Source organism: Aphelocoma coerulescens, chromosome 20 (assembly GCF_041296385.1).
Source record: "Aphelocoma coerulescens isolate FSJ_1873_10779 chromosome 20, UR_Acoe_1.0, whole genome shotgun sequence".
Lineage (NCBI taxonomy): Eukaryota > Metazoa > Chordata > Aves > Passeriformes > Corvidae > Aphelocoma > Aphelocoma coerulescens.
In genome coordinates, this window is record NC_091033.1 from 6,530,327 (window position 1) to 6,589,926 (window position 59,600).

Genomic DNA, 59,600 nt, shown 5'->3' on the forward strand with positions numbered 1-59,600 from the left:
CAGATTTACACCACAGAAAGGCAGACTCCCTAAACGAATATTGAGAAATTAGTCTTGGAACATAAACTTGGAGAGAAAACCTCCAAGTGTTTGTACTGGAAACCCTATCCTGAGGCTGCAGCAGCTTTCGAATTGCAGCAGGGAGCATCAACCCCCGGTCAGCAGGGATCCTGGCGTCCTCCTGCACCTCCTCACCTCCTCTGTCTCCCCACACTGCAATGCTCTGTTCCCAGCCAGCCCTTCCAAACTGCTCACCCTCTTGTTGCCACCACCCAGGCTGAGCTCCACAGTCTGGACTGGCTGCCCCTGCCGCACAGAGAGCCCTCACCCTTCTGGGACATGATCCAGCCCAGCTCCTCACTGGGGGCTTTGGGGGTGTTGGGTTTGGAGGCTTTGAAGGATGGAAACTTAGGGGGGCTGGGACTGAGCCTGGGGATGGCAGGAGAAAAAGGAGGCGAGAGGCCCTCTTATTGCTGCCTCCTGGAGGAACTGGAGCATGCCCAGAAACAATAAATGTCCAGCAATGATTTGATGTGAGTTAGGATGGAAAAGCATCACAGAGGGTGCGTCTGAGACAAATTCACTTTAAACTTCAGTGAACTCTTGAACAAATTCTTGTGCCTTTGCAAAGCTGTGTTCCATATGGGCCAGGAATCCTTGGAAAGGGGGCTGTTCCCTCGCTGGGATGCAGAACCTGCTCAGGACACCTTTGGCCAGTGCTGCAGATGGGGAAAGGCGAGGTCAGGGATGGCTGGGCTGGCACAGGAACACGGGAGGGAGCAGAGGTGCTGGATGTCATGCAGAGAGGATATGCTGCCTCAGCTCCCTGTTAGTCCAGGGGGCATTCAGGAGCAGACCTAGCAGGGGTCAGGTCCAGACATGGCATTGCTGGCAGGATGCTTCACTGGGTGCAACACTCTTTGCACCCAAAATATTCTCCAGCACATCTGTCTTGCATGATGCAGACTGCAATATATTGTAAGAATGAGCTGCAAACCTAGAAGAAGAGGCAAAAGCTTCTCCCAGGTTACTGCAGGTAAAATCAGAGAGAGCAACCACCATGGAATCATGGAATATCCTGAGCTGGAAGAGACCCACAAGGATCGTAGAGCCCAACTCCTGGCCCTGCACAGGACAACCCCAGAGCACCTGAGAGCGTGGTCCAAACACTTCTTGAACCATGGTCGAGGTCTTTGTGGACTTGCCATACACCACCTCTCCGGTCCCACACAGTGATGGGGACAGAACTCTCTGTCCCAGCTGGCACTGGCCCCTGAAGCAGGACTGGAAGAGGACTCAGGTAGGATTTGGGGCACCTTCTGGGAGTATCAGCAGCCTTTCAAAGCCCACATTTGATTTCAGCACCCTTGGCTCAGCCTAGGGGCTGAGCTCTTTTGGGAAGCTCCAGTTTCCTCATGGCACAGGGCAGCTTTCCCTGTGTGGAAACAGACAGCTGGAACTGGAGCCCCTCAGCACTGTGCCACTCTTGCAGGGGCATCACACCTCCCTGGCTCTCACAGCCCATTTTAGGCAAATTCTGCACATCTGGCTGGAGCCCCCAGATCCAAAACTCCCTGTGCAGGACTGCAGGTGGACAGATGGTTATCATCCTTCCCTGACCTAAGCAGATTATTCTTGCTTCCTAGGCCAAACCTCTCGGAAAGGAAGGATCACATCAGGTGTGCAAAGCAGGCATAAATGCCACCCAAACCAATTAATTACCTCACTGATCACCACTGCTCTGCATGTGGGGCCAAGGGGAGCTGCTCCCTGCCTCCCCAGGCCCCCAGAGTCACAGTGAGTTATTCAGAGAAGGGCAATCCCTGTTTTGCTGAGAGGGGCAGAGGGAATCCAGGCCAGGACTTGTCCATCACTATCCATCCCCAGAGCACTGGAGCAGAGCCCTGGGGTCAGGCAGGTAAGGGGATCTGGGGGCCTGGTGCAGTCACCTGGAATAAGAGGGGAAGGAATGTGCAGAGACTGTGGCCTCGCTGAGGGGCTTTGGGGTGATGGGGGCTAGAAGAGGAGGGAACAAGTATCTCCTGGGGCTTTGTGGGGAGCACTGCTCTTCTGGAAATCGGGTGTCAGTCCCCAAAATAACAATGCAGCAGAGGGAAGATGCTGCATCCCACACATCCAAGGCTTGCCTGACCCCAGGGCTCAGCAGGCAGCACCTGAGCAGCCACAAAGCCACCTCACAGAGCAGTTTGGCTCTTTCCCCCATGGCTTCCATGCAGGGCTTCTGCAGCACGACAAGGGGGTCCTGCACAGGAGCATGTCTGTGCAGAAGGTCCTGGCATGCACAGCAAAAAGTATCCCAGACAAACAGAGCGAGTCCTCCAACTGCACTCCAGCACGGTTTTGGGGAGGGAGTGGGGGAAGGCCGGATGGGGGCAGCCCTGCCCTCACACCCAATAAAGTGGAGCCGTGTCTGGTTTGTATCGAAGGCAAAATGAGAGAGAAAAAGCCTCTCCAAAATGGGATTCCTTACATGACAGCATGCTGACATGCTCCGGAGTGATTTTGGCAAGAAAGGGGAATTTTGAGCAGGAGCTGGGGTTTGCAGGATTGCCCAGGCACTGGGGGAGCTTGGGGGGGCTGCTGTGCTCCCCCCTCCCCAGCCCTGCACCCTCCTGCCACCTCTGGCTCTGAAGCTGCCACCCAACCTTGGTGCTGATGTCACCAGGGCGCTGCCTTGCTGAACAGGGAACTCTTTGTAATGCAGGGGTTTGGGGGTTTATTTTTCCCCTGTTTTTCTCTCCCTATGGTCCCTTCAACTCTGGCTAAGCTGTCAGTGAGGGTGCCCAGCACCCCTGAGCTTTGCAGATTTGATGCTGGTGGTGCAGGTGTGTCCCCAGTTGGTGACAGGTCGAGTGGGCACATGAGGTGGGTAATGCTGCCCCTACCCATGGGGGAAAGGGAGCAGGAAAACATCAGGCTCCCCGGCAAAATGTCTCCCTCTAACTCCATCACCCCCTGGACTCCGAAGAGCTCCTTGGATTTCACTCTTGGACAGCAGACTGAGAGGGAGCAGGCAGTGCACCCGGGGAAGCAAGTGCCCACAAAACCTGGATTCCCGGGGAGCAGCTGCATCCCCACTGCTCTCTGGGAATGTCCCTCCAGAGCCATCTCTGCGGTTTCGGGCATCAAGTCCCCAGCCTGCGTCCCCTCAAGCTGTTTCACATCCCTCGCCGGGTCCCCGCAGGCTGGGGGAGCGCGTTTCTGCACCGCGCTGGTTTACGAGCTGCCGGCTTTGGCCCTGGCCCTGTCCTGTGCCTTATCCACGGGGATGGATCTCGGCTGGATGGGGCCAGGGACCGCGGGCGCCGCTCCCACCGACACGCGGGGGAATCGCAGGCGCTTTTTCAAGCATCTGGTGGTTGAATATTTATGAAGTAGGAGAGCAAACCAAACACCGGGAATCAAAGGAAACTGAACCTGATACTTGCATTGCTAAAACAGTCAGGAACCAGTTTCTTCCTGCCGGCTGCAGGGCAGGAGCAGCGTGCCCGCTGGGACAGTGGGGTGAGAGGGAGCAGAAGAAGCCATCAGCCAGCTCCATTCCAGCAGGGCCAAGTCGGGCTGGTGACACCGGGCACAGCTGCATGACAGCCACGCTGACTTACACCCCTGCTGCTGCTCCAGCCCCAAATATCCATCTCCTTCAGCAGGAACCCAGTCCTAAGGTCTTTTTGGGAGATTCAGTGTTGTCCCTGCATGGGTCTGGTGCAAAGAAATCCCTGTTGCTTTCCTGCCTGCAGACAGCTGGGGGACAGGAAGAGCCTCATCCATCCCGGAGAGGAAGAAACCTCTGGGTGACTGTTCCTACATGGGCTCAGAAATTTTGGGATCTCTGTGCCACAGCCTTGGCTGCCATGCCAGCAGCATCAGCTCAGGCAGCACTGGAGGCTGGGACTTGGCACAGCCAGGATGTATGTTTTTCAATCTCTCTGCATTTATTTGGTTTGATTTATTTTAAATTATTTTTAACAGTTGTTCTGAGTGCTCCATGGAGCTTTTCTTCTTAGTTAGGAACTTGAGCAAAGCTGGAGCAGAAGGGAAATATTATCAGTCAAGCTGGGATTTCTACCACGTGCAGGGGTTTTGTGGCAGCCCCATGCCCTCCAGGACCATCCACCCACACTCACACACTGACAAAGCCAAGGAAAGGGTCTGCTCCAGTCACTCAGCCCTGGGAGCACAGCATCCCATCCTTTCCCTAGCTGGCTGCTACCTTTGTGTCACCACCAAAGCTCTGCTGGTGACTTGCCTGTGTCCCTGCTCTGGGGCCACCAGGAGGACACTGGGAAGAACCTGCCCACCCACTGCAGGAGGCAGTGCAAAGGGTAGTGATAACTTTATTCTCCTCTACAACAGAGAGAGGACCTCAAGCTCAAATATCCCAAATTTCCAGGCTTCTCCATGCTGGTGGTTTCAGCCCCATCCTGGTGATGCTCTGCTATTCCCAAGGCTGACAAGCCTCACCCCCAGTGATACAGCAGCACCTTGGACACAGAGCCCAAGCTGAACCATCACTGTTCACCTTCCTTGCTTGCCAAGCAGGGCTTTCTAAAAGGCTTTAGAAGACAGATGTGTTAGAGGGTCTCACCCTTGGAGATTCCATTACTCAGAAGTGCTGTAGGAGCAGGGAATATCTCCTACCACTCCTTGTCTCTGGCAGTGTGGAGGATGGAGGGAATCCTGGAGCTGCTCAGCAGTGGTACCCATGGCCCTGGCAGGAACTCAGTGCTCTGCTGTGTCTTGGCAGCTGCTGTTCCCAGAGTTTCAGTGGATGCAGCACAAACCCCAGCATTACCTCCTGGAGGGCTTTCCAGCTCCAAAACCTCTGGATTTCCAGCACATCTGGGGAGTGGTTTGCTGGGATGAGTTTCCAATAGCGCCCATAAGCCTGTCCTGCCACTGCTCCCAAGGGATTTGGAGGGAAGGTAGGAAAATCTTCCCCACATCAGGGGCACAACTTTGGGCTGCTTGCACATCCCCAGAGGAGGCAACACCAGGAGTTGTGGATGTTCCCTGCTGCAGAGGGAATCCAGCCAAGGAGTCCAGATCTGACATCATCCCAGGAAACAGGAGAGTTTCAACATGTTCAACGGGAATGATGCAAACAAACCCATCTGTAGGAGCCTTTCATGAGTTCCCATCCCACTCCCAGCTCCCACCCATCCTCCTGTCCAGGGCTGGGCAGTGCTGGGATACAGGTCTCATCACTGGGGTGGCACAGAGCAGGGGGAGGTCAATAAATCCCTTTGCCAACAGGAGATGATGCTGGAGGAGCTCACACAGGGGCTGTGTCCCAGGAATGCTGTCAGGATGGCATGGAATGCTGGAGGCACTGCCAGCCCCAGCCCTGCCAGCTGCCTGCTCCTGGAGGGACTGGGCTAAATGGGAGAGCCCTGAAGCAGGCAGTGCTCCCGGGGGATGGGATGGGTTTGGGTCCAGGCAACCTGGCAGGGGGTATTGGTGGGGCACAGAGTGGGAAGAGGAGGGGAGGATGAATGGCTCTGCAGAAAAATCCATATCAACAATTTAATAAGACCTAAAAAAAAAAGTCTCCCAGCTGGAATTCATCAGGGAGAGCTTTCCAGGAGTAATAATAAGAAAAGCAGACTCCTGCCAGCACAATACCTTCATGCTGGCTGGGTGAGGTGTGGTCCTGGGAAGGCAGGTTGGGCAGCTGATCAGCTGAGCAGGGACCAGGGGTGCCTCTGCAGTGGGGCAGGAGCCGCCAGGCACAGAAAGCCTTGGAGAAGGGAGTCTTGGAAAGCCCTCTGAAGGCACTTGGAGCAGGGGCTGTTTCCCTGCAGACAGCCCCTCCACCCAAAGCTGGGCTGGGGGCTGGGGAACAGGCTCCTGTTCCTTCCCAGGACTGGTGGTATTAAGCCTAAAAAGGGAATTGTTGGAGTCTTTACCAAAGAAGGAAGGCCAGCTGCGCTGCTGGCAGGCAGAGCTGGGGGGAGGGATGCCACAGTCCAGCCCACAGGTCTGGGGGCTCACTCCCCTGCTTGTCCCAGGCTCCCCTTGAATGCACAGGGGCCAGATCCAGCCCTGAGGTGCTGCAGAAGCTGGTGCTGTGCATGGGCTGCTGCAGGGAGGGAGCTGCTTGGATCCCATGCATTGTGTGCAGCAGGTGTTGGGAGGCAGTGAGGGGTGAGACCTGCACTTCCCTCTGTGAATTCACCCCATTCCTTCCCTGCCTGCACGAGTTTAAACAAGGCTGCCACGGGGAGAGGAGTCATAGCTCAGCTTCTTCCCAGTCCTCCTCTATGCTCCACCTTCCACCTTCCATCCTTCACCTTCCACCTTCCATCCTCCATTCCTACCCTCCACATTCCACCCACCATTCTGTGCTCTCCATCCTTCTCTCTTCCTGCTCCCTCCTCCAAGCCCCCCAGCACCAGGTGGAACAGCAGAGGAGAGCTCTGCCCTGGGTGTGCAGAGACTTTGCACTGCCCTGCACCCCATAGAGGGCCCCTGGCCCTTCTCCCCAAGCTGGCAGATGTATTCCACACCTCCTCATTCCTCTGTCCTTGTCACCATCACCAACCAACTGAAGCTCAAGCAGAGACAGGCAAGACACGCTGTGGCTGCAGGGCTGTGCCACAGGGGCAAATCCTGCCCGGATCAGTGAGTGCTGCTGTGTCCAAAGGTCGCAGCGAGGATCAGCCAGAGGATCTGGGGGTGACACTCCCAAGTTATTTTATAATGAGGGATTGCAGCTCTTGATGGGCTGCAGGTCAAATTCACAGTTATTAGAACTTAGTAAATGTGGTTTTAACAACCATCTGGCTCTCCTTTTATATGCAATAACCATCCCATTACATCGAAATAAAATCCACATTTAAGGCTCTTAATTGCACAAGTGGCCTTTAGCTTTTTTCTCTCATCTCAAAAAAATAAAAGGAAATGTCCCATTTCCATCTGTCATAGCAGAAGAATTTGGCTGAGAGTCTCTAGCCTCCTCTTGAGGCTGGGCTGGTGCATGGGGGGTGTTTCAGCCCTGGGAGAAGGCACTGGAGCCACCCAGGCTCCCCATGGCCCCTGAGGATCCTTCCCTGGGGCAGTGGTGGGGTCAGCCACCCTGCAGCCTCCTGGAGGGGTCCCAGCAGCCCTGGGGATTGTGTGGCCATTTCCTGATACAGACTAGAATAGGGTGAGGTCAAAGACTGACCTGATAGCTTGAACAGAAGAGAAATGCCAGCTCACAGAGGATTTTGAGCTCATTTCAGTTTGGCTTTGCTCCAGTTCTGGGCAAATCATCTTCCTCTCAGCCCAGTTTCTCACCAGGAAGGGCAATGGAATGGGAAATGCCATCTCAGGTGGCCAAAATATGTCATTTGATTACTGCAAAATGTGAGGTGATGCAAACCCAACCTGGCAAAACAAAAGCCTTTTCCAGACAGAACAGTAAAATCAGGCACACTGATGCAGGACATTTTCTTCCTTCCCCCAGGAAAGCTACAGCAACAGGATTTTGCACTTCTTGGGAGCTACATCTCCCAAGGGAGAACAGGAGAGGAGTAACCCAGTACAAGGGAGCATCCTCAGCATGGCAGATGCTCAAAGCTGAGCTGAGCATCTCCTGTTGTCTCAAATGTGTTCAGGCTCAATAATTGGGGGATTTAGGTGATATTGGTGGTTCAGCACTGTGGAAACCAACCTGAGGGCAGCACACCTTGGCTGGGGTGTATAAACTACCAGGGAGCCCTTCCAGAGCTGACATCTCATCACCACTCTGGCACAGAGGGAGAAGCAGGGGCAGAGCAGGGCAGGCTGATTTCTCAGCAGTGGCTTTTCCACATTAAGCAGCTCCATGGCTCCTTGCTTTCCCCCAGCAAGGCCAAGAGCCCTGCCCATGTCACACCAAGTGCCCCCAATGCCAGGGCGAGCAGGGATGGGCGTGCAAGTGGGAGCTGCACCGGCTCCAGGGGATCTTTCCCAGAAAGCAAAAAGCACAAGTTCCCAGTGCCCTCTGCAGGAGGAAGCACAGCCCTTTTCCCCAAATTTTGGGGCCTTACAGGAGGACAGTGAGCGGTGGGATGGGTGTCTGTCACCCATGGATGGCATGCTGTGTCCCCTGTGGGGACAGGGGCACAGAGGCCCACCTGCCCATCCCCAGGGACTCGCAGGAAAAAGCCATTTTGCACCTTGACTTCTACATTGCTTCACTGGAGGAACCCAGGGATCCTGATAGCGTGGCCATGGCCATTTCCAAGAGTCACCTGAAATAATCACTGCTATTTATTCCCACAGGAAACCCAGCTTGGTTAACCGAGAAGTTTGGGTTTTGCAGAGCAGAGCTGGGGCTTAACATTACACTTGCTTTTTTGTCTCTTTTTATTTGGTACTTAAAGAAAAACAAGGGGGAAGAAATGAACAGATGGAAAACAACACCCAGCACAGCATGGGCTGTGGCACGGGATTGTTGTCCCAAGCATGGGCTCATTCCCCAGTGTGCAGCACCAATTCACATGCCAAGGAGAGGTATTAATATTTTATTTCTAATCTGCACAAAGTAGGGAGCTGGGTGATAACCCACAAAAGGCTGGCTCCCCGATCATCAAGACTTTACACTATTTATACATTTTAACAAAGGTATTAGCATTCATTGGTTGCAAATTACAGAACTTTTTTGTTAATTAGTACTCAATACCCTATTTGCTAGGTATATCTCTCATGGTTCATGCTAATTTGTCCACAGGCAGAGTCCTTCCCTCCATTTGAGTCTGGGGTCTGTTTGGAGCAGGCGGTCAATGTGTCAGTGGTTGTGATTTCACATTTCCAAAATTACCTTTTCCTCAGTCACTGTTCAGTTCCCTGACTTCACTCCAGGTGCCTCTCGGCCAGACTGCCCTTAAAACAAAAGATTAGAATCATAGAGTTAGAATAGGATATAGATTAGAATATTGTGAGTTGGAAGGGACCCACAAGGATCATGGAGTCCAACTCCTGGCCCTGCACAGGACACCCCAACAATCCCACCACGTGCCTGAGAGCGCTGTCCAAACACTTCTTGAGCTCTGGCAGCCTCGGGGCCGTGACCATTCCCTGGGGAGCCTGGGCAGTGCCCGACCGCCCTGTGGAAAAAAGAACCTTTTCCTGACATCCAGCCTAAATCTCAACTGATTCAGCACGGTAGCCAAGCGAACGAAGTTCACAATGCAACTGCTTAATCATATCACATGCACAATCACCTTGAGTATCAAATCAGCTACTGGTTAACAACTGAAAATCCCACAAGTTCCACTCAACCCCCCCCGTTCAGATCCCGAGGGGCTCGGTGTCGGGGTGACACAGCAGGCAGGGCACGGCAGGGCACAGCGTCAGACGGCGTGACACGGTGTGACACGGTGTGACACAGCACGCCACGGCGTGGCACGGCTCTGCACGGCTGCACACGGCGTGAAAATACTCATAACGCGACATAACGCGACATAACGCGACATAACGCGACATAACGCGACACAACCTGACCCGGCCATAGCCCCGGGCGCTTTCCCGCCACGGCCCCTTTAAGGCGCCCTGGCCAATCAGCTCAGCCCACATCCCCGGCAGGGGCCGCTCCCGATGCCCGCCGGGAGGCCCGTACCACTTCCTCCACCCGGGGGAGTTACTTCTGTCCTCGGCCTGGCGGTCCCGCTGCACCCCCCCTCCCCCCGCCCGCTACCTCTCCCGCTCCGCTGTTTTCACTCTCTTTCACAGTTTTTAGGTTGTCGTGGAGGGCAGTATTTGGGCTGAGGGACCCTCACATAATACGCCGTCCCTCTTACCCCCCCGTGGCGTGATGGCGCGTGCCGGGGAGGGGCGGGGCGCGAGGCGGAAGCGGCGCCGTGGCGCGGGAGGGGGCGGCATCATGGCGGCGCCGGGTGAGGCGAGGGCGGTAGGCCGGGGCCGGTATCGGTACTGCGGGGAAGAGGGGACCCAGAGTAACGTGTTTATCTCTCCGCAGACTCCAGGCTGCGTCTGGAAGCGGCACTCAGCTTCCTGCTTCTCCTCGCCAGTGCCCAGGCCCTCGTCCCCAGCCATCGTCTCGCTGCCCGCGACCTGGCGCGGCTGCGGGCTGTGCTGGAGCGGCCCTTCACCGACGTGCGGGCCGCCTACTACTCCGTGGTGGGACTCAGCAGCCTCGGGGTGCGGGTGGCGGACGAAAAGGTGAGCGGGGGAGGGCCCCGCTGCCCGGGGGCGCTTTGCTGTACTGAGGGGCTGCTGCAGAGCAGCGAAAGACGAATTGTTCCTATAATGTGAGTTTATAGAGCGAGCTCTGCTTGGACAGGACCGTGTGAGGGATGTAAAACGTACGTGCGTTATATCCTTAGTAAGTACCGGAGGGTCACTGGTAATTACCGACTCTCCTGTGTTATCTGGATAAATTGCATCTTTGTCCGGGCAGAAACGTGGCCCTGGCTCGCTTACACTCACTGCCTGTAAATGGTGGCTTCAGGGCTCGCTCCTCCACGGCCCGTTGTGATGTTGGTGTGGCTATCAATTTGTTTAACTGTCTTGTGAATAAGTTCCCTGCCTGTGGCACATTTGCTGTACTGTTAAATAGAGTTCTCATTAGTTTGTTTCGGTTCAAGTACTGAATTCAAGCAGCGCTATTTATATATATAATTGATTGTCTAAATTAAAGGCTGGTGGTACCAACATAGTTCTTACTGCGCTGTGTCTCTAAGTATTTCTAGTTTAAATATTGCAGGTTGTGCCTGTAACATCCTCCTCACACAGGCACACCTGCTCACATGCGTGAGGATGTTTACCTGTGCATGTGAACTGTAAATAGAAGTTTGTTCTTTCCTCATAGATTCATCCAGTACAGGGGTTCTAAACCATTTGGTCTTGCTTTCCCTTTGGGTTCTGCACACAAGCTCTTAGCTGTGAGGCTCCTGAAGATTTTGTGATAAGACTTTTTTTTGTGCATAGTGCACCTCTTCACAGGATGGGGCTATTTAAAAGCTAGAGGTAGTAAAAATAATAGCTAGGTGTAATACTTGAACATCTACCATGGAATGACCCACCCTTAAGATGTCTGTGTGCACTGATAAGCTCTCCTTGAGGCTGAACAGTCCCAGCTCCCTCAGCCTTCCCCCCTGAGAGACACCCCAGTCCCTCATCATCTTCACAGCCCTCCAGTATGTCCTTGTCTGTCTTGAACTGGGGAGCCCAGCACCAAAAACAGCACTCCAGATGTGCCTCAGCACAGCTGATTAGAGGGACAGGATCACATCCCTGACCTGCTGCCAGTGCTGTTTCCAGTGCACCCCAGGATACCACTGGTCTTGGTCCCCAGGACACTCTGCTGGCTCATGGAAGCTTGTTGTCCACCTGGTCCTTCTCCAGAGAGAAGGTCATCTCCTGGAAGGCTACCACACTGGTTAAGCATGATTTCCCCTTGGTGAATCTGTGTTGGCTACTCTTCATCACCTTGTTTTCCTCCCTGTGTTTAAAGATGACAGCCAGGATGAGCTGTTCCAACACCTTTCCAGGGCTGGAGGTGAGGCTGACTGGCCTGTGGTTCCTGGTGTCCTCTTCCTTGCCCTTTTTGAAGGCTGGAGTGGCACTGGCTTTCCTCCAGTCTTCAGGCACCTCCTGTTTTCCATGAGCTCCCAAAGATGATGGGGAATGGCTTAGCAATAAGGTTTGCCAGCTCCCAGAGCGCTTGTGGCTGCATCCCGTTGGGGCCCATGGGTTTGAGGGTGTCAGCTTTGACTAAGTAATCTCTAACCTGATCCTCCTCAGCCAAGAGAAAGTCTAGGAATATTCCTATGTAATGCAGTCTTGTCCTGCTTGTAAAGGCCTGTGCTCCACATGCTCAAAGCCCTGTGATTTATGTATGAGCAGTTAAATTCTTGGTTATTTTCTGTTTAAAATGCATCCCAGTGATCCATCCACCCAGCTGTCAGTTAATACAAACTAAGGAGCAGTCACTTTGCTTCCCTTCATGCTGTACCTGTTTGCCCCACTTTTCTCTCTGCATTCTTTGAAATTCTGTATTTCTATCCATTAATGATGGTGTGATATGCAGCTGGAAAGGAAGCTCACCCACAGAATTTCCGTTCATCTGTTCTCTATCCTGGAAGGTTTTCCCTACTAAATATACCTGTAAGACTTTAATTTGAAAGGGTTTATAATTATACTCAGTTTAGGTTTGAATTATGGTTGTAGTAGAGTTTATGTGAAAATTCCTTATGTCTTCTAGGAGGAACCACCCTGGTTTATGTGCAGCACTTGGCAGAATAGGATCTGGGGGGTATAAAAATGCAAAGTGTTCATGGAATTGCCTTAGAGTACCGTTTAAATCTCCTCTCAGTGGTTTACATTAACTTCTGTTTCTCCACAGGCTGCATGCAAGTTCATCAAATCTCATGTGGACTCCAGCAGTGTTGAATCCCTCTTTTATGCTGCCCAGTCCATCCAGGTCCTGTCTGGCTGTGAGGTGAGTGTGGAGCCCTGAGTTCTGCAGACAGGTATTACCAAAGAAATACTTGCCTTGATAGTGTTCTTGGGTTTGTTTTATGCATAACTTTTACTTTCTTTTAGTGGATTGTTCTCTGTTGTGCCTTAGGTAAATAAATGTTTGGGCATGCTCTACACAAGGCAAAGTATATAAACATATAACACAAGTATTTTGTCCAGAGTAATTCTGAGGGGGTGTTTTTTAATTAAACACTGATGGCTAAGTAAAAATGCAGCACATTTTATTAAAATTCTCAGGACTGTCTTGATTAGAAGCTCCCTGGGTGGGTGACAGACTGTTTGGGTGTTGGAACACTGCTGGATACAGGTGCAGACCACCCTTGCTGAACTGGGGTGGGTTATCCAAGCCCTCTTTGTCATCACTACCCCTGGCTGCTACACAATGATGTGATGCCACATGAAAAGCAGTAGCAGGTTACCAGGATAAATCTGAATCATGGATTATCATGACTGATTGATGGTTGACAGCAAAACTTAAGCGTTTAATCAATTAAACTAAAAGGTAATGAATGATAAATGGATTTTTCCCAGAAGCTTTTAGTGGTTCACCAGTCTAGTGTGTTGCTTCAGGAAGGAATCAGTGGTGATTTGAAGGCCATGTTTTTTCAAGTGTGAATCGCTGTGTTCCCTCTGCTCTTCCTCAGGCCACCATTTCAAATGAGACCAGGGAGCTGCTGCTGGCAGCTGTCAGTGAGGATTCCTCAGTCACCCAAATTTTCCACGCTGTTGGTGCCCTGAGTGGCTTTGGCCTTCCTTTGGCATCCCAGGAAGCACTGAGTGCTCTCACTGCTCGTCTCAGCAAGGAAGAGAGCGTGCTGGCGTAAGTCTCAGGCAGGAGTGATGCACGTGTTTATCCTCCAGGCAGCTGGATTTTGAATTAAAGAGTATTTAAATGCTTAATATTTGTAATATAGATGTAGTAGAGTAGGTGCTGTGTTTTCATTTGATGTATTTGTCCAGTTCATTACTGTTCCTCAAGGGTAATGAAATACATGTTTTGGGGCAATTTTTGTATGATTTTGTAAATGAACTTCTGTATTCAGTTTAGTTCAAAGATAATGGTCAGTAAAGGGAAGATATCCCAAAAAAGGATATCCTCCAGCTGAAAGGATTGACAAACAGAATTTTTACTTTATACCCAACCATGATTCTGTGTCATTTATGGTTGCAGCAGACTTGATGTTCTTTCTCTGCCCTGTTGTTTGTAGTTTGGGGTGCCTGCACTGTGAGCTGGAAAATGTGTGCCAGTAAGCTGAACGAATCTTGGCATTTATCACCAAAGAACTTTGTTTCACTGTGAAACAAGAGAACAGAGTGTCCCTTAAAGGCTGGGGAAGAAAGGGAAACTTTAAAACTTGCTTTGTTGACTAAAAAAATGGATTCCTGGAAGCCTCAGTAGCAAGTCTGGGATCTGTGCTCTGCAGGGATCAGTTTGTTCTTTTCTCTGCCTTTGAGTCTGTGAGTTTCTTGCAGCGCTGATGCAGCCAAAGTGACATTCTGTAATGAATGCTAAGCTAACACTAAACCACTTCAGATTCATTCTCTTGAGTGAACTGAAGGCAGGAACAGCTGTTTTACACTTCATTCAGAATAGAAAACGCAGTTGCTGCTTTGATTTTTAATGATGTTTGGCTTTTAAGGAAGGACTAATCATACACTTGTTTGGTTTTGTTTGTTCTTGTTTAAGAACCATCCAGGCTTTGGAGACGGCATCTTACCTGTCCCAGCAGGCAGATCTAAGTAGCATTGTTGAGGAGATCGAGGTAGGAACACTGTGCTCTCTAATTATTTAGAAATTTGCTAGATCACTTTGGAACTAAAAAGAAGTATTAATGTCAAATACAAAATGAAAAACCAACTCAGATTTTGTCTGATGATGTGATGTGGCTTGGCTTTCAAGCAGATAATTCCTTGGACTTTTATCTGTTTCACAGTGGACTGAAACATAGAAAATCCTGACATTTCCATATAATTAAATCCACTAAAGGCTGGAGGATTTTCTTTTTTCCTGTTTCTAAATGACTGTTATAAAATACATCATTGATCCCATACAGATAATTTTTGATTACAGGCTGGCCTAACAGCAGAGAGAACTTCTGTGGATCTACCAGAATGCAATTTATATTTTAATAACTCTTTCTGTCAGGATCTTGTCGCTCGCTTGGATGACCTGGGTGGAGTTTACCTACAGTTTGAAGAAGGAATTGAGACTACTGCCCTGTTTGTTGCTGCTGCCTATAAGCTGTCAGACCATGTGGGTACAGAGCCAGCAATAAAGGAGGTCTGTACCTGCCTTTTCCTCCATTGCACACTCCAACTCCCAAAAAGGATCTGCACAGTCCCTGTGGTGCAGTGCAAGAGCCCTGTGTAACTGGGTAGAATTCCTATTGGAAAAAGTATTGAGCACACTCAATGAAAAGGGACATTGTGGCAGGAGTGCTAGGAAACAGAATCTAAGAGGAAATTCCAACCTAAAGATCACAGGCTGGATTTGTTGGGTTTTTTCCTTTTCCAAATGTACAGAGGGAAATTGCAAGTGAGGCTTAGCTTTTCTTTGTTTATTGAGACATGGTGTTGAAAAAAAACCCTTGTTTGAGAGTTTGTTCTGGTATTTGGCACTTGTGTAGCACTTTCCAGCATTTCAAAGTGTTTTGCAAATGTTACTTATCTGTGAGGAAATGCAGGCACCCGAGTTTGGGGTGCCCAAAAGAGAGACAACATTACCATGTGCCTGCAGGAATCCAGATGAAAAAACTTGTTGTCTAAGATGAAAGACTGTTGGAAATTTCTTTTGATCTTGGTTAAGCTAGAAATCATTACTGCAAGCTATCCACTTGATTTTTTTTTCCCACAAGTTAATGGAGTTAGATGTACTTTGGAGTGAGAATGGCAACTCCCTAAAGCATGAGCCAAAGTGGCAGGGTTAAGACTGAAGCCAGTGTAAGACATCTGAGTTCAGTCCTGGCTCTTTTCCACACTACTGCCAAACAGACTAATGAAAGGTAATTTTGATGTCATTTTTGAGGTGATGATTCTGCCACGCACAATTCAAACTGTCAGCATCCAAATGATGCTAAAAAAAGACCAATTAAGGAAAATTGTTTAGGGGTTTTTTTCAGAATTGTGCTGTCAGAAGTGCTGCTGTTGGGGCTTAAGGCTTTATCTCTGGTGAATGGTGAGAGTGCCTTTGGAATGCCACGAAACTGTCTTTAAAAAATAACATGTAATATTTGAGAAAACAGCTGCTTTTTTTTTCCTCCCCACAACTTCAATGAGAGTGTCAGTTGGTGATTAGGGTCTGGAGCAGTGCCATGCCCTCCACAGACATGAAAAACACTGCAGGATTTGCATTGTGCAGGAGTTTTGTAGCATTTGTCTGGATGCTTTCTCTAGTTGGGGTATTGTTTGGTGCTTACCTGATACAAGCAGGAGAGTGAAAATTTGAGATGCAGAGGATTTAATTTAAAAGCGTTCTTTGTAGGTCACTAAGTTGTATCCCTTTGCTTTATTTGGGATTGTCTTTGACTGTTCTCATTAGAATTTAGCCCCAAATCCTTTGTTTGGCTCAAAGTACAGGTAGCCAATTCCTCTGTTTTTCCAGACTAGCAGGCAGTGATGGAAGAAGCTGAATAATGAGGGGTACTGAATAATATGCAGTGTGGTGCAGATGCCCTAACCCTACCAAGTCAGCCTACAAAAACAGCTGGGGGGGATGCAGTCCCACTCCTGCTTTGGAGAGAACAAATTAGCTTTGGCACATCCCAAAGCCTGAGCTGGCTCTGTGCTCCTGGTGGTACTGCTTTAAAGCTAATCCTCTTAGCTTGAGGACACTGCTGAGCCTGAGGGGATAAGCCTGCATGGGCCTAGACTTCCTCCTTCCAGAGCCATTGGGATGCTTTGCTTCGTGGCCTTCCCATCCTGGCAGGTAGCCAGGATATCAAGCCTGGTCCTGCTCCACTGTATGAAGACAATTGTGCAGCTCTTGCAGCCAAATTGTCTTTTTGCAGCCACATGCAGTCTGGGTAGTGGAGCTGGTGACATCTTCCACTCCGGAACACGTCATTTGCAGAGGTGGATCCAAATTCTGCTTTTCCAAGCTCTTAGCACAGTTCCAGCCATTGTGGTTGGAACCTCCCAGCCAAGAATAAGAATGCACATGTGAAATTCCAAAGGTAGATCGTTTTGGGTTGCCTCATAACTTGAAGTATTTTTAAAGCAAATGGAAAATTAAACAGCCTTTTATGAATAATGTTTTCATTAATAACATACTGAGCCAGTTTGCAATGTTGTGGTAAGCTGCTGGTGCTTATATGTGATTGCCTTTTCCTGTTTCAGGATCAAGTTATCCAGCTGATGAATGCGATTTTTAGCAAGAAGAACTTTGAGACACTGTCAGAGGCCTTCAGCGTTGCTCGTGCTGCAAGTTCCTTATCCCAGAACCGCTTCCACTTGCCCGTCATCGTTGTCCCTGATGGGCCTGCGGCCGTGTCTCATCATCAGCCCGTACTCAGGGTAAGGCCTTAGCCCCAAGTCTTGGCTCAGTCTGTGTAACTGTAGGTCTGGGCTGACTGAAAGTGTAAGGTGCTGTCTCTCACTTTTAGCTCTGTGACTCAGGTTCCAGTAGATGTGGGATTTTAGTGCTTTTACGAAGTGATTTTTAGGAACCTTGGCTTACCAGGGCTTACCAGACACTGCCTCAAGAAGGCACGGTGTGGAAGCCAGCTCTTCACCTTCCCTATTGCGTTAGAAGGAACAAGGGAATGTGGGATGCTGAGCAGGGGAGAACTCTGGGTGCATAACACAGAGGGGTACCGAGTTGTCTGTGCTCCTGCATTCCTTCTGGGACAGATTTCACAAAAATGCTGGTTTTTCTCTTGCAGCTGCAAGTGACCAATGTTATGTCCCAGCTACTGACTCAAGTTTCTGTAAAGCTTGACCAAGCCAAGTCTGTGTCTAGCAAAGCCACTGTCCTTCAACAGCTACCATTTACTCTTGCTGGGTAAGAAAATAAGATTATTTTTAGAGTAAGGCAAACAGCTGTTATTTAAACAATGTTGGACTTACTTTCCATGAGTGTTTTTCCACCAGAGAAATGTTTCTGTGATAGAAGACTCAAAATGCTGTGGTTGTGTTTTGTTGGTGTCGCGTGACTGAGCACATTTGGTGGTGATGGTGAATTTCTGTTGTTTTTTCTTTTCACTGGGAGTGGGAAATTCCAACGTTCTTTGACTTTGGTCAGCTTTGAAGAATTCTTTTTCTGCTGCACTTAGCAATGTTAGCTTTGTGCTGTGTTTGTTTACCTATTTAATGCAGCGTATTTGGAGGTTTAACACCTTGGGTTTTGTTGTTACAGAGATTTCTTTGAGCTGAACTTCATGAATGTGAAACCTGCAAGTGGATATTATGATTTCTCTATCAGTGTAGATGGAGATAAGCGATTTATTGCTAACAAAGTGGAAGTGAGTATGCTCTTTGATGTATTTTCATTGTGTGCCTATTCACTGAAACAGCTTTTTATTTATACTTGTGAAGGATGTTGTATGGAATTTTTATCACATGTTTTTCTGTAATGCATTGGATTTTGACTCAGGATTATGGCCAGTAACCAGATTAATATATGATCAAAAGGGATTTGTGTCAATTGCAAACCTGACTTATCACTGAGATGCTGATCTGACAGCATATGAACAACGGGAAACAGTGGAAGTGTTTATATGGCAGCCCTAAGTCGATATGCAGAAATGATTACCAAGTGTTAGTTCTTCAGAGCACTCCAGATTTGAGCCCATAAATCTCAAGGTTTGGCTTTCAGTTGTCTGGGGATTGCCTGATGTATGGAAGCTGAGCATTTGTTGTTGTCTGTTTGTATCAGCTCTAGAGCCCTAGAAGAGAGTCAAGGGGGTCTTTTGGCATCTCCAAACCAGTATATGGTGAAGATTTTGTAGTGGAGAAACAGTGACCAAAGCAGATGAAGTCTTCCTTTCATGCATAAGCCCCCCTTTTGTGGTGGCAAAAGCTGTTAGACCACACCTTTCTAGAAGAGCAGTTCTAGATAAACACTTGGAGTTTTCCTTTCCTCAGGTTTGTTACAGTGAGAGCAATGTGACCTCTGTGACTGTTCATGTAGTCACCCCAGTGTCAACAGCTGAGAATGCTCTTCTCCAAAGAGGTCCCAGGGTTAATTTTTGCCCTCAATCACCTATTTAAGGAAACAATTAGCATTTCAAGTCTTCCAACATATTTAGCTTGGAGGAGGACACTTAAACAACTGCTGACCTTTACTCTGAGTATCAAATTGACTCTGTCAGTGGAGCAGTAATGGCACTCAGGGGTGTCAGAAGGGGCTGGATTGTCCTGCTTAAGCTGGGGCTGGCACAGGGAGGCACCGGCAGGAATGTATTAGCCCCGGCAGCTTTGTGGGAACAGCTGCTAATAAGACACATTGTTACGGGGGAGGACTGCTGGGGAGCTGCTTTTTTCCTTACTGTTATTAGCATTAATTGTCCTTAATGCACCATCGTTTTGACAGTAATGAGCTAAACCAGTGGGTTATTACTCAGGCAGAGACTACATTTCCTGGCATTAAAATATTTGAGAGATGTTTGTGTACTGTGCAGTTGGAGGGGCTGTGTGCAGCAGCTCTGAGTTGCCTTCACACAACTTTTATAAAATTAATATTTCATTAGTCCATCTTTCTTTGCCCCAGTCTTGGAACAAGTTAAGGCTGTGCTAAAGTTAGCCTTAATCATCTGCATGTTAATGGATCCATTTTTAGCGGTAGCCTCTCTCTGAAATTACACTTTTTGTTGTAAAGGAACTGCCAAGATGATTGTGTTTGAAGTCTGACCTGAATAGTTTAGTTAATGTTTTTACATATTTTTCCCACAGGTTCCCTGTGAATTATTTTTTGGGCTGAGGGTGTGGAGCTGGTTCACATGAGCAAACCTGTAATAACAAATTGTAGTATAAGATGAAAAATATCTTGGCAATGAAACTTCAGTTCTCTAGGGGAGCATTTGTAAGCTGTGAGAACAAATGTGCTAATTAAAAACTACAGACTGCAGTAACTGCTTATGTTTGAGAGAAGACTTGAAATCAGTCAAACCCTCGCCTCAGTGCCTGGATGGGCTGTGGTTTGGGGCTGGGGAAAGGGCAGGAAATTATTTCTCTGCTTGGGGTTTATACTGCACTTAACACAGAGGAGTGTGATAAATGGCAGGGCCTTATTGGCTGCCCTGCACTAAGTGATGAATGCTGTGACTCTGAAGGAAAACTTGCTGGATAAAGTGCAGGTCTGCAGGAATGCTTTGGCGTTTGCCTGCTGGTAATAAAATCAACGGAAACCTGTTGGGCTCTAGGAGCCAACAGAGGCAGAACTGGTTGCTTGCTATCTGGAGACCTCTTGTCTCAAATTGCTGTCCAGAAAGTAGAAGGACATATGCACAGGCAGTGTTAAGTTGTATTATATGTGATGTAATCTTTAATAGCTGGTTTCTGCTAGTTCAAAAAGCAAACTAGTTGGATCTGGGTAGTTTCATTAAAAACAGCTCTCTCAAGGGCAGCTAATTCCAGCATGCCTGAGAAGTTGGTGTCTGCAGAGCTGGCTGCTTGTGCAGGCAGGAAGGGGATGGCTCAGGATGAGTGACTGGTTCAGGAGTTTTGCCAGAAGGTAAATTGCTGTAGATCCTTCTGTTCAGGTTAGGCTCTGACTTGAGCTTAGTCATAAGACCCTCTTTGGGGAAGAGGGGCAGAAGAGGTAAAGCCTCTGCAATGAACTTGACCATAACTGGTGTGTAGAGCGCTCTGAGGAATTTTCTATTGTGTTTTGTTGCAGCTGAAAGTAAAAGTTTCCACAGAAGTGGGGATTACTAATGTAGATCTTTCTACCGTGGATAAAGATCAGAGCATTGCACCAAAAACAACCAGGTAAAACAGCATGGGGTGTGTGATCCTTTAAGGGCAATCCTGACTCTAGACTAGAGCCTTGGTTTCTCTGAGCACCAGGCCTTCTCTTGGAAGATCACCTCAGTTCTCTGTGGGTTTTTTTCCTCCTAGGGTAGCTTACCCAGCCAAAGCCAAGGGCTCGTTCACTGCTGACAGCCATCAGAACTTTGCTTTATCCTTCCAGCTGATAGATGTGAACAGTGGAGCTGAACTCATCCCTCACCAGGTTAGGACAATTTTTGTCATTGCTGTGTTACCAAGATGTTCCATCATGAAGCATCTGAGTTGACAGTTGCTCTTGAAAAGATTTGATAGGTTTTGAGAAGCCTCATGTTTCTGACTGTGAAGATCACTGATCTCAGTAGATGGGAGATTCACTTCATTTGTTTTGTCTGTTAAATGAAACCTATCCTGGCTCTGGTATTGTGTTGTATTTAACTCCACACATTGAGTGCACATAGTCTGCATTGTAAAAACACACTTCTGAATTTTTTTTTTTTTAATGTAGATTGTTGGCTGAAAAAGTCCTTGAATGTTACAATCTTCCTTGCAGACTTTTGTCCGACTTCACAACCAAAAGACTGGCCAGGAGGTGGTGTTTGTTGCAGAACCAGACAGCAAGAATGTGTACAAGTTTGAACTGGATACCTCTGAAAGAAAGACTGAATTTGACTCTGCCTCTGGGACCTACACTCTTTACCTGATCATTGGAGATGCCACTCTGGAAAATCCAATCCTGTGGAATGTGGTATATAGCTGGAAGTGGGGTGATTTGATTTTGGCATTACTGGCAGTCTAACAGGAGAGCATGGTACAGGCTTGGAAGCAAAAAGCTCAAATGTTTTACTCTTCATAGTGAATCAGAATCCTTTTGGCCATTTATGGGCTCTGAGGTTTGCTGTTCATTGCAAGTTTTAAGTAAACATGAAAGCAAGACAGAAATTAACATTCATTTCATCATGTGGTGGTGCAGAAACTTCAGAAGGTTTATGGGTTTGATTGTAATTTCACAGCAAGCTCTCAAGGTTTAAACTCTCTGCTCTTTCTCTGCTGGAAATAAGTCCAGTTCTTAATGATGGCTGAATGGCATTACTGCCTCTGTTTAGGAGAAGTTGCTTCTTAAAAAATCTGGTGTCTTTTTTTCTCAGTTTCCTTTAAAAATTATGTAGATCATAGATTGGCAAATAAGGAAATAGAGCACAGTAATAGAATAGATTTTATTAATACATTTAGATCTAAATGCATGAAGCTGCATGATTTCATTTCAGGCTGATGTTGTGATCACGTTCCCAGAAGAGGATGCACCATCCACCGTCCAGTCCAAGAACCTCTTTGTTCCCAAACCTGAAATCCAGGTACAGTCAAAATTGTGTGGAGATGAGGGCCTAGTGTTCTCATCATAATGTATTTGTAAGTAATGTAATTAAAGGAAGACCAGAGTTACTGCTTAATGGAGAGAAATTTGTTGGAGTTCTCTGGTGTATGAAGAAATAAGCTGTGTGTTCTACCTGTGAGAGAGCAATTGGTGTCAGTGAGAAGACTCAAGCATGAAAATTTGGCCAGGTAAGCACCACAGAAAGGTCTCTGCTTTGTTCCAGCCATCTGTGCTGGTGTCAAGCTAACAAGTGCTTCTGTGAGTGCAAGGAAAAGTTAACTGTGCAAGAAATCAAATGTGCAGAGACTGGAATAGACTGCTTTAAAGAGAGTCAGGCTTTGCATTAAGAAGAATGGCTCTCATCCAGAGGAACCTCTTGAAAACAGCACCAGGGCTGCAACTGGTCATCTGGGGAGCAGAGAAGCTGCTCTGTTGGAATACTCCTCCTCATGGTTTTGTTTGTTTGCAGCACCTCTTCAGGGAACCTGAGAAGAGGCCTCCCACAGTGGTGTCCAACACTTTCACAGCATTGGTTCTCTCCCCACTGCTTTTGCTGCTCATCCTGGTGAGTGAACTGGGTCACAAAAGAGAATACCTTTTCCTGTCCAGTCCAGAGTCACTTAGGAGGTTGGACAGGTCAATTTCTTGCTAAAACTCTTTGTTAATCATGACTGGCACAGCAGTGCTGGAGTCACAGCTAGCAGATGTCAGTGCAGAGCGTTGGTCTGGTTTGGTTTTTTGAGGTTGTAGTTGAAGCAGAATAACACTGTTGCCAAATTGAAGTAGGTGGATGAGTTTCTTCAGTGTGCTTCAGCTGGGGATGGTGAATAACAGTGGGCTGATTAAGTTGTAATAACATTAGACTTCCACAGGAAAAAAGCAGTTATTCTGCCTCACATGTAATAAATCCATCACAAAATCTGTGTTACTTAATCCTATCAGACTGAATTCCCATTTATGGACATTTGAGTGTCTGTAGTTGAAACATGCTCTGCTACTCACTGTATCATCAGGTCAGTGTTTTGAACTTAATGCAATAAAAAAATCTCACTGAGGCAAGTTAAATTATTCCTTATTTGGAAGATGAAACTGATTCCAAGAGTAATTTCCCATTTGCCAGTCTCAGTGAAAGCTGGCATTCAGGCAGTCGTGTCCTCTGGTCTATGGAGTTCACAATATACAAGTTGATGATGCTTCAATGAAAAAACTCATTGTTGCTGCTCCTCTTTTCTACCCTCCATGCCTTTATCTTTTGTAGTCAAAATCTAAAAATGATACTATGAGCAAACATCTTGTATCTGTAGTTGTTTTTTGGATGAGTCCGAAAAGAGAGCATTACCTTTTTTTGGTTTTGGTATTTTTAATGGAAATTAATTCAACTGGATGGAAATAGCAATGTCTATTTCTTTTTCAGTATTTAAATTTGGAGCAGTACTCTCATCAGTTTATTTGAGGAACTGCATTAGGGCAGTCAGAAGTAGCAGAAGAAATACTGAAAGAGCTCAACAATGCTGCCTTTAGCAAAATTACTGCTCTCTCCTCTTGCAGTAGTAAACAAGTGCTTCTGTAGAGAATACACTGGATTCACTGAAGATCTTAAAGCAAACAGGCTTGAAGGATACTGAAGCTTAAAATAAAAGCTTGTGTTTACAAGGCTGTTACACTCCAGTTTTGTTTCTTTTCCTTTTAGTGGATCAAGATAGGTGCCAACATCTCCAACTTCAGCTTTTCTCCCAGCACCATTGTTTTTCACATGGGACATGCTGGTAAGTGTCAGAGGCTTTCTGCTGTGTTTGACCTCCTCACCTGGGAGTTACAGATGAGAGCCTGTGGTTAATGGGCTCGTGGTCTATTAACTCTAATGACATAACAGCATAACATTTATTCTCTTTGTTTCCATCTGCCTTCCTGCTTTTCATGACTGTTAATATGGTGATAAACCTGTTTTGGCCATCAGCTTATAACAGCCTTCATTATCCGGGCCCCTCTCTCACTCCATTTATCTGTACTTAATAGAACTTCTTATTTCCAGAGGTCACACTTTCTTTATTGCATGTTTATCCTCTGAGAGCAGGGAGGTTCTGTGGGGGACTGTGTTAACGGTGAATGGCTACATCCTTTCTTTAAAGCTCTTCCCATGAAAACACTTCTGGTTCTTTGGCTGAACCAATTTTTTTCATCAATTTTATTGTGCCTTTGGTCACACAGTTATTTAATGTCTTGGTAGAGTTTCAAAAACATAGCAGGTTGGGAGAATATGGAATCTACTGATTTCCAAATGCCATTATGTTTCTCAGTCCAAGTCAGCTTCCTTGGAAGCTTTATAAAGCTGTAAGCCCTTACAGATGTGTGAGGTTAATATCCCCTATTGAAATCCAGAGTATCCTCCTCTTTTTAATAGCCCTTAATGTCTATAATATGTCCATAATTCTGCCACAGGAGGGTTGATTGCAAGCTGTCAGTGTCACATTTTCTTTCCAGAATGGGGACCCAGATGTCTTCATTCCCTGGCAATAATATGTAGTCTTTAGATCTGCCATTCGGAGCTTCAGAGATGAGATAGAAACCAAATGCTTAGGCCTGGCAGTACAGTTGTTCTGAGGATAACAAATGGTTGGTCTTTGAAATGCAGTTTCAGCCATGGGCTCTCCTTTTTTTTCCCCCCAGCAATGTTGGGACTCATGTATGTCTACTGGACTCAGCTCAACATGTTCCAGACTCTGAAGTACTTGGCCATTTTGGGTGGCATCACATTCCTGGCAGGCAACAGGATGCTGGCTCAGAAAGCTGTGAAGCGGTAAGGGGGGGCACAGCTTTGACATCAGTGGGGAGGAGATCACAGGGTGCTGCTGTCTGTCAGTGAACACTGGTTTGGGTTCTTGGACCTTGTGTGTGGGGCTGGGCTGCTCAGCTCCACTTCCCTGCCTCTTGAACTGAGCAGGGCAGTAAGGGGCTGTCCCTGAGGTACAGCTCCTGCAGAGAGAATTGGTCATGTGGCATGTGCTGAAGCAAGCTCTTAGAATTATATTAGATTGTGAAAGCCATTTTGAATTCAGGAGAGGCCCAACTATTGGGAGCTCTGCTTGTGATAAAGGTTTTGAGAGGAGGAAGGTAAGGCACAAGTAAATTACTGTTGTTTTCCTCTAGCTAAGAGGAGATTGTGGAGAAAAGGGAAGCAGCTGCTTATCAGCTTTGCAGCAACAGACAAGAGGCAACAAACACTAGCAAACCCAGGGAAAGTTCTGCTAGATATTAGGGATACAGCGTTCATTTCTGTACTGGCATTGGATTCATTCTGCACACTTGTGTCTTCTGCCACGCAGTGCCTTTGTGACTGCCCTGGCATGGGCAGCCAGCAGTTTGGTGACCCAAACTTCCAGTGCAGTGCATTGGTTAGAGGTCACACCATTCCCTCTCCTTCACTTCTGCCACACACAGTGTCCGTGTGACACTTCAGCTTTAGCCCTTTTGTACTAATGCAGCATCTGGCTTTGAAGATGATCTTACTGACCTGCTATGCCATCACACCTGTGCTTTCCTCTCTCTCCCCTTTTTCAGCCACTGGGAGCTTATCCCTGAATACCTATCTGCATGGATAGCCCTGGGTTCTCACTTTTTTGGTTACACTCTATTAAAACTGGGACAAGAGCTGTAAAAAAACCTAAGAAATATAATTTTCAGGAGGGTTGCATTGATTTGATTTCTTTAAAACATCTCTACTTTTATGGTTGTGTCAAGGAGGCTGATTAATGTAATAAACCATTTCCATACTGTCCTCCCAGCTTTCTCAGCCTTGCTCCCTTAGATGTCCAGCCCTCTCCACTGTAACACTTTATCTTGTTTGCATAACTTCCAATGGGAATTTTGTTGCCCCTGGGGCTGTTGTGTTGTTTAATAATGTTTCCTTTTTCATTTAAAGTGTAATGAGACATTGTTATTAAGTGGAGATTGCCTAGGATACAGATTTGGGGCAAAATAATACAATGAAGCAAATTTCTGTCTTGGCTCAACCAGGGCTTCTGTTAGCACATAGATGCAGGTGGTTAGTTCCTCCTTCAAACCACTGCAGGGGGTGTCCGTGTGCTTTTTCACGGTAAATGACACGAAGCTGCAACTACAATGGCAGATTTGAAAGTAAAACTTCTCTCTGAGGCTAAAGTTAAACCTTTTGTACATGACTTTAAAGTTCAAAGAGACATCTCCTTGTGAAGACGCTGCCTGCCTGTCTCAGATGCTGAAGTGCAGTGACAATTAACCAGATTGCACTTTGAGGCGAAGCTGTGGAGGCCGACAGCAGGCATGGGAAGGGGAGGGAAGGGGGCTGGCTGTATAAACCATCTTGTTACAGAAGTTACCAGAAGGCCTGGTTTTGCTTTTTGCATTTCTGTCACTGAGTCTGGTTCCTGGAACAGGGCTGCTGTCTTCCTTCCTGTCTTCTCTGAACCTTTCTCCCTCTCTCCTTTTGGCAGGATCGCTGCAGAGCAGAGCAGTAGGTTGGCAAAGTATAGAACACTGCGGTAAAAGGGGGTTTGCTAGTGACCAGCTCTTCAGGAAGTAAGGGCCTTTTTGGATTTTGCCTTTCCCTGGGCATGCTGCCTGTTTCATTTCACCTCATCACTCACTCCTTTGACAAAAAATATGTGAGCTGAAGCTGCTTCCCCCAGCATTGCTTATTGGGCTTTAAATCAGTCCTTGGGTGCCTTTGCTGCAGCTGTGTTGGCATATTAGCAGTACATGTTCTCTGAGACTGAATTGCATTTGTGTGATTTCCTTAACTGTCTGAAGTCTGTGTGGTGATATGTGCACATGTAAATATGCTGTCACGGGCACCAAGCAGCTCTCAGGTGATGAAATAAACCTAGGTTAAACAATATTATTGCTCCTATAAATAAATTATTAGTAATGTCATCTAGAGGAGACCTGATGAAAGTGGCTGATACTGGGGCTGTTCCCATCCTGCTGCTGGTACTCCCTATCCCCACCTGCAGTATTCTGGCTATTCAGCTGCCAGGCACTCTGCCTGCTGAATTACATCCTCATTTGGGGTGGTGAGAGCTCTGTGCAGCAAAGCCAGGTCAGCACCACCTCTCTCAGCTGAGAGCACAACCCAGTCCTGGGTCACCCTCCCATTAGACTGAACTGGTCATGATGGCTCAGGCAGCAGCAGTTCCCAGCCCCCTCCATTCCATACAGTTGTGTGATTGGTCTCCATTGCCATTTGCCAGCAGAAAGCCCTTTGTTTCCTTTCCTTTCTTTCCAAGAGGTAAAGTCCCAGTTTGCTCTGCACACACTGGTGTGGGAGGCAGGACTGCCCAGTTCTGAGCATGTGTGCATGGGGGGGCTTCATTCCTTGTTCAGTGCACTGGTTTGTTGTGGGGAAGAGGGAGAGCTTCTGGGATGGGTCCTGTGATGACACAAATCACTGTGCAATGTGCTGCACAGGTACATCTCCTGAACATCTGCTTCCTCTCACGTCCGTAGTCAGTGCTCCAGGCATGTGGGGAGTTGAATGGAGCCCAGTTTTTGTGGTGCAAATCAAAACCAGCACTGGGAGGTTGTGCCACACAAATGGTGTGCACTGTGGTGAGAGCTCCTGTCTGTAGATCAGGGAGTGTTCAGGATGGTTGTGTGGAAATCACCTGTGGAGAATTTGGCATCATGTCCCTCAGAAAAACACCCTTTTGCTGTCTCTTCTCTCCCTGGAGTGTTTTGAGGTATTGGAGCACAGAAAAAGGTACAGCAAGTTACTGGAGAGGAACTGGAGGTGGCTGTCACTTGTCCTTGTAGATGACTGCTGTGTTTGCTGTTCAGGCTCCTGGATGCTTCTCTTTAACATCACTTTGGGCTAGTGGTTTGCAGCTTTTTAGTGGCCTGTTACCAAGTGCCTCATGAGCATGTTCTCCACAGCCTGCATGTTTCCTGTTTCTCAGCCTAGTATTTTAACTCCTTCATTCCTTCTGGGCTGTAAGTAATCCTAGAGGATCACGGAATCACAGACTGGTTTGGGTTGGAAGGGACCTTAAGGTCCTCTAGTTCCAACCCCCCTGCCATAGGCAGGGACACCTTCCACAAGACCAGGTTGCTTAGGGCCACATCCACCCTGGCCTTTAACAAATTCCAAAGATGGGCCATCAACAACCTCTCTAGGCAAACCTGTGCCAGTGCCTCACCACCTTCTGTGTAAAAATTTTCTTCCTAACATCTAATCTAAACCTGCCCTCTTTCAGTTTAAAACCACTGCCCCATCTGCCTGTATAAAACATCCCTCTCACTCCTTTCATAAGCCCCCTTCAAGTCCTGCATGGCCACAGTGAGGTCTCCCTGGGGTCTTCTCCAGGCAGAGCATCCCCAACTCCCTCAGCCTTCCCTCAGAGCAGAGGGGCTCCGGCTCTCAGAGCATCTCTGTGGCCCTAAGATCTTGCAAGTAACTTAATATCCACAAACCCTAAGTTAGATGTAGCTGCCATATGGAGTTGCAAGCATTTTTCCTCATTGCTGAGTTTTCTGATGCCCCAGCTATGTCAGTTAAGAGTGTCATGCTATGTGTGCCTGTGTCTGGCATCATGGAAGGCAAAAGGACCCTGAAAAGTTGGGTCTGCTGTGCTAACATGAGTCTGCTTGATCTTCTTGGGGACTGGAAGATCTTTGTGTTTACATGGACCAACAATTCCCAGCAGATGGATCAGCCCTGTTAAAAGGAGAAGTTAAGGTACTTGCAGGCTTTACCTTCAGCCTGGGGTTTTTTTGTTCAATTCTATAATTTAATAGGCACATTCATCCCTTTTGCACCAGAAATTAATCTTTCTTTTCTCTGACCATTTCCATGCTCCTTGAATTCCATCCCCCATTCCAGAGCAGTACTGGTTTTATCACTCAAATAAGCTGCTTTGGGGAAGCTTATCCAACAAGCTGCTTTTGAGAGAGAATGAGGGATCTGGGGACACCTGTACTGTAGAAGGAAGTGCTTTGTTGCCTGGAAGAGTTAATTTTTTTTATTTTTCTTTCCAGGACACACTAGTACCAGAAGAATGGAAGAAATGTGGAAAACAAAGCAAATGCCTTCAGAACAGAAGCAAATAAGTAACTGCAAGGCCAGAAGAAGGAAGACAGAGGATGATTCTTTTTTATATATTAAGTCAAAAAGGGTGCCAGTTAAACTTTTTTTAAGATCTTCATTTTCATCATTGTGTTCATGCTACTGGAGTGCTTTTCATATGAATGTGGAAAATCTTTTCTTCCCTTGGATCCTCCCCCCTTCTCCCAGGACATTTGAATTTCATTTTGAGAAAAAGGAAGAAGAAAATACAAATCTGCTTTTCCCCAGATGCCCTTTCCTCATCCTAAAGATTTGTGAATAAAGAGGAAAGAATGGTCCTTTGTTTTGAATGAGTGGTGTGTTTTGGCTGTCTCAGAGGTGGTGACTGGAAGCTGGGCTCACATGAGAATGAGAAGAGCTTTTTCTGGTGGGTAGTTCTGTGTGAGTCATTGCTGAGTGTAAAGCTTCCTGTTCTTTCATGTTCTTTCCCAGGGGGCCGTGTTTATTGAGGGGACTTCCCTCCTGCCTGTCCCTTGGGTGAGGCTGTGGCTGCCTTTCTCTGCTAAGGGCTCTTCTCTCCCACTCCAGGCTGTGCCCAGCTGCTCTGGGCCCTCGGCATCAGGCCCTTGTGGCGAGCCAGATGTGGTGCTGGTGTGCCTGGCCATGTCTGACCCAGCAGGTTTGGGGGCCCTGGGGTGGCTTCACTCTCTTTCCAGCCTCTGGCAGTAACCTTGTTGCTCCAAATACAAGTTTGAGGGAGGTTGTTGCCTCTGGTGTTCTATGAAACCAAAAGCCAGGATTCTGCTGGTTGCCATGTGGCCATGTCTGAGTTACTTGAGCTTTAATTTCCCACCTAATTACTCCCTTCAGGACCACCAAGCAGTGCTGAAGCAGCAGATTTGGGTTGCTGAAGGACTCACAGATAGTAATAACCAAAGGCCTAAATCTCCTCCTGATGAGCAACTTCCACATGGAAAACTTAACAGGTGCTCCTTCCTTGCCCTGTATCCATGTTCATCCCATGTCAAGAGTAGCTGCTTTAAAGGCCCTTTGGCAAAGGAACCGTATCAAATGTCTTCTGGAAATCCAGGAAAATTGCATCAGCAAGCAAGCATGTGGATAAAGGGTGTGGAGCTGAATCCTCCAAAGCATTTCACGTGCGTGAGACCTGAGCCCACTTTATTAAATCCACCTTGTCTTTTCCCCATGCTGTTGCTCACACTTAGCTCACTGTTCCTGCCCTGTGTAGCAGTTCCTACCTGCTCGTTCAGGGTAAATGTTATGATGGATCCACAGAGGTTTAATGAACTTCTTTGACCTCCTCTGCACTCCTTCAAACACCAGATCTTGGGCTGCATTCAAGTCCTCTGGGACTGCAGGAGTTTTAGGCAAGAAATAGCTAAGCTACTATTCATAGTCATTTACCCTGGAATATTATTTTTTTTAGCTTCATCTTTTGTAACTGCTTGCTTAGCAGCTTTGTTTTGTAACTAATTCTTTCTGCTGATGCTTCATGCTAGGACAGAACTTTCCCTGTGCCTGTAGAGCTGCAGCGTGTTACCAAAGGAGAGCACAGATGCAAAAGGGAAAACCATGGAGTGCCCCTGTGATGTGTCTTCTCTAAGCTGTGTGTTGCTATTGCTTTTTCTACTTCCTTGGGTGTGCATTAGGAAAGATTGTTTTTATTATTTTGGTCTTTTATTCCTCAGATTTTGCTTCATTTGTTTTTATATTTAATCTTGCAGAGTTTGAGCATTTGTTTCCTCATTTTGAAGTCTCTTTTATTCTAAATAGCTGCACTCACCCAGCCATTTAATCACCCAGATTTAATCACCCAAACACTTTCTGAAATGTTTTTGATAGGTCTTTGATTTTATTGGGGGTATCCAATCCAGTGTTTGCATATGCCTTTTATGCCACTTAACAGAGTTTAAATTTTTTTTGCTACCATCTTAACTTGCTACTTTAGGAAGCTGGTTCATTTTTTGTAATTCCTTTCCTTTGAAGTAAGTCCTAATGGCTTTGAGTGTGTTGTTACAGAACAGGTTTACAAACCCATTTTGAACCAGGCTACAGGTGATTCTTCTTCTGTGTTTCTGAAGCACAAGGATGGCTGATGTCTCTGACAGCTGCCTGCCCATGGAAGGGTAGCAGTTATCCATTAGTGCTCTTGCTGCTGTCACAGCTTCACTGATCTCCCTCAACATCCTCTCGATGTTTCCCATCCTGCTGGGTGCTTTGTAATACTTCCCTAGTGCTGGAATTGTGAAACCTGAACAGGGAGGCTGTGACAGGTAAGGATTTGGTACAAGTATGAACTAATTTCCATGCACACTGGAGCCTCCTATCCTAAAACATGTCACCTGAGGAAAAATGAGATGGTAACTACTGCAGACTATCGAGGAATTGTTGGAGTGCAAGGAGGGAAGAATTAAGGGAGAGGTCTTAACATATATTTATCATTGTATTTCCAGTCTGGTCTTGTCATTGGTACTGGAGCTGGTGCCTTTGTTAGCCCAGTTTTGAGTCATCCTTCCACTGTCTTTGAGGAGCATCTTCCATTCTGGGCCCACAATCAAGAAACTGAGGTCTCAACAAAAGAGCCATCTTGACCTGCTGTTGGACAGGTTTATTTAGAACGACTCCTATTTCCTGCTGCTGCTGGGAAAGCAGACCCCATCCTGGTGTTATTTACATTTCTGAAGACATAATTATTACACAAACAATAGGGGGATTGGGGTGAGAGGGACGAAGTAGCTGTATGAGCTCACAGGGCTAATAACTTACTCCTTTTAAAACATTTACAATTGTAGCTGTAGCCACAGTGGAGTTCAGAGCCAGGGATGGCACCCAGCAGGACGTTGAGTGGAAACAGTGACAGCCCAATCTGATGCACAGGGATCTCCTTTAGTTCTGGCAGAGCTGTAACTTCAGTCTGAGCTCCTCAAGGCTGAGCAGTAACCGTAGCTGAGCTTTTTAGGGTTCATTCTGCTGCCAGGGCTCTGTGTCAGGGAGCCAGGCAGCAGCAGCAGCCCAGGGCAGTGTTTCCAATGAATGGGAGATGTGTGGATTCATGTCTCACCTCGCCCTGATCCTTGCTGTGTGTGGTTATGCCATCAGCTTCAATTTAGAGGATACTGTAATCAATTTACTAAGTTGCCTAAAGGTGCCTTTTGGTGGGCTCATATTTATTAATCAGGCCCTCAAACAGAATGATGGCTTGGCAGAAATTTTGCTACACTTTGTGATTTGAAACCTTAATTAGTAGGCAGAATGTCCCCAGGATTACAAGTGTTTCAGTTGTTTTAGTCTCTGTGTAAAGCAGCCTGAGGTTAAACCACAGTGGTGGCTTTTTCCTGATTCAGTACAGGATTCAAGAGGGGAGTTAAATTGTAAAGACTGGAGTAAATTAAGTAGTGCATCAGCACTGCATTCCTTTGATCAGATCTGAGGAGTGTATGCATCAGTTTCCAGCTGCTCACATCTGGGAGTGTCTTCACTGCCATGAAAGGCTCACTGTACAGTTTGGTCCACGAGCTCTGAATTATTCTAGACAGAAAGAGGAGGAGAAGAGAATTACCAGAAAACTTCATAAGTGCACACAGGAAATTTTTCATCCTTTGGAGGCTTTTCCTGACTGACCTTATTTGTGGAAAGGTAACCAAGTCAAGCATGGCTAGAGAGATGCTGGAATGCCATGCTCTCCCAGCTGAATCCGTAGGGGTGACTTGTGGAGAGTTCTGCTCTTCCCCCTCTTCCCCAGCCCCTCTTTTGTTCAGTGTGCACACTGATCTCTCCACACCCCTTTATATTGTGCTGGCAGGATTGGACAGGCTTAATTTCTGTGGGACAGGGCAGTAAAAGGAGGTTGCTTCACACAGGACAACTGGTCATTGTACAGGTGAAGGTATTCCCAAGGATGGATGGTTTGCTGGCTCTCAGCCCCCCAGGGCTGGCAAGATTTAGAGCATAATTCAAGTTCCAGCTGACTGTTTTCAGGAGTGAGGGATACAGAAAACAGTAAAACTTCCTCTGCTGTCCAGTGCAGGGAAAACCTGACATGTCTCAGGGACCTAGAGGCAGCTTCTGCTGCTGGAGGAAGACTTTTGTCTGCCTTTAGCCTGGTGCAGACACTCAGGCACTCTATTTCACATCGCTTTGCTTTGGATTGCTGCAAGCCTTTTCCCAGACATCCACGTGCAGCTTCACAGCACTTGTGGTCTGTCTGTTCAAGCTAACAAGGTTTTAGGTACTTGACAATATTGATTGGGAGTTTTTTTCCCCTTAAATTGCAGCAAGCATCTTTTTCATGGACAGCAGTGGGAGCTGGTGTCGCTGAAGGAGAGCCTTCAAACCTTGAGCAGTGCAGCAGCAGTGAGTTATATACAGGACTGAGCAGGGAATGGTACTCACCAGAGCGTGGGGAGATGGAAAAGGGAGAAGTATTTACATGAGCTTAGCCAGGGTGCTGGGAAAGCCTTCTAACCAACTGCTGTCAGTGTCCTGAGGCCTATCAAGGAAAAGGACAGGAATGATATAATTAGGATCAAGAGAGAAATTGTCTTTTCTGCTACTATTTTACTGGATTACGAGGTTGAGAAGACAGCAGAGTGATGTGCTGCTGTGTGTGCTGCAGGCTGGCTCAGGACAGGCTGTTCTTATCTGCACCCTGCTTGGGGTCAGCCTTATTCTTTCCCTGACTGTTCCTGAAATGACACTTAATTCAGTAGTTTCACATCTGGAAGCCAGCCAGCAATGAGGACCTGGACATGTTCCTGTGGTAAGCAGAGAATGAACTGATTCCCACCCACCTTTGGTTCTGCAGGATGGCTCCCAGGAAGTCCCTCAGTACCATCTGCTGGTGGTATTGGCTGTCCAGGTGCAGGTATTCCTGACCAGACTGGCGCCTGGTCAGGAATTCCTGCACCTCTTCCCCTGGGCTGCTCTCACTGCTTCTGTTAGGTGAAAATGAGAAATATCTTTGTTTCTGAGATACTTTTTTGTCCCTCATTTAAAGTTTGGCTCAGGCTGAGCAGCACAGCAAGGGAGCCTGCTGGGACTGAGCCTAAGGCCATTCTGCTTCATTCCAGCAAGGAGTTGGTTGCTGTATTTGCTCCTGTGTTAGAAGATGGCTTTGGGCTGGCTTGCATCTGACCAGTTGGTCTTATTTAGTGGCAGTCAGTGATCTAAGTAGCCAAGGGTAATGGAGAGGCTGCTTTCTGTGTTCAAACCAGGCCAGGGACAATTGTTCCTTACCAGTGAAGGATCATGGCAAATATTATCTGCAAATATTATTGCTTGTTGGTATTGCTGTAGAACTCTCAGCTGATGTGATGCTTATAGCCTTGGAGGAAAGGATTAATTAGGCTGCCTAATGATAGCTATGATTAGGGGGATCCAAGACTAGGGATGCAGGGTGCCTTTTGGGATGTGGAACAGCAGGAGAGATTGCTTCTGTTGCAGTAAAAGGCAGCTATTTCTGCCAGGTGCATGGAAGGCACTGCCCAGGGTAATAAGCAAAACTCAGCCCTAGGACAGCAGGGTGCTGGGGCTTACCCGAGCCTCTTGCCAATGATGGTCTGTAGGAATTTTCGGGCGGAAATCTGCCCCAGGAATTTCCGGTAGTTGTCAGTGAATATGGCATCAGCATGGCGCTGCATCCTGGGGGGAGAGGAAGCACAATGTGCTCTCTGAGCCATCAGTGAACCCTCCAGGTGAGAAATAACAAAGCACCCCACGTGTAACAGTGCTACTATCAGGGCAGGTAACCACAGCAAACACCTTGTGGTGTTGGACTGCATTAGTGTTGGAGGGTAAAAGGATTTGAGGGAGCTCAGTCCTGACATGGAGGCAGCAGGCAAAATAAAATGTCTAGGGCAGAGCTGGGCTGGGACATTCCTGTGCTCTGCAGCAGCACCATCACCTCCTGGGAGGGCTGTGTCTGGGACAGGGTGACAGGAGCCTCCAGCAGATCTCTAGCCTGTGGTGAGACCCCAGCTCCAGAAAATCCACAGGTAAGGGAAACACAAACCACTTGGCTGGTCTCACTGTTGTAAGGACTAGTCCTCTGTGCTTCAGACAGAAATGATCATCATCTATCTCCAGGCAGAGGTGGAAAGGAGAGACTCTAACATCCCTGCAGGTCGAGTCCCAGAGCTCAGTGGAAAATTCTGTTCCCTGCAGGAGCCCTGGGCCTATAAGCCTGCCCCTGTCAGTGTGTCCTTGCTGGTGGGGGACAGCAGGACATGGTTCTGGACGTGGGTGATTGTTTGGGACCAACTGAGCTGCTGGTCTGCTCCTGGGCTGGGGGAGACTGTAACCAGTGCACTCTGCAGCCACAGGGCTGGCAGGTGAGGTACAAACCTTTTCTCAGTGGGGTCTGTTAACAAACCCTTCTCCTCCTGCTCCTCTGCCAAGGGGTTATGGCTCTGCAATGAGCTGCTGTGCTGCAGCTGGAAGCTCATGGCCTTGCCAGCCACCGGCCCTGGACTGTACCTGCAAGACAAACCCCAGGCACACTGTGAGATGTGCTCAGATGACAGCTGGAGCTCAATCTTCTTAACCATTATTCCCCATTTTCCTGCTTTTTCTCTCTCCATTTGTCATCCCATCTTAGCAGTAACACAAGTACTGTCTGGCCCTCTCCCCAGCTAGAAGCTGCCCTGAAGCTCTTCCAACAGTGAAAAAATGGTTGATAGAGCTGCCTCAAGCACACATCCCCCTCGCTGAGCTCCCAGCATCCGTAAGCAAAATCCCAGTGTTTCTGGTATCATTGTGCCATGGCTTTGGCACAAGGCTAAAGCATTTTCTATGGGACATTGCAAATCCACATCAGAGAAGCCAATGCTCGATTTTGGGCTTCTGTTGATTTGTAGTGGTACAAAGCAATATTACAACTTCTAAGAGCCAACAAGGAAATACTTAAAATATTAATAGGTATCTGTAGAGTTCATGTACTAGAATATCTGCAGCTCTGACTTCAGTGCAGGTGCCCTGCAGCCACAAATTTTAATCAGTGTTTGAGCTGGAGGTGCTGCCTGCCCTGGAGATTGCCAGATTTCCCTTTATAGAACCCAGCATTCAATTCTAAACTCAACTGTTTGGGCTGAAATTTTCCATCAGGTGCCTGCCTCCTTTGGAAATCACCCCTAGGCCAGCAGTATACCCAAAAAAATTAAGACAGGGCGAAGAAATAGGCCTAGCAACACATTTAGAGTTCATCTGGCTTTCAGAAGTGCTGGCAACTTTAATTTGGCACCTGCTTATTTTGCACAAGGGCAGAGATGAGGCAGAGTGGGAGCGTGCATAAAGCACTCAGCACTTACCTGAGGTCTGGATAGAGAGGTGAGGAGATGGAGCACGTGACTAAATGCAGGAACAGGAGCAGGGTGGCCTTCTCCAGCATCTTCCACCCCTTGGAGTCACCTAAAATGCAGAGCAGCCTGAGTCAGGGCAGTGAGGTGCTCTGGTCTGGGAGGGGAGGCCAAGTGCCACCTTTGTATTCTCAGTCCCCCTGCTCATTTCTCAGCACAGAGGGACTGGAAATGTGCCTCTGTGGTTGTGGTGCTTCCCGAGGCAGAGATGTCTTGGTGTGGCAAAGTCTTCCCCATGGAGTGCAGTTCCTGGGGGCAGTGGCTGTGTGTGACCCCTTGGGAGCTGGTGTCTCCCTCGGGCTGGGAGGCAGGGCCAGTCAGGGTTTGATGCTGTGGGACCCCCTCACTGACCTGTCCCACTGCTGTGGCTGGAGGAGAGCTCTCTCTTGGGCTGGTGTGAGCCCCAGGGACCCCTGCACGGGCTGTAAAAGCAGCTGGATGGGGGCAGCAGTTGGCAGGGATGTGAAAGGAGCCTCGCTGCCTTCACAGGACCGTCTGCAACCAGCCCTGGGACCTCTCCTGCCCCGCTGTCCCGGGGATGTGTCTGCTCACACGGCTGTACCTGCATGGCACAGGTCTGTGCCTGACAGCTGACTGGGCTGCGTCTCTGGCTGTCCAGGGACTGGGGAGAAACGGGGAAATCCAAATAAAGTTCCTGGGCAAAGGGGTAATACTGGCACAGAGGTAACCCTGGCAAAGCCATCTATCGAAGGCAAGTGCTGAGCTTGGTTTGCAAACAAAACACAGACTGTTCCATCAGTCGTGCTGGGGTGGAGAGGGGACTGGACCGAAACATGTCCCTTTGGCAGGGCTGAACTGCTGCTGTGTGCAGAGCAGCCCCCACCTGCCCCTGAGCACCGGCTTTGGTGCAAGGGGAGCTGCGCTGAGCCGTGTGTGCAGCCCTGGCTGCGGAGCTTCGTCTCCTGGGCTTGGCTGAAGAGCTGAGAATGACTCAGGGCAGAGTCGCCCGAGGTCACACACCCTCGGGAGCTGAATGCCGCGCTTTTTTCCCTGGAAGCGAGCAACAGTAGGAAGGTATTTCAGTGAATGCTGCTCTTCCTGAGTTTCCACTGAAAGCGACTGATCTTTTGCTCAAAGAAGATTCTTTAAGAATGTGGATAGAAAGCTTTAAAATACCAAGCTTCCCTGTTCCCTATCTTATTTTACACAAGAAAAGGGCAGCAAGATGTTTGATCTCCCTAAGACAGGGGAAAAAAAACCCACCTCTTCCAAATGTGTAACAATACTTCATTGTAAAGGGAGCAGCTTCCAGATGGAAAGGGTTTGGTTGGACTTCTGATTGCTCAAGTGAACTTTCAAGCAGTGGGTTTTACTGATGGGGGGGGGGGCTTTCTGCTGGAAAACATCATCAGAGAGCTCTCTTTTCTGCTTGGACGGAGCAGATCAACACAAGGAGGGGGAGGCTGATTAAGAACCTGTCTTGCAAGTGGGTCTGATGTTGACACCGGGGAAGTCAATAACAGAATTAGTGGCAGTGGCAGAAGTGCACGGACAGACATGGGAAAAGGTGTCACTCTAAGAAATGGGGTTTCTTATCACAAAGTCATTCTCAGCCCAGTCTCTGTTTCCAGTTGCTTGTGCTCCCAGATGGGACCAGCAGCTTCCCCAGCAGCTCCCCTGGGAGCACCACAGTAGCTCCTGGCTCCTGCAGAGCTTCTTCAGAGATGCCCGTGGGTGGCATCTCCTACCTCCTGCTCTATTAGAGAATCTCTTTGGCCCCGCAGAGAGCCAAGGAATGCCTAAAGGAAGGGAAAAAGGGACTTTGATGGATATACAGGACTTCTGCTTTTAGAATAAATCCCCTCCTTCCCTTTCTTTTTCCCTTTTTCATTTGTACTTGGAAAAACATTCTTCTTCTGTGCCTCTGCCCTAAATATCTTCAAGAAAATCCCAAGTCAGATCTTCCTAGATAGAGGAAATTACCTAAGGCATCTGTCAGTGGGTACCAGCAGCCTGTGGCACCAGCATCTATAGAAAGTGCCAACCAGGAGATTTAATCAGTACTAGAGAAGCTTCTATGTGAGCTGAGAAGTGCCAATGTAAATGAAAACCTAGCCCGAGGCTGTCTGCTTTCCTTTCCTCTTCCTAGGATACAGCCCTGATTACCACTTTCTTTCTGTCTCTGGCTTCTCTTCTTTGAATGTTGGGTTTTCCTCTAGAATTGCTTTATGAACATTTGAGATCCTTTTTTTTTTTTAATTTCTCTACTATTAGTTTCTTTGCAATTATTTTTTTATTTGTTTCTGGCTTTGTCCTTCTTCCCCTGTCCTGCTTTGTCTTCTCTCCCTTAGCTACAGCCTGCTTCCAGATTTTTGGGTATGTCTGTCTCCCTCTTTCCCTCGGGAATAAATCAGAAATTAAAGTCCTACATCCCTTCCCAGATGTGTCTGCTGTTTCAGAGGAGAAGCTGGGAAATTGAAGTGTCACCCTGTGTGCAGGCAGCTTAACAGGTCTGCAAAACATTGTCACCTTCGAAATTCTCCTGAGGTGAGGGACACCTTCACTTTCCATTCTGGCAGCATGTGAAAAAATGATTAATAAATAAATCCCCCTTAAGATGAAGAGCTTTTAGCACCATTCCAGCAGATGAAACGTAATAGCTTTGTTCCATCCTGTGCAGTGGGAACAGCAGCATTGTGACTGTGATGTTGGAGAGCTGGGTAACTACCTCTTGCCATTTCTGAAACCTCAACCTGAGCAGTCTTAAAAATACCTCTGTGTAGATAAAATGAAGCTTTTGCCATGCCTGCTGTTTCATAAAGCCGAAACTTTCATACCCTGAAATGCTGCATTAGAAAAGCAGAAATCCTTTTAAGTGCCTCCTTGTGCCTCATCGTGGCTGGCTTTGCATTACCTGTAACACGCTGTTGTGTTTCTCCTCACACTCTGGTTTGCCTGAAACACAGCTTCATTGCTGGGTGAGTGAAACACCGTTCATTTACCAGGGTAAAAGGAACTCACATCAACATAGCAAAAGAGAAAAACTGTGCTACAGCTGGTAAACATCTAACATGTTTTATAAAGCTCATCTATAGTGTAATTCCATTGGTTTGCATTTGTGATGTAGTTAAATTATTGTTTCATTCTGTAACTTGGTACAAAAACATATTGGTACAAATCTTGGTGTGGTACAAAGGCTGTCGTACCTGGCAAAGCTAATTCCTGATGCCAGCTTTGATTGTATTTCAGTGGAATTTAATTGTCTCCAACTTCCAAATAGACATTATCGTGTTAATGCACAGAGAGAGGCTCCCACTTACCGTTCCTGGAGAAAACAAGTGCTTCCTAGATCAGCTCCTGCCCAGGTGTTCCTTCCCCTGTTGCAAATCCAACTTCTCCTCTGGAGCTGCCTGTGTGAGCCCGCTGGGTCCGTGCCCCCACGGTGCCAGGCAGGACCTGCTCTCGTGCTGAGCAGGGAGGACACTCCCGAATCTCCCCCAGTGTCCTCTGGCTGCCAGGGAGGTGCATCTCCGCCTTTTATACCTGAGCTCCCTCGGGAGTCCTGTGGGCTTCCACGCGTCAGAGAATCAATTATCCTCCTGAATTTCAAAGGCTGTGTTTGCATCCTCTTTTCGTGTGTGTGCGGGGAGGTGGTGGGGAGGGGGTTATGCCCGTAGTCCAGGGTCATTTGCTCTCGTTATCCCTCCAGGAGTGAAGAGCAAATAACAGCAATAATCTGGCAGAGTGAATGACAAATTCACTTTGCAAGGTAAACTTTGCTTTTCCCCCGCAATTGCATTTTTTCCTTCTACTCCACAATGAGAGTGAGTTAACCATCAGTACTTTCTCACACTGCCTGAACAGGAGGGTTGATCTCTTTGCCATTTTATTTTTCTTTGATTATCAGCCTTTTTCTCCTTCTCCTTTGTTACTCACACCTGCATTAGGGGGGCAGTTCATGCTTCAGTCCCTCACAAACATCACAGCTTCACACCAAGCATACAAAGCAGCTGGAGAGCCCTGCTCCATTCATGTGCTCTGGAAAAAGGCAGGGGTCTTCCCTGGGGTGCTGCGTGCGCTGGCAGCTGAGCTCATTCCTGGAACAAGGTTTATGAAAGCCCCATTAAAACGAACACGGAGCCCTGGTGCCGAGAAGAGCGGGACAGTTCACAGGAGTTCAAAATGAAGTGCCAGCATGAGCTCCACCTGCCAGATTTTTCATACTGGCTTTACAATGCCCAGAATTGATGGGGACCCAGACCATCCTGTCTCAGGGCTTGCATGACTCGATGATGGGAAGAAGTTTCAGCAGGTGAGATGACTCACGTCTGCCTGCTGCCAAATATCTCACCTGGCACCACACAGCATCACAGCTGTTGGTGACAGAGAGGGAGTGTAGGCAGGATGGTGCAGCTGGTGTGCACATGGGTGCCTGTGTGTGCAGGGGGTCAGAAGCATCCAGCGATGGTCTCACTCTACTATTGCCTCTCATTGCTTCTTGCAAATCAGGCAGGCATATCATCCAGTAGAGACCCTGGAGACAGGGATTTCTGGGTAGCACAGAGCAGGTTTTCCAAAACCCTTGTCCTGGTGCACACAGCTGCATGAGGTCCCTGCAAACTGGAAAGAGATTTTTGTTAGCTTTTTTTTGAATCGTGTTCTCTCATGTGTGAGGCTGGTTGCACTAATTTTTCAGCATGACTTATTTTTCTTCCACTGTCTTGGTGCTGCACTGGCTGAACAGATGAATCAGGTCATGCTGTTAAACCAGCCAAGAGCCAACGCTGCTTCAAGGTATTATCTTATAGCCTGGTCTTGAGCTGATTCTCCATCCAGCTGGCCCCATGCCTTACAGAGAGCTGCATATGATACCAGGCGATATTTCTCAGATCAAGGAGAATCAGTAGATCAAGGAGAATCAGTCTATAGCTGACTAGTTAATAGCTGCCTGCTGCCCAGCTTGGGTTAGGAGGGCTGTGGTCCATGTTCATATCTCAAGTGAGCTGCTTTCACAGAAGGCTCTATAAAGCTCCACCATCCCAGGGGTTTTCTTGTGCTGCCTGGGTTGGGTTTCTGTCATGCACAGCTGGACCAAACAAGACCCACAACAGTGGCTTTGGGTTAATTGCAGGAGGCAGCAGAAATTTCTAAAAACCCTTAAGGCTCTGTTGGGTGTATCCAGCTTAGGAGTTCTGCAATAGCATAAATAGAGCAGCTTTTCTGTCCCTGGGATTTCCTGTCCCAGCTTCAGTCAAAACCTTCCTGTCTTCCCAGGACCCGGAAGGGTCATTTTTGGAACTCCTCCACCAGGCTCCACAGGCTCTCCCTCTGGCTCATGAAGCTGCTTCTGTAGCAGAAATATCTTCGATCCCCACTGCTGCCTGGATGAAGATGCTACAGACTGTGACAGGACCCAGAGTTGATTGAAGCCAGTTTTGCATCCCTCCCTGTTGGTGTTGCAGTGTGTGTTTGAGCTGGCAGCTGCAGGCATTGTTCTCATGGTGATTTTTTCAGTAGGGCTGTCCCACATGTAGAGCTGGTGGCCCCTGCACGTGCCAAGGGTGGGCTCTGGCTGCAGTTCTGAGCTCTCCACAGCCCCAGAGCTGCCCCCAGGACTATCAGTGGCATTCAAAGTCTAAACACACTGGCTGTGTGACAACATTCCTCACAGGAACTTCACTTTAGGGCTAGTATCAATATCAATTTGGCACAACAGATGACAAACTTGATTTGCAAAATGAACAGCTTTTTCTCTTTAGAGTATCTCTTGGTTTGTCCCTAGAACCTTCCCAGTTCCTTCCCATCTCTGCTCCCTAACACAGCGAGTGCTGTCAGCATCCACTGGCTCCCAAACCAGGGCTTTTTAACACTCATTACCTCCCACAGATCTTCATGTTAGCCACGAGCAGTGTTTACCCTTTAAACCCAGGCCTACACCCGTGCAAGCTTGATGGAATCTACAGCCAGGTACGAGCTGCCACGGGTATCCTCAGCATCTGGAACTGCCAGATTTTGGAGTCACATGCCAGCAGACCTACCCTCCCCACAGCCCTTGGGTGAAGCACATGCCAGCTGCTCTTATTTCAGTGCTTCACTGACAAAGGACACAGAGTTAGGATCCTGAAGCAATTTCCCAGGTATTGATTTCCTCTTAGCTTTACCTCTCCCAGTCTCCATGCCGTGCTTTAAAAATCGCCCCTGTCTATTGCAGGTGCACAACATAACGGCCTCAGCTAAGCTGAGCAGCGTGTGAAATGGTCCTGCTCACCTTGTGGGGTTGAAACTAATGACAGCCAGAAGTAACTCATCAAACGGCAAAAAACCGTCCTGTGTTCTCAGCTATCAAAAGCTTTTCTGCACTTCTCCAAAATGTCACACAGGGTGGCTTCTCCAGCCGCTACCACTTCCAAGAGAGCCCTGGGGACACAGCTGTTCCCTCTAGTTCGCTTTTACTTGAGTGAGAGGTGGGATGGTGACTAACTTGCGGCAAATGCCCTAATGGTGAATTAAATAGAACTGCCTAAGACTAGAAGTTATGTTTTTTTGCCTGGGTTTGCCATCATAGAGGCAGGATGGAACCCATTTTGGTTTAAGTGTCTTATTCCAAGTGGCAGAACTCAGGCACATTATAATAAATTCATAATCATTTAATTGCAGCATTCGTTACTGCTGTGTTCACAGTAACTTTCATTTCTAAGTTCTTTGTAAAAATCCAGTCATTTCTGTGGAAGGCGAGCAAACTCAAATGAGATGAGAAAGACAAGATTTAGCTTCTGCTGCCAGTTCCTTCTAAGGAAGAAGCAAAAAAACCAAAACTTCAACCCAGCAGATGTGGTGAGACTTGCCATTAGAAAATCATACGAGACTTGGTTTCTTCTTCTTGGAAGGATAAAGTGCTGAGACTTAGATCTTCAGATCCTCTAGACTCAACCCTTTGAGCATCAATAGATTTCCTGAGGAGAATTTTCCTTTGAGGAATTCAAATTGGTAGGAAGCTGAATACAAACATTTATCAAAATAATCTCAAGGAAGGAGACACTGGGGATGAGAGCACTGTTTGCACTCTGAGCATGAGTCTGAAGCAGGGGATCAGATTAAAACTAGACAACATAAATCAGAAATTCAAAATGTGCAAGAAGTGCTGTCGGGAAGGACTGTCTCATGGTGCTAAAAGCCTGCTTGAAAAGCCTACTTAATCTTCAAACATTAACTATCCCTGAGCCTGGACAATAGAGCAAATGGCAGCAGCCTGTGAGATGTGCATCTGTCAGGAGGCCCGATGGGCTCTGCAGGTGGGATCCATTTATAGAGCCTGTACCTGTCTGGCTCTGTTTATTTCCTAGCAGAGCTCCGGAGCATTTCAGCATTGCCCAAGTGAGCTGCCAAGAGCTTCAGCCAGGCATCAGCACGTTACACTCAGCTGTAGGCTTGAGAGTTACTGATTCCTGAATTTCTGGCTCTAAATACCATCGCCTTCCTCCTCCAACCCTGGCAGACAGAGCTGAGATGCCAGCAGTGAATGTCAGTAATTGAGGAGCTCATCTTTGGTCTTACCACTCTCATTTCAGTTTGGAAAGGAGCCTTGGCTAGAAGGTTACACAGCACGTTACAGCCAGAATCAGTGAACAAGGAGAGGCAGCTGAAATCCTTTGAAAGCCAGAATCCATATAAACCAGAATATGAGTGAGATGTTACTGGCATCAAGAAAATAAAATGTGGTTTATGGAGAGGGAATGAGGAAGGCTGTGTTTCCAGTAAGGGATGAGAAATGAGAGCAGTTGTGAGTAATTTTTTTCCTGGCTGAATACAAATGTGCAACCAGAGGATGGCAAGACCTTGGAGCACAAGGATCACACGTACAGTGAGTGGTAAGAAAGAGGCCTCACTGCAAAGACATGCAGGAAATACCGCAATGCAAACCAAAGAAGAAATGTAAAAAGGATTTTAAAAGCCAAGGATTATTTGGATTTGGAGAAAGACTTCTTCCCTGAGCATTGTCCCTACTTAGTGTGCTGACAGAATTGCTATGTCCACATGTTGAATCAATTTCAGCTTTGAAAACCACTTGCATCTGGTAGGCTTTGGAAAAATCTTCCTTTTTTTTTTTTTAATAAACAGCTTCCTTTTTTTGTCATTTCACAGTCAGGTGCAAGGAGTGGGTCAGTGTGATGCTGGGGGAAGGTGGGGAGCCACAGTGGGCTGATGGCACCACCTGCTTGTGGCTCCCAGGCTGGGACACTCCTGACCTGGCCTGGAGGTTTTGGTGGCCTTGGGGTGAAATAGAGGGGGAGAGAAGGGGCAGGAGCTGCCTAAAAACTGCACATTTCACCTTCCTAATTCTACTTGGAGTGAGTAGTGCCCTTTCTGTTGAGGAGATAAGAAGAGGAATAAAGTATACAGTGATGAGTGTCTTTTCCCCTTTGCCTGTGAACTCCATCTGTGAGGACTGGAGCCTGTGAGAAGGTGTGTGGACAGCAGCACCAGCACAGTCAGTGTACTGGTAGTACTGGGAAGAATTTAATCAGTCTGTTAATCCATTCTGATAAGATCCTTCCTGACATTTTCAAGAATTATTTCTTCCTCCTCTGTGCTTTTTTTTTTCATCCTAAACATTCAGTGTTTGGGAGCTAAGAAGGTGAAAGGGCAGAATTTACTGCTTTCCTGAGCTCTGGCATTATCCCTTAGCCACTCACCAGGGGCAGGAAAAGCTCTATTTAAGAGTAATTTTTCTCTTAGGATTTTTGTGCCAGAGGATTTTCTGTGTACAAGAGTCTCTGCCTTCTGCCACTCATTCAGTGGTGTTCTCCAGTTGTCTGTAAAGTCTTCTGCACTAAAAAACATGAAATATTTCTAATCCAATTGCTGAAAATCTTTGAAATTGTTATCATTAATATCCACTTAATTCAAATGCTTGGTAACAGCCTAGAAAATCCTTTTATTCCAAATGCCATACCTTACTTCCTCAGTAGATAAGTAACTGATTAGGTTTTCCCCAAAGTATTTAGGCTCTCTGGTAATAAAGCTCTGCAGCAAAACCAGCCTGGTGCTTCTGATGGTTTAGGGTTTGGAAAAGGGCAAAACAAATCAGATTCTTTAAATACTGCAAACGAGCGAAACAGAGCCCAAGCCATTTTTCCCTTTGTGGGTCATCTTATCAAGACATCGCCAGTTCAGAGCTGGAAACTGGACAGGACATGGAAAATAAAGTCCCTGTCAAGAGCAAAGCCAGAAGCACATCTTAATTTTTGCTTCCAGAGTATGTCAAGGGAGCAGATGAAAACCTTGTGAATAAAGAGAAACCCACCAGGACTGAAAGGCCACATAATTGATTGTGGGATTAAAAAACTCACAGGGATTTAAGGGGTGAGTACATTAACCCTGAGGTGTAAAGGCCTGGGGTGCTTCTGCCATGGGCACCCAGCCAGGATGAGAAGACACAGCCTTAAGCTGCACCAGAGGAGGTTTAGGATGAACATTAGGAGTTCATCAGGAGTTCATTCAGTTCCTTCACAGAAGGCTGATGAGACATTGGAATGGGCTACCCAGGGATGTGGTGGAGTCACTGTCCCTAGAGGTGTTTAAGGAAAGACTGAACATGGCACTTAATGCTCTGGTCTGGTTGATATGGTGGTGTTGGGTCGCAGGTTGGACTCCGAGGTCTTTTCCAACCTCATTGATTCGGTGATTTTGTGACCCACGGAGGGGTCGGCCCCCACAGGCTCCACCACCCATAGCACGTGAAGCTGAGCAACCCCAGGGGTTTTTTGGGAGGAACATGGCAGTGGAGCCCCCCACCCTCTCCAATCTCCACTGTCCCCCAGGGCCCCTAGGCCCCAGACTGCCCTTAGACCACCCTTAGCACCGCAGTGCCAGGGGGGGTTTCTGGGGGTGGTTGCCAGGGGAGGTTGCCTGGGATGGTTGCTGGGGTGGTTGCCAGGGGCAGTTACTAGGAATGGTTGTGGGGGCGGTTTCCAGGGCCAGTTGTTGGGATGGTTGCAAGGGACGATTCCTGGGGCAGTTGATGGGGACAGTTGCTAGGGATGGTTGCTGGGGGTGTTGCTAGGGATGGTTGCTAGGGATGGTTGCTGGGGGGTTGCTAGGGATGGTTGCTAGGGATGGTTGCTGGGGGGTTGCTAGGGATAGTTTCTGGGGACGATTCCTGGGGTGGTTGCTGGAGATGGTTGCTGGGGGCGTTGCTAGGGATGGTTGCTAAGGATGGTTGCTGGGGATGGTTGCTGGGGATGGTTGCTGGGGATGGTTGCTGGGGGCATTGCTAGGGATGGTTGCTGGGGCGGTTGCTGGGGCGGTTGCTAGGGATGGTTGCTGGGGACGATTCCTGGGGTGGTTGCTAGGGATGGTTGCTGGGGTGGTTGCTAGGGATGGTTGCTGGGGCGGTTGCTAGGGATGGTTGCTGGGGACGTTGCTAGGGATGGTTGCTGGGGCGGTTGCTAGGGATGGTTGCTGGGGGCGTTGCTAGGGATGGTTGCTGGGGCGGTTGCTAGGGATGGTTGCTGGGGCGGTTGCTAGGGATGGTTGCTGGGGACGATTCCTGGGGTGGTTGCTAGGGATGGTTGCTGGGGGCAGTTCCTGGGGTGGTTGCTAGGGACGATTCCCGGGGGGGTTGCTAGGGACGGTTTCTGGGGCGGTTGCTGGGGGGGTTGCCGGGGATGGTTGGTTCCCGGGGCGGTTGCTAGGGACGATTCCCGGGGCGGTTGCTAGGAGCGGGCAGTTGCTAGGGAAGGGGCCGGAGGAAGCGCTTCCAGCGGGGGGGAAGCAGTTCCGGGGCGGCGCGGGCCGGAGGAGCGGAGCGGAGCGGGCGGTGAGCGGGGCTCTGCGGGGCTCTGCGGGCAAGGGTCGCTGGCGAGGGGCAGCGGTGGCTTCAGCATCGCCACGGGATGCGAGTGCAGAGCCAGGGGGGCTTCGCTGGTCCTGCTGAGGCCGGGCGGCACCGCGGGGGCTGGCCCGGGAGGGATGGAGGGAGGAGGACGGCGGTGTCCCCGGCCTGGGGCTGCAGAGCTGCTTCTCCCACAGCCCGGGCACGGCTGGCCAGCCCCGGCCCCTTGCCCCGCAGCTGGCCGCGCTGATGGCCATGGATTCAGCGGTGCAGATAGGAGCAGCGACTAGGAATTGCCCAGGCTCCATCCCGACACCTGCCAAGCCATTTAAAAATTCCAATTTGAGCTTTTTTCCCTCGTTCTTTGATGAGTATCTTTCACTGCGCTTTACTTCCACCCCAAAAAGCTGCTAATATATATTACTTGAGCTGTTCCCATGGCTTTGTCCTGTGCTAATTATTTATATAGTGCCAAGTGTTGAAGATGTCAGCTGGGAAACACAGCACGGCAGGAAGAAAGATTTGAGTGTCTCCTGACTGGTGCATGGTCCTGATCCTGGAAATACACTGATTATTTATCACAGGGCCTGGTCCTGAGCCGTGGGGAGCAGCCACATCCTCTTTGGGGCTGTCACTGAGCAAAGCAGGAGCTGCAGCCCCGAGGAGCGCCTGGCTGGTTCTGTGGGGAGAGGAGGGATCTTCCCACTCCTCCAGCTTATTCGTTGGGTATGAGAGCACATGAACAAGCTGGAGGAGTCAAGAGCAGCTTCCCACAGGGTCTGGCGTAGGAATATTATCTTTAAATGCAATTTAAGAAGAATGCTTTTAGTGTGGCCATGCTGAGGTGGTCTGAGGAAACAGGCAGTTGACAACCCATGGAGGAGAAGAGATGTTATCCAAGGAATTGGTGGTGAAACTGAGCTTCTTGGGAACAGGGAGGAAGGCTCCATCATCCAGGGACCTGTTGGCTTAGGTGCGAGGCAGAGGCTTTGGGCATTGTGTGAACCACTGGAGCTTTCTAAAACGGAGGAATTTTGCTGAGAGTTTGGCTCCCCTGATGGCAGGAAAACCAATGGTCCAAGTGTGGGTTGCCTGTGCAAGCAAGGACACTGCTGTAATTAGTTGGAGCACAATGCCAGGTCTTCCCTGAGCATATTTCAGGGGATGCTGCTTCAAATGGTGGCGGCAGCTGCTGCCAGCCCCCAGGAGAGCTCTTGGTGCTGGTCATGTCACCTGAATTTGTTAGAGAATTACTAATGCCCACAAGGGAGGTGAGCTAGAAAAGGGGAAAGGAGGGGAGAGTTGTAGCAGATGAGAACAGAGATTTTTTGTTTTCAGTGTATCTGTTTCCTTTTCTTGTTTATCTCTGTGTGTTGTGTTTCAGGTGTGTGAATCGGGATTATCAGTAGGAGTTTGCCCTGAGAAAACTCCAGGTGAGGAATGAAGGAACATCCCTTTCTGCTGTGTTTGAGGACAGGGATGGGCAATAATAATGTTTTCAAAAGATATCCAGATGAGATAAATGCAACTCAGAGGTGATTCTGTTTCTTGCTTAGGAACTGCTGCCTTAGTGGGTTGGGAGAGGGGGGTTTTAAAAGGCAAAAGCAGTTGGGATGAGCCACGTGCATGCAGGCTTTGTTCACAACATTGTGCAGCCTTTGGGACTGGCTGAGCCTGCATGGGCCAACATGTGTTCTGGCTTCATGTACAGGTCCCACACAGCCCTGTTTTAATCAGAATTTGAAACATTTTCTGTCACTGAAGTACAGACCTGGACAGGACCTCAAGAGGTCACCTATTCTTATCTCCTGGTTCAAAGGCAGAATGGTATATACCCACACCCCATCCCAGGCCAGTGCTTATCTGATCTGCTCTTCTGAACCACCAGTAGCAGGGATTCCACAGTCTCTCTATTCCAGTGGCTGGCAGTCTGTGCAGTTGGAAATGTTTTCCTGTCTTAAAATTCAGAATAACATTCCATACTTCAGCTCAATGAAAGCAAAATAATTATTTAGTATGTCACCAAGTGATATTTGCCTCATATATGCAACAGCATTGAGTTGTTGATTCTCAAATTTATCAACTATAACTTTGCTGGAATTAAATGACAAGTTTACTATCATTCTGGACTGGGTCATATCTGCAGATTGTAACCATCTCCTCCCAGCCTGAGAAATGCAGAGCCTGCTTTGGAGATTTATTTTGGAGAATTATTTGGAGATAATTTCTAGGAGGCAGACTGAGCACACAAACTGAGCTCACAGCCAAGCTTTAGTGATGCAGAGAATTGTAACTGTCAGTGAGCAGTGCTGATCCAGGGAATGCACGCTGGGATCGTCCAGGTCAGGAACACCGAGTGGGGCAGTAATCACAGCTGAGTGTGATGGCATCTCAGACTAATTGGATTTCTCTTTGGGGACTTCCTGAGGCGTACTCCAGCAGTTCTGGCAGGAGAGTTCCCCCTCGTTGTAAAAAGCCATTAGTCATTCACAGAATGAATTGACAACTCCATTAGCAAAAGATAAAGGGAGGAAGGAAGGATGGTCTCGTGGCTGAGAAGCTTGGGACCCAGGAGATCAATATTTAACTCTGCCACAAACTACCTGTGTGACTGTTTTAAGTTATATGGGGCTTAGTGTAACCAGCCACTAAAGCCACACTTAAATTTATACACATAACTTGTTCCTTTGCCTTCAACAGCTCTGCTTCTGTGTGGTTTTAGTTGGGTTTGTACAGCATCTAAAACAAGGCTGTGACCACATAGACAATATAAGTAAAAATAAAGAGTAATCACCTAGCATGTGTGATCAACTTCAGGAAGAAATGTATTTTTGCTTATTCAACTTTTCCCTTATTGTTTCATGAACATGGTTCATCCACAAAGGGCCTAATGCCAGCAGTTGAGGGCTATTTTTGTAGGCAGGTGACAAAAGATAAACACCCAATTTAAACACAGCTTTCATCTTCCTTTTTGTTATTGCTGCTGTAGATCAAGAGTATCTTCAAAACTCCATGAGGGAGTCTTCATTTTTGGATAACAGAAAGCGAATGCCAGAAAGGATGATGCAAAACATTGCTCTGTATTTCCCCCCTTGCAGTAGCCAGTCTTCTTGGGAGCAGTAGAGGAGAAGGGTGCACTGACAATGGCTGCAGAGTTGGATTTCTCCCCACCCGAAATCCCTGAGCCCACATTCATGGAGAATGTGCTACGCTATGGACTCTTCTTTGGAGCCATTTTCCAGCTGATCTGTGTGCTCGCCATAATCCTGCCCGTGTCCAAGTCCCACAAGACAGTAAGTAGTGCTCTTTAGTATTGATACAGATGGGCAGAGTCAGAGAAAACAGGATGGGAGGGAATGTTGAGTAGCTAATGGAGACACAGCTGCCCCTGGGATTGATGACAGTTTCATTGTTCATTCTCCTTCCTTCCCTCTGGCTTTCCCACCTCCAGTGGGAAAAGACTCCACCAGTCTTGCGATTTACCACCAGATAGGAAAGTCAGGAACAAATACCTGAACCAGGGTCTTTCTTAATATCAGTGAAAACAGCAACCTGAAGCACTGACAAGGTGCTAAATGCATGTGCAGTTCCTGGCTGCAAGAGAAGGCTTTGTCCCAACCCACATTGTCATCCTGCTGCTGATTTGCTTCATTAATTGCCAGGCAGGGCATCCCCTTTGCAAGACCTGCCTCCAGAAGATGGCTCTCAGCTCTAGTTTGTGTGTGATTTTAGAAGCAAGATGCAGGTGAAATTTCTACCATATCCTAAAGGTGAGGAAAGCAGTTTTCAGGACTGACATTCCATCCAGTGCCCAAGGGTCCTTTGATGCAGTTGGCACAGGAGAAGGTGAAAGGGGAAGGTTGAGGTGAGCTGTTCCTCTGGATTGAGGGATGTCCTGCATCTGCCTGGCTTTTCTCATAAAAGAGAAAAATGTCCTTGGTGCTGGGGACAGTTATTTCAGTGCTGGTGATCAGGCTGCAAGTTTGGTGCTTTGATACAGATGTTGTCTGAAGGCATATGGTATATTTTCAGTAACAGCTCAGCATGGGGGGTCTTGTTTTCAGACTCTTTATTGCCGTGTTTGCTCCCTTCTGTGCAGAGGAAGCATGGAAATTTTCAGTCTAATGGGGGAAGGGAATGCCTCAGGATGAGGTACAGAGTGAAGGATTAAAGTTCATAACCCAGTTTTTCCACCTTTAACTGCTGGTGTGATGTGATGCTGTCCTGGGAATGATGCTTGGGTCTGGATAGGATATTGAGGAACTTTGCTGTCTTGGAGCCTCAAACTTTGAAGTCTACCTTGGTTTGGACATTAGAAGGCAGCAGTGTTCATGTTATGGCAGCAGCACTCTGCATCCCTGCGTAATAACCATCCCTCTGGAGCCTGCCAGCTCCCTGTGCACTGATCACAGCCTTTGGAAAGCCAGCCAAGTCTCCTTCCTTGGAAAGCCACACAGATGTGAGATGTAATAGCTCAGTAACTTGAGAGACGTTTGAACCAAGCTCTTTGATTAAAAGGATACTGTCAAATGCTGCCTCCCCCTCCATTATCTGGAGCGCTGGCTTGGAAGCTTGAAACTCGCACGCCTTGCTCAGGCATTTTTTGTGTGTCCTTTTCCAGTTGGCACGCTCAGGCTGAGAGAACCCAAGATGCTAAAGCAATATTTATACTCAAATGCATTTAATGAAAGGAGGCAATCTGCATGTGTGTGCTTTCTCAGAGGAGACTGGCGCTGTTCCCTTGTGTTTTCACAAGATAACTAGACTTTATTTCCCATGGCTGCAATGTTATCTCTCATCTTCTCTGAAGGAAACAAGCATCACATCTCAGTATTTTGTTAGTCCAGGTGGAGAAAGCTTTGCCTGCAATTCCCTCCCTGGATTTGAGGCTTGCTTTAGAGGCTGTGAACCTCATATCCTTACTGCAGCTTTGGGGAATATTTTTTTGTCTTGCACATGATAGTGATTAATGTTTGGCAGAAATGCCTGCTGACTGTTTCCACACACCCTGGTGATTATATGTTATCTTTTCCTAATTCAAATAGTTTTCATTTAGTGTTGATTTTCTTCTTGCTTTCAAAGTTTTTCTTCTCCAAAGCCTGTTTTAGATACTTAAGCTTTTAATGGCATCTCTGGTAACAAGCTGTTTCTGTGCAGAAACTCACACTCATCAAAAAGCACATGCAGAAGGAGCAGAGATGATGCTGCTTGAGTCTCATTAAATGTGGCCTCAGTTTGACATCAGTGTGTTCCAACAGAGATACCCAGCATTTGTTTCCTCGGGCTTATACTCAAATCCCCAAAGCAACTTGTCAGCAAATAGTAAAAAAAAATAGTTACTGACTGTTTCTTAATTGATTCTTGTAGGACTCAGACAGTTTTGAGCCTAAGAATTCAGAGACGGTGAAGAAGCCAAAGGCAACTGCTCCACAGATAAGCAAGAAACCCAAGAAGGAAACCAAAAAGAAACGATAGAGGTGTGACTGATGAGCCTCCAAAGACCAAATAACCACCTGTAATCATACTTCCTCAGAGACAACATCAAAGGCAACTAACTCTGTTAATGGTTTTCTGGCATTGCCATCTTTTACTTTTCAGGGGCAAGGGACAAGAAACTTAGAACTAAAAGTGGAAGGGTTGGGGTTCTGCCATAGATTTCTTACAAGCAAAGAGCACTTCACATATCCAGGACTTCATTTGACTTCATTAATGTGTCAGTCACCATTAAAGTGACTTCTTCCAGTTCTGATGGGTAGAGAGGGCTGTTGTCCTGGCACCTCCATGCTGGCTGGGATTTGTAGTAAAGTCCCTGTGGAAAGTGGAGCATGAGTTTGCTACTTTGGATACCAGTTTGTGTTAGGTTTTTTGAAGGCAGAGGGATCAAATGGATTAAGAATACCATGCTACACAGCTTTGTATTCATCTCTGTTGTCATCTAGTCTGAAATACATAGCTGCATTTTATGGCTTAATCATAATGCCTTTGTCATATTCTTTAATTCTTTAGGTAATAACTCACCAGATTCCAGACTACTGGAGATGAAAGCTTTCATTTCCCCAGCGTCGCTGCCTCTTGTTCCCCACCCATGCACTCTTCCTTTCCATTCCCACCTTTGAAAGCAGGTCCATTTCAGGCAACTGGGGCTGTGGTGGGGATTGCGATGACTACAAGAATCAGGAAACAATTTGGTTCTGGAAGGTGCAGAATTTAATGCCTGTGCTAAGTGGAGTTGTTCTTGGAAACTTGGGAAGACCAGGCACTGTGTGCTGGGGAAGAGCTGCTGAGGTGGGAGTCTGGGAATGGTGCACTGGTGGTGTATCAGCCAGCGCTGCCTCGCTGTGCCATGGATAAACCCTCCTGCCAGCTGGCTGATCCCTGACCATGGGCCCTCTTTCAACACAGCTGGGGTTCATTGCACTTGCAAATTCCCCCCCAGCCTTCCCTGCCACAGTCTGCTCCATCTCCTCTGGCTGAATTCCTCCTGAGGGTAAATATGTTCTCAGCCTGAGGAGGTGTGGTATTTTAAGATCCAAGGGGTGGCAGGCCAGCTGTGTACCATGACTGCATGGCAGGAGACACAGACACTGTGTTCCTTCAGGCTCTGGCTCTCCAGGCCCAGGGACAATCCAGTATTGGATTTAAATATGGCTAGACAGCACTGGAAGGAGATAGGTGGTTACGTAGCCACAGAGTCTCTGTAGGGCAGCTCGAGCTTCCTGATGCCAGCTCACATCTTGGTTTGTTTGATCAGGAATGAGTCAATGGGAGGAGAACCTGCTCTCTGAGGCGCACCCAGGGTTCAGAGCGACTTTGAAGGAAGGGTTCTCCCTGGCAGGGCTGCAAGTCTGTGATCCTCTTTGCATACACAGACTCCCATCCTCGAGTCACAAATGCCTGGTGAGCCCAGGTGTGTGTTCTTTAACAGGTCATGAACAACGTGTTTACAGAAGCCATAAGTGCTGAGAGCAGCCACGTTCTCTGCTCACTCTTGCTTTTGGTGGGGGTCACAGATGTGTCCCAGAACCAGTGCAACTTCCCTGCTCCAGGCTCTCTGCTTCCCTTAGCCGGAATGCTGACACCAAGTTGCGCTTATTAAAATCCAGCTAGGAGTTCTGCTTTAAATTCTGCTTTTTTTAAAAAAAAAATTTTTGAGCTACATGAAGGCAATAGCAAGAGGACAGAACAAAGCATAGGAGACACAAGCACTCTAAAGTTGCTTTAAGTTCTTCAGTACAAAGAAATACTACAAAAAGTTCCCACGTGAATAACAAAGAAGAGTGCTGTGCCATGAGTTTCCATGATGGACCTGTGCTCTGTCTCTGATCTGCAGGGCAAAGAAAAGCCCTGAGTAGGTACTGCAGATCACTCTTTCCATTTTAATACATGAGGATGGTTTTATGCAAATTCCAGCTTTCTGCAGGTTACCTAAAGCAGGGGGTTAATGCTTTAGTGGAATCACAGGACACACATTATCCAAAAAACAGTCACTTCTACAGCTCAGAACCGGTTAGGAGTGGGCACTGTGTGGCTGTTGCCTGAAATAGCAGCTACTACATCAATGTCTACATCCAGCTATTTGCAGGCTGGCTCACTCATTGCTCAGTAGAAATCATGGATGGTGGGGTTTGGTTTTGTTGGGGGGAAGAGGGATGAAGATAAATTCCCCAGTCTGTTCCTGACAGCTTTATACCTATTTGAATGCTCTTGTTTGCTGAACTTAAGAGTATGTAGAGATTACCTATAAACCATGTATTTTAGTTTATCTGGAAATGTGTAATAAATGCCATCAGAATCTTTGTTTAAAAAGAAATCTGTGTTTAAAGTTGTGCTGCCTGTTCCCTCACATTCACCGTGAAAGCTGCCAGCACTCCCAGACTATAGGAACACAGGGACATAAATAACCTATTCATTAAAATGATCCATTGAGGGAAATCCTTTCAGATCCTTTAATCTGTGAGAAATTGGTTAGTTAATACTGTCAGGCATGTGTGCATCTGTATCTGTGTTTGACTTGGAAGTAGCAAACTATCTCCCAACACATCTTCACCTTCCTGGAAGGAAGGAGGAAACCATCCGGTGACTAAATCAATTTGCCCCCCCATGAGAGGTTTTTGGCTCCAAGAGCCCCCATGAAGGTGGCTATAATAAAGGCATCATTTGTTAATAATGCAAGCAGGGGATTAGACGGGGATTCAGGAGACTGGTAGTAGGGATTTTCAGGAGCCCCTCGGTGTGCAGCTGGAGCTCAGGTTTGCATGGCTGGAGTGTGGGGCTGTCTGATGGCTCTTCTTGGCTGCAGTGAGACCAGTGTGGTAGCCAAGCTCTGGCAAGTGTTAGTTGGTTCTTGGTACCCAAGCTCTGGCAAGTGCCTGCTGGTTCTCTCACCAGAAATCCAAAACAGAGGGAAGGACTAGTGTGGTGACTCCTTTAATTCCCAAGCACTTTTCTCCAGGCTGTTTTGTAATTAACATCCCAAAGGGAGCTGAAGACCTCATTAAGTCAATTTTATTGAAGGGGAGGTTTTCAAAGGTCTGTCTCCAGGTACCTGCCAGTAGGCAGCACCTCTGCAGCCACACCTTGCTCTGCCACCCAAAGCCAGGAGCTGGCTCAGGGCTGGATTTCATCTGCCAATGTGTGTCACAGAGTTCCTGTCCCTCAGCAGGACATGCCTCAGCTCTGAAGAAACATGGCTGCGAGTTGGGAGTTCTTTCCTCTGTTTTTGATCACATTCAAGCAGCTCTGCCTCTCTGGCCACGCTCATCTCAGGAGCTGTGACCACGGCTGTCCACTGGAGCTGTCCCACACTCACAATGCATCCTTGTGCTCCCCCAGTGCCAGCAGCACAATCCCTTGAGACAGGCTAATAAGTAGCTCGTGACTGGAGTTCCAGTTCACATAGTTCAATTAAATCCCTGTTAATCTTGTTCAGACCTAATTTACTTTCATTCTCATACACACGCCTCTCTCTGCTTCAGAGAGATTCTGGTGAGGTTCCCTGCCAACAGGACTGAGGAGCCCGAGGCCATCAGCCCCATCAGGCACTGATGTTTGCAGAGCAGCCCCCTTGTCGAGTCAATAAGCTCAGATTATTTCCCAGCCTGTCATGAAGAATGAAAATACTCCTTCAGTGCCTGGGTTTAGGGAGGGTCAGGCTATCTGGCAGTGCTTGAGGAGACAATAAGGAAGCTATAGGAGGGGAGGATCTGCTCAGTATCTCTGTTTGCCAGGGCACTGCTCAACCGTTCCCCTGTGTGCGTGTGTTAATTTTTGGACAGCTGGGAGCTGGGGTGCTGGACTTCTCTCCTGGGAGCATCTCTTCCACACTGATACTTCTTTCAGGCAGAAGTTGTGTTGTTCACAGCCTGTGGCCTGCAGGGACTGAGATGACTGTATTGATTTAGTTGTTTGTTTATTAATCTCATGAGGCATCAGAGACTGACTGCAGTGAGAAAATGGGATGATGAATGGAGAGTGCTGGAGTACAGAGCATTGCTGTGTGTTTGATGATTAGCTTGATTTCTGGCCTTGGCACTGGGAAGGGATCTGACCCTCCTCTTCCTCGTGCAGCCATGAGGGATGATTTGTTTGGGACACATTCCCTTTCTTCCTGGCCACAGACGTGGGCTGTAATCAGTGTTTGCATTCCTCCTCCAGCTGACAGTCACTGCAGGTCCAAGCTCTGGCTCTTCTCTGGCACTTTGTGGCTTTTGAGCAGTGGTTTGTGGGGGTGTTTTCTGGCTTTTGGTACCCAGGCCACTGTGCAGTAGCTGCTCCAAGTGTCTCTTGCTTGGGGCTGGCAATTGCAGGGCAATGAAATCGGCTTCCTGCCTCTCCCTTGAAATTCAGCTGATTTTCCCATTTCATGATGATTCTTCCCACTTTGTGGCTTTTCTGCCACCATAAATCACTCCCATGACCCCTCTTGTTGCTTCCAGCCTGTAGACTCACGTCCACTGCAGTTGTTCTGTCCTTGCAGACACATTTTACCTGCCAGTGTCAGTGGGCATTACCTGCTGTTATCAAAGACTGATAGGAAGGAACAGCTGGAGGAGCATCCAGGATGGAGAAAGGTGTCCCTTTGTAATCTTTGGTGATGATTTTTTTGGCCAGCAGATGTAACAACTGGGGAAGGAATTTTCCCTGCCCTGAGAGCCCTGGGTATACCCAGATAGCTGTGCCAAGCACATGATCCCTCTAAGCCATGAGGAGCCAAACCCATCACACACCACATTTCCGAGCTCTTGGTGAGTGAGTGCTGTGGTGCTGCATGTGCTCCACCCCACCCGCTCAGATCCTGCTCCTCACCAGCACACGCAAGATTTGTCTTATGCAATCCCAAACCTCTCGCAGTGCTCACTTCCCTCCTTGCATCTTCCCTGGTTTCATTTACTGCCTGGAGGCCCCGGTGTGGCTTTGATGCCACTTGCACCCTGCTTGCCACCCCTGGGAAACCACAGTCCAGGTGAGGACTGAGCGATGCAGAGCAGGGGGTTGGAGCACAGAGGCTGACAGGCTCCTCCATGGTTTCAGTCCAGCCTTTCTGTCTGGTGGGTACAAGGTAAACCTGCTTTGGGTCACATCTGCTCTGCTTTTTAAAAACATCTGTTGCCTGGTTAATGTGTCTCATTGTACGAGAGGAGCTCAGCTCCCAAAGGGGGGAGCTGTGGGTGGAAGGGCTGAAGGGCTCTCACTTCTCCCTATCTCCAGCTCCAGGCAAGGAGCTGTGACCTTAGCACCACACTCTGCTGGAAGTCCTATTTGCACAGCATTCCTTTTTTGTGAAACCTGCACTCTGGATATCTCCATGTTTCTTGCCAGAGGCTGTCCCAGCCTCTGAGCTGCCACTGCTGTGTCAGGTCCAGCCAGTCCCAGTGCATGGACTGGGGCCATGGAAGGCATCAGCAGTGGCCTGAGACATCTTGTATCTTGCCTAAGCTAACAACCCAGGTGTCCTTGGCTCCAAGGCTTGTTCCTGCTGCCTTTCCTTTGGCTGCTGCTTCTGCAAAAGCCATCCCAAGCTTACAAATTCACCTTGCCATGAGCCAAAGTCCAGAGTACAACAGGCACTGTGAGCTCTTGCAGGCAAAGCCTTTCCTGCGGCTCCAGGAATCAGCTCCAGACGTTTCCTGCTGTTATTTGTGCCTCAACTCTGGCAGCACAGGCAGGAACCATGCTGGAGCTGTGCTGCTGGTGTAGAGCTTGTGGGGTCACATCCCTCTGGGTCCCCGAGGGCAGCTCTGTCCATCGCTGGGTGGGCCCATGCTGTAGCCAAAGGGCTGGACTGCAGGTGCTGGGGTCTGTGCATGGCTGGGATTCCCACAGAGCAGCTATTTGTGATTCTGTGGTGGCTCCTTTGGTGGCTGAAGCAGATGTCCCCCAGTGTCAGGCCTGGGCAGGAGGAGCAGATTTTGAGAGAAGCTGCAAGCAGTTCTCATCCCTACCTCCCCCCTCACTTAAATTGTTTTAAACAGCTCGGATCCCAACATCATATGGTTTAAGTTTTTCAGATTCAGACTTTGGCCTCCTTCGCCCATCTCTCGCTCGAAGGACCAAGAATGGATGATTAAGGGGAAACACCCTCGTGTCTGCCCTGGCTCTGCTTGCTCAGGCTGCAGGCGAGGCAGCAAGCAGCTGGGTGTTGGCAGGGAGGGAACGTCACAGCCCTGGGGCAGGGTGTCCTGGATGTGGCCACCAGAGCTCTGCACCAGCCAGCCATCCTCTGCTGCTTTGCTACCAAATCAAGCCAGAAGCAGGGCTATAAATCTCATCTGGATGAGCTTCCTTGGGTTTTTCTGAATTGCTCTTTTCTATGGATACTTGGACTGGCCAAAAAGCAGAATTTCCATTCTGGGAGGTGCCAACATCTTGTGTGTGGCTTTCATGCTGAGCTCAGGCAAGAAGCAAAAGTGTCGGATTTATTCCCAAATGAGCTATTCTAAGATATTTAATTCAGATTGTATGAAAGCATATTTTATCAGTCAGAAACCTGACGGGAAATGTTGTGCCTTTATTGACCATGCAGATAATTTCAGCCCACAGCTGTTGAACTCGGTGCCTCCTTATTAAATATTTGCATGTCACCGAGTCAGTGGTTTCCCCGCAGCCCTTTCCCCCAGGGAATTTTGCAATGACACTTCCTGGCTGGGGCTAAGGGCCCCTTTTGCAGCAGATTGTCACCACACTGAGGGACACAACAGGTCCTGAGCCCTCCTGGTAATTTCTTCTCAGCTGCCCCTTTTTATCCTATAACCTGCAGGATGCTGGCAATCACTGCTCAGCCCCTGCAGCCCTGATGCTCAGTGTGGGAGAGAATGGCCAGAATGAGCATTTCTAGCATGAAATATTGCCAAATGGCTCATGCTGCAGGGGTTATTCTGGTCAATCCCCCTTTGTAAATCAGCTTCTGAGCTTGAAACTGCAGCTTCCCTAACGGGGCTGATGGTGCTGATCATTTCCCATCTCACACTCACTATTTGCAGGGCTATAAAGCTCAGTGATCGTAAAATCTCAGGGCAAGAGCTGTGGCTGCCTCTCTCTCTCTGTCCAGCATCTCAAACACAACCACTGTATTATTAATAGTAATAA

General features: G+C 48.0%; 3 protein-coding genes and 1 long non-coding RNA gene across 7 annotated transcripts; 2 read left to right on the top strand and 2 right to left on the bottom strand.

The window, feature by feature from the left end:
* Nucleotides 1-8,499: 8,499 nt before the first annotated feature.
* LOC138121017 (uncharacterized) lies at nt 8,500-9,535 on the bottom strand. Of its 3 annotated transcripts, none has more exons than XR_011156041.1 (3): nt 9,488-9,535; nt 9,008-9,095; nt 8,500-8,871 (listed from the first exon to the last, which is right to left on the bottom strand). It is a non-coding gene; the product is annotated as an uncharacterized lncRNA (long non-coding RNA). The 3 variants fall into 3 exon arrangements; XR_011156040.1 differs by having other exon boundaries at nt 9,213-9,529; XR_011156039.1 differs by having other exon boundaries at nt 9,008-9,529.
* A 267-nt stretch (nt 9,536-9,802) lies between these two features.
* RPN2 (ribophorin II) lies at nt 9,803-29,197 on the top strand. Of its 2 annotated transcripts, XM_069034096.1 has the most exons (18): nt 9,803-9,884; nt 9,968-10,170; nt 12,356-12,451; nt 13,137-13,312; nt 14,180-14,255; nt 14,639-14,773; nt 16,828-17,004; nt 17,373-17,491; nt 17,846-17,951; nt 20,327-20,418; nt 20,548-20,662; nt 20,990-21,184; nt 21,705-21,791; nt 22,281-22,376; nt 23,502-23,577; nt 24,479-24,608; nt 26,281-26,365; nt 28,820-29,197. In XM_069034096.1, exons 1-17 carry the CDS (start codon nt 9,803-9,805, stop codon nt 26,330-26,332), a joined length of 2,013 nt encoding a protein of 670 aa, XP_068890197.1. In that variant the 3' UTR covers nt 26,333-26,365; nt 28,820-29,197. The 2 variants fall into 2 exon arrangements, with proteins under 2 accessions (XP_068890197.1, XP_068890198.1); XM_069034097.1 differs by lacking the exon at nt 26,281-26,365 and having other exon boundaries at nt 9,836-9,884.
* A 2,291-nt stretch (nt 29,198-31,488) lies between these two features.
* Nucleotides 31,489-39,672, bottom strand: GHRH (growth hormone releasing hormone). The gene is made up of 7 exons (XM_069034289.1): nt 39,502-39,672; nt 36,173-36,272; nt 35,211-35,342; nt 34,404-34,508; nt 33,659-33,802; nt 33,261-33,357; nt 31,489-32,396 (listed from the first exon to the last, which is right to left on the bottom strand). Exons 2-6 carry the CDS (start codon nt 36,250-36,252, stop codon nt 33,294-33,296), a joined length of 525 nt encoding a protein of 174 aa, XP_068890390.1. The 5' UTR covers nt 36,253-36,272; nt 39,502-39,672; the 3' UTR covers nt 31,489-32,396; nt 33,261-33,293.
* A 7,261-nt stretch (nt 39,673-46,933) lies between these two features.
* On the top strand, nt 46,934-52,986 carry MANBAL (mannosidase beta like). Its single transcript, XM_069034346.1, has 4 exons — nt 46,934-47,000; nt 48,400-48,448; nt 50,114-50,308; nt 52,383-52,986. The coding sequence occupies exons 3-4, from the start codon at nt 50,159-50,161 to the stop codon at nt 52,488-52,490; spliced, it is 258 nt and encodes an 85-aa protein (XP_068890447.1). The 5' UTR covers nt 46,934-47,000; nt 48,400-48,448; nt 50,114-50,158; the 3' UTR covers nt 52,491-52,986.
* Nucleotides 52,987-59,600: the final 6,614 nt, after the last annotated feature.

What these genes read in the sequence shown, in the direction of transcription:
- RPN2 (XM_069034096.1), top strand. Translation starts at nt 9,803, where the DNA reads ATGGCGCGTGCCGGGGAGGGGCGGGGCGCGAGGCGGAAGCGGCGCCGT. An exon ending in TTATTGCTAACAAAGTGGAA is followed by an intron (nt 17,952 to 20,326) that starts GTGAGTATGCTC and finishes GTTTTGTTGCAG; the next exon opens with CTGAAAGTAAAAGTTTCCAC. An exon ending in TTTTCACATGGGACATGCTG is followed by an intron (nt 23,578 to 24,478) that starts GTAAGTGTCAGA and finishes TTTTCCCCCCAG; the next exon opens with CAATGTTGGGACTCATGTAT.
- GHRH (XM_069034289.1), bottom strand. Translation starts at nt 36,252, where the DNA reads ATGCTGGAGAAGGCCACCCTGCTCCTGTTCCTGCATTTAGTCACGTGC. An exon ending in CCTCTCTATCCAGACCTCAG is followed by an intron (nt 35,343 to 36,172) that starts GTAAGTGCTGAG and finishes TTTGTCTTGCAG; the next exon opens with GTACAGTCCAGGGCCGGTGG. An exon ending in ACAGACCCCACTGAGAAAAG is followed by an intron (nt 34,509 to 35,210) that starts GTTTGTACCTCA and finishes CTCTCCCCCCAG; the next exon opens with GATGCAGCGCCATGCTGATG.
- MANBAL (XM_069034346.1), top strand. Translation starts at nt 50,159, where the DNA reads ATGGCTGCAGAGTTGGATTTCTCCCCACCCGAAATCCCTGAGCCCACA. An exon ending in TGTCCAAGTCCCACAAGACA is followed by an intron (nt 50,309 to 52,382) that starts GTAAGTAGTGCT and finishes TGATTCTTGTAG; the next exon opens with GACTCAGACAGTTTTGAGCC.